Raw genomic sequence first — 72,089 nt, forward strand, 5'->3', positions numbered from 1 at the left:
TGGAATCATGCAATATGTAGCCTATGGTGGTTGGCTTCTTTCACTTTGCATAATGATTTCAAGGTTAATCCATGTTGTAGCATATAACAGTACTTCATTCATGTTGTTGCAAATGGCAGGACATTCTTTTTCATGGCTGGATAATAATTTTATTGTATATATATGACACATCTTTATCCATTCATCTGTTGATGAACACTTAGGTTGTTTCCTTATCTTATCTATTGTGAGTAATGCTGCAACAAACATGTGGGTGCAAATATCTCTTTGATATCCTGTTTTCTTTTCCTTTAGGTATATACCCAGAAGTAAGATTGTCAGATCATATGGTAGTTCTATTTTTAAAAATTTTTAAGGAATCTCCATACTGTTTTCCATGGTGGGTGCACCAATTTACATTCTCACCAACAGGCAAAGGAGTTCCTTTTTCTCCACATCCTCACCAACACATCTTCTTGTCTTTTTGATGACAGCCATTCTAACAGGTGTGAGGTGATATCTCACTGTGGTTTTGGTTTGCCTTTTCCTGATGATAAGTGATGTTAAGCGCTTTTTTATTTACCTCCTAGCCATTTGCATGTCTTCTTTGGAAAAATGTCTATTTTGATCCTTAACCTATTTTTAAGTTGGGTTATTCGGTTTTTTGCTACTGAGGTGTATGAGTCCCTTGTATATTTTGGATATTAACCCCTTATCAGATATGCGGTTTACAAATACTTTCTCCTATTCCACAGGTTACCTTTTCATTTCATTGATGGTTTCCTGTGCTGTGCAGAAGCGTTTTAGTTTGATGTAGTCCCACGTGTTTATTTTTGCTTTTGATACTCTTTGTTTTTGGTGTCAAATCCAAAACATCATGGCCAAAACTGATGTCAAGGAGGTTACACGCGATATTTTCTTCTAAGAGTTTTATGGTTTCAGGTCTTACATTCAGGTCTTTAATTCATTTTGAGTTAATTTTTGTGTGTGGTATGATATAGTGGTCTAGTTTCATTCTTTTCCATGTGGCTGTCCATTTTTTCCAACATCTCTTATTGAAGAGACTATCTTTTCCCCACTGTATATTCTTGGCTTCTTTGTCAAAAATTAATTGGCCGTACGTGCATGGGTTTATTTCTGGGCTCTCTATTCTGTTTCATTAGCCTATATGGCTGCTTTTATGACAATCCCATACTGTTTTGATTACTATAGCTTTGTAATATAGTTTTAAGTCAGGGAGTATGATGCCTCCAGCTTTGTTCTTCTTTCTTAAAATTGCTTTGGCTGTTTGGGGTCTTCTGTAACTCCCTACAAATTTTAGGATTAAAATTAACCAAAGAACTCCTTAGAGAGGTTCTGTAGTTTTTTAAAATTGAAATACGATTCACATACCATAAAATCACCATTTTAAAGTGTACAATTCAGTGGTTTTTAGAATATTTACAAGGCTGTGTAATCATCACCACTGTCTAATTCCAGAATATTTTCATCATCCAAAAAAAGAAATTCTGTACGCTTTAGCAGTTCCTCCCCATTCACCCCTTGACCCTAGCCTTTGGCAACCACTAATCTGCTTCCCATCTCCATGGATTTGTCTATTACAAAAATTCCATATAAATAGGATCATATAATATGTGATTTTTTTGTGTGTCTGGCTTCTTTGACTTAGTATTACGTTTTCAAGGTTCATCTATGTTGCAGCATTCATCAGTACTTCATTCTTTTTTATGGCTGAGTAATAGTCCATTGTATGGATATATCACATTTTGTTTATCCATTCATCATTTGAAGGATTTGGGGGTTGCTTTCACTTTTTGGCTATTACGAATAATATTGTATATACATCTGTGTATAATTTTTTGAGTGAATATATGTTTCAATTCTCTTGCATATGTATGTAAGAGTGAAATTGTTGGGTGATATAGTAACTATGATTAACTTTTTGAGGACCTGCCAAACTGTTTTCCAAAGCAGCTGTACCATTTTACATTTCTACTAGCAATGCATGAGAGTTTCAGTTTCTCCACATTTTCACCAACACTTGTTATTTTCAAGTCATCCTGCTAGGTGTAAAGTGGGATCTCATTATGGTTTTGATTTGCACTTCCCTGAAGGCTAATGATGCTGAACATTTATTCCTGTGCTTATCAGCCATTTGTAGATCTTCTTTGGAGAAATATCTATTCAGATTCTTTCCTCATTTTTAAATTGAACTATTCATCTTTTTATTTTTGAGTTGTAAGTGTTCTTAATATATTACAGATAGTAGACCCTTATCAGATATGGGACTGGCAAATATTTTCCCCCTTTCTGTGGCTTGTCCTTTCACTTTCTTGATGGTGTGGTCCTACAGTGATTTTTAAAAAAGTATTCATTTATATTTGATCCCAAATTTTCCAATACTATTTGACACCAATGGGAACACTTGTTAAAACACCTTGGTAGATGCTGAGTGAGGCCACTGCCAGCCTTTCTCTTTCCTTGAATTATATAGATGTGAGCCCCGCAAAGGAAACTAAGCCTTAGAAATACAAGAGAGGACAGAAAAGTTCATATTTCAGTATGGTTAAAACATCCCAACAGTCATGGTGATCTGTATATACAGGCATACCTCGTTTTATTGCACTTTCCTTTATTGCACTTTGCAGATACTGCGTTTTTTACAAACTGAAGTTTTGTGGCAACCCTGTGTTAAGCAAGTCTATTGGTACCAAAGGCTCAGATGATGGTTAGCATTTTTTAGCAATAAAGTATTTTTTAATTGATATATACATTTTTTTAGACATAATGCTATTGCACACTTAATAGACTACCGTATAGAGTAACTATAACTTTTATATGCACTGGGAAACCAAAAAATTTGTGTGACTCACTTTATTGCACTATTCGCTTTATTGCAGTGTTCCGGAACACAGCCTGCAATATCTCCTAGGTACGCCAGTACAATATTAGCCCATGTAGAGCAACAATTCCAGACTATCTTAAAAAATTAATTCTTTTTACTAGTCCATGACAATGAACTGATGTAAATGTGAGAATAGACTGCTTTAGTCATCCTATGTACCCTAGGAGATAGGGGGTTGGATCAACCTCCATGCTATACAGCGCAGATAAACCTGTGTCTTTGTTAACCTAGCGATCCCATGTGAATAGAGTGAGAAAATATCAGGGATAGCAAAAGAGGAAGAAAAGAGGAGGGCAGGACACCCTTCCAAAATACCAGACTAGATCTGAGAACTTCTTAGGAGAAAACGCTCACTCTGTAACCACCTATATAGCAACTGCCTGAAAAGGGACACTCCTCAGGACTTTAGGTTGGATGACCCAAGGGGTCACCTCAAACCACTGGTAGCTGCAAATATAAAGAGGGCTCTGGGTGTTTACATACCTCTATCAACCTTACAACAACTTTGCAGAGTAGGTGCATTATTTCCATTTTACAGTGGAAAATAATGACAAAGAGGCCAGTGATTTGCCCAAGGCCAAACAGATAAAGGGTGTGGCTGGGACCGTAGACCATTTAAAGAGAATAAACTCATTCTGTCTTACTGTTCTAGACAAAGTTTTAGAAGGACAGTCAACTTGGAGAAAACACTACTCTCCATTATCAGATATGTGAGGGAACCCTAAGGCAAGGAGCAATCAGTTTGTCCTCATGGGTACCCACAGCAAAGAGGATTAATGATTTCCGGGTGCTGCTTCTCTGGGCCCCCAAGGTATAGACCTGCAGCAATTACTAAACTCCTAACATGGCACTCGATAATTTTCACATGTCTGTCTTCCTCTCTTCCCCTGAGAGTGCAGGACCGTATTGTCTTGTTCTCTTTGCATCACCAGAGCTTTACATAATGCCTGGCACATAGTAGGACTTTCTCAACACTTTAGCCAAAAAAATTAATAAACAATTGTATAGATAAAAGAATACATAAATAATAAGAGCTAACAGGTAATATAACTCTTACCACATGCAGATATCATTCAAAACACTTTTCATCTATTTACTCACATAAACCTTATATCAGAAAACAAGTACAGTTAAGTAACTTCATTGGACAGTTTGTGCTCTTAAGCATTCAACAAACTTTCCCCGCATATGAACTAAAGCCCATAGCTGCCATAAAATTGAGAGGATGAGAAAGCAGACGCCTCCGATTCAGCCTTCAGGTTCTCTTGTACCTGTAGTTCATTGCAAACACATATTCGATTGGTGGTGATGCTGAGGATGCCAAAGAACCAGGTACTTTGTTTTTCTGTTTCCTTTCCTCCATTGGTGACTGGCAGAGGCTGAAGGAAGGCCTGAGGCCCTGCAGACTGCACCCATGCCTGTGACGCCAAGCTTCTGGGCCAGCACAGAAGCCAGAGCTGTTCATAGAAAGATCCCATACTCAGCATGGTCCAAGAAGGGTGGCTTCAGATGACTCGGCAGATGAATAGCACCCTAGCAAGAGTGGTGTTTTAAGTGTATGTGCTCTGACTCTGAAACTGCACCTCATCTTCAATCTCGCCTTTACGTCGTGTCCTTGTCTGACACGTAAGTAATATAAAATGCAGACCACCACTTCTGCTTGGCTAGGCCAAATGCTAAGAGGGAAAAGGGATTAGTCCTGTTCTTAGGAGATAATAGAAACATGTGTTCAAGCATCTTTATCCTAGCGATCTCCTGAGGGAGCAGTCTGAATTTGAGTCTGAATGACTTGAAGCAGGCACAGCTGATGCTCCTTCCACTGTGACATGGGTGCTGATGACTGCCGGGTTGCTCACGTCTCTCTCACAGCAGCAAAAGTGCAGCCGTGTTTAAGACCAAATTGATGTATCACCGAGTGTCCAGGTTCTCAATTCGTCTTTGGATTACAAGTCCAGTGATGCACAAACTTACTTAGCTGCCCGTTACAATTGCCTGGGGAGTTTAAAAATACTGATGCCTGCATCTCACCCTCACACATCCCGATTCAGATATCCTGGGGTGGGCCTGAGTGTGGCGATTTTTAAAAGTTCCCAAATGATTCTAATGTGCAGCTATGTCTGAGCCCCACTGCCCTAGACTGTCGTTTATAAACTGCTCAGGCCCAAATTAGCATTATTACTACATCTATTGATGAGCAGGCTTTTACATATCTTGCAAGGTTATTATAAGGATCAAATGAGATAATGTCTGTAAATTGCTCAGCACAGTTCCTGGCAAGGACAAGGTCTCAATAAATATTAATTCTTATTTGCCCCAACTGTGTGTGTGTATGCACACACACACACACACACACAAACACACACACAAACACACACACACTCTGCATCAAAACCCTACAATCAAACCACAAGTTAATAAAGTTACGGGCATTTTCTAGTTAACTGAGGATCAATTTCAAATTCACTTTTTTTCAAAAAACTCTAATTGTATTAAATTATTCTAAATTATAATAGCCCACTTCTCTGCTTGAGGATGCCAAATCAAACTGACAAAAACATTTTTTTCTTGGACATTTAGTGTCACTTGAGGATTGTTTTAGTGAGTCATACTATCTGTCTTCTACATATTCATAGTACTAGGAAGTTTAAATTTGAGAATTCAGGCCTTATTCAAAGGTAAATATTTTATTTTATTAAATTCTAGTTATTAATTTATTTTTTAGCAAATTGTCTCTCATCTCTCACAATGGAAAGCCAAAAGAAATTTGACGCATTCAAAGTCCTGGTCAATTAGATTAAAATAATGCTTTATTGTAGTTTTGAGTATTTTCATATGAGATTGTGCTCTGGCATATGTATTTATTTATACTGTGTTCAAACTTAAGAGAAATTGTACAAATTATGTTTTGATCAGTGAAGTCATTTTTATTGATTTGCAAGTAAATATATTTTAAATTTCCCCTCGAAGGCCATTGGAGGCACACCTTGAAGACAAAGGTGTCCCTTTACCTGAGAAGGTAATGGCTGTGTTAAGACCTTCAGGAGGTGGGCTGGAGGTGGGGGATGGTAAGCTGTACAGGGAGAGAAAGCGGCAAGTACGAGACTTTGAGGTATGAAAGTGCTTGGCATATACAACAAACTGGAGAAAGAATATTCCGTCAGACTCAAAAAGTGAAACAGAGCATGTTAGGCAGTGAGGCCGGAGAGATACATAGCTCAGGTCTGCATTTTTGTTCAGACTTGATTCTTCCTGTTGACTCTGTGTACTGTAAGTGCCAGCACAGCAAGCTTTTTTAATTGTAATGTAAGTGCTTGACATTAAGCTTTTGATTGCCGAGGCATCCATATTGCCAACTTTATGGCACGGCTACTAGCTAAATAACTAGATAAGTAACCAGGCTGCCCCACCCATGAAGTTCCCTTTTTAGAAAGCCGTGAGTAACCTAGATAAGTGACGGCTTGAGTGATCTCACTTTTCCCTTCCCACGTCCAAATTGCCACTCTTATGTTTTAAATTCGTCAATAAAGAGTGAACCCACAAAACCCTATGAACCCCACCCTTGACCCCAATAAAGGCAGAGCCCCAGGTCCAGATTCCCTCCGTCTATCTACCTGTGACCTCGCTATGTGGCTCTTGGGCATGCTATGTAACTTCCTGGACTTGGAAGTAATAAACCGTTTTTCAAAGTTCCCTGATGGTTGTTGCTGAGGTGCGTCTTGTAATCATAATAAGAACCAAAAGGGCGGGTCCAGTCATAACATTAGATCCGGGTGGAGAAATGTCTGTGGGGGCTTTCCAAGTAGTACTGGCCCAGGTGAGTGCCCCATACATTCCTAGCCCATAGTGTTGTCACCACACCAGATCTGTTTTTGCCAGCCGCCCAGAAAAGCCAATCACCAAGACGACGAGATTGCAGAGAGAGAGGGTTTAATCACAAGGCAGCCAAGTGAGGAAAACGGGAGAAGTCTCAAATCTGCCTCCCTGAAAATAGGGACTCAGGGGTATTTATGGGGAAGGGGGGCAAGGTGGTCTGAAATGATTGGAAGTGAGGAGAGATGAGGTAATTGATGATCTGCGCAAGCGTAGTCAGGCTTCATGTCTCTTTGTAGGACACGTGTTCACAGAATGGCAGCATTAGGATGCCCTAAGGGTGGAGTTCCAACCTCTTGCCGTCAAAAGGGCCCAGTTGATGGGTAGGTGGTCTCAATCCGGCCTGAAGTGGTCCAAGGGTTCAGTTCCTGAAAAAAATATCTCAAACACCCATTACCATGGTAACCCAGGCTCCAGGGAGATGTCATCTATAGGAATCTAGTGGGAGTCAGATAGCATATTGCCCAAACAGCACAGTTAACAATGAGTAAGTTTATCAGGCAGATTTAAGTCCTTGCCTTCCATTCTGATAAATTTCTAGGTAAGGCCATCCTCTGCTTCTTCCTGGTACAGGGAAGAACATACCTTTACAAATGGAGATGTTTTTTACAAATGTAAATGTCTCCTATAAAGGGTAGCCAGAACTAAGAATGGGCTTAGCACAACCCACCCAGGTACCCAGAGACGTCTATGGTAATGGCCTTTTCTGGGGGCAGGCCTCCCATCCCAAACTCCTTTGGTCAGTTAGTGGGGGTGGGGGTCAAAATGTCATTCAGGCAGAGACATATTTTGAGTTGGTCAATTCCAATCCCCTGCAGTTACTAGCTGCTTAATCATCAATGGCTGTCTGCCAGTTTCAGCATCACTATCGACAGGCTGAGACCTACATGAAACAGTCTGTTACAGACATCCACTCATTTTCAATCTGTTTTGGCTCTGTGGTAGAGGTCAACTGTTTCCACAATAATTCTATGTAACAAACCACCCCAAAACTTTGTGGCTGAAAACACAATTATTTATTCTCTCTCACACATCTGCAAGAGTTGCCCCAGAAGTGGCTGATCCAGGCTGGGCTTGGCTCTAAGCTGTAGGTTGGGGCCAGATTTACTCTACAAATCTCTCGTCTTCACTGGACCAGTGGGCTACCTGGGGTAGTTTCTCTCATGGACATGGCAAAAATACAAGTGGGTAAACCATCTACACAAGCACATTTCAACCCTCTGCACAAATCATGTCTTCTATTGTCCCATTGGCCCAAAGTCAAGGGGCCAGGAAGTACACTCTGCAGTAAGAGGAAATATAAAATTGTGTGAGTTAAATGGCTAAAAGCACAGATGTAGAGAGGAGTGAGAAATTTGGGCTAAAAAGTTAACTTACCATATCCATCAGGGTGAGGTTTGGTGATTGATTACCTTATGCTGTCCTGGCCATCCACTATCACCTGTGCTGCTTTCCTGTTAAGAGGTCAGCACAGCCTTTGTTGACCCTGACACTTCATTTGGTCCTTGTTCTCTTACACTGCATGAATTATTCCCAAAAAAGAAAGGATAAGAGCAGTAATCTCTATACATTTACTTAGGGAAAACATCTGGGGACTTGTTTTTGTTTTTCTTCAGTTTTCATCTGGATGTTGGCATTGTGTCAAAAGTTTTACTCTGAGAAGTTGAAAAAAGTGAGTCTAGTTAGTGTGTTACTTCCTCTCCACTTTATAATAATGCACTGGAGTCTCACTCAAATGCCACCCCTGGGATGCATGCTGGGAACCACATGATAGGGGGAAGAGCAGGATAAATTCCTTCTGATGCTCATTCACAACAATAAATTTCCTCATGAACCTAAACCAATCATCCCACTTTAGAAATAATCTCACACTCTGTTTTGTCACATCACAATGAGATTCTAACGTGCAGGAGATCCTTGGCATCCTTGGATTTAACAATCACAGTTTCTACTACTTGCTAATGACCACTGGGTCGTGGTGTGCAGTTCTTTGTTGACATACATATTTGAATGTCATGTGTCTCCATCTTGGTGCCACAATTTTGTTCTTTAATTGTTGTTGCATATGCTGCTTTTCTTAGGAAAAATTAACGTTAATAGCAGTGTTTGCAAATTTGGAAATTTTCCAAGTATCTTGGGATATAACCCTTATGAATGCTGGATGTCTTTATCTTTCTCTCTGAAAAGGAGAGTGGCCTATGAACTCAGAGTCCAATACTTCAAATAAAATAAAGCAAAAACACCTAAGGGCACCTGTGGCATATATTTAGTGAATGTATATTATAACATATGTACAATATATATTATTTTTTTAAGTATTTTATACTTTGTTTTATTTTTTTGCATCAGTGAAGCACACACATAATTAATACACTAAAGTGCTTGATCTGGCATGATCAAGTATGGAAGGGTTAACCACAGCAGAAGGAGCAATGTATGTGGAACCATGACCGGATAAAGAGGAGGCAGGTGTAGGTGAGGGAGACAATTCCTTTAAGTCCCTCTGGCTGGCCTAAGAATTAAATTGACATGAGACAGAATAACAGGAGAAAATCAAATAAAGCTTTATAACATGTATACTTGGGAGAAAGCCAAGAAAACAGAGTAACTCGCCAGAATGTCTGAGGTCACCACCTTAAATACCATCTTCAGCTAAAGACAAAGGAGGAAGTTGGGGGTGAGGGGAGTCAGTTACGGAAGATTACCAGAAAAAGCACAGGACCAAGAGTGAGTTTATTATGCAGATTTAAGTCCTTGCCTCTGCATTGATAAGAGTTTCTAGAGATAAGATCATCCACCTCTTCCTGATACAGAGAGGGAGACACCTTTACAAATGGAGATTTCCTTTACAAATGTAAATGTTTCTTACAAAGGGTAACTTCTACTTGGTTTTCAGAGCTTGTCCCCTGTCTGCAGTTTCTTAAAAGTAATCAGCCCAAAATAATTCTCATGCCAAAGAGACACATCTTGAGGTGGAAAATTCTGCTCCCCTACATAGGCATTGTGAAACAAGAGCAGGTGTAGTCAAACAAGAAGAAAGAAAATTCAAGACACCATGGAAATAGCCTACATATAACCACTAAGGCAAGCAACCAACAAAACCAGCAAGAGGTTTTACGATGTCATGTCAGAACTCAGTACCCAAGAATCTAGATTTAGCGAGTATTGCAGGTCCATGTCAGTGGGTTACCTTCCACTTGAATGGATGCTACTGGAAAGAAGGGACCACATATTACTCTTCTTTTAAAAAAATCTCCCTGCTTTCTAACATACTGCTTGAATCAAAGTAAGTGCTCAGTACATGCTTGATGAATGAGTAAATAAATGAATGTACGGAAGTTTGTCAATAAATAACAAGGCCTGCCCTTTCAGGATGATGTCAGACGCAGAGGTCTCATATCTGCTGAGCAGGTTGGAGAAGGTCATGGAGAACAAGACCAAACACCGTTTTAATGGAGATCGATAGTAGACATGTTGGCATGTTATCAAGAGAAGTACTCAAGTCCAGGTAATAAGGCAGTGATCTATTTGTAGATCTGAGGTCCAAGGTAAAGACTTACATAGCAAGAGATATCACATTAGAACAGCATCACAAAGACAGAGCAGGACGAGGAAGATTTTCTACTCAGTGCCCTAAGTGTTGAATTAGAGCTCCTTAAACATCCCTAACCAAGTACAGAAATTGTCCCTCAGCTAGGGCTGAAGGTCAAGTGACCTCCAGTATGGAAAAGGACTATAGGGTTAGGACACTCATGAGGTCATTTAACCACGTTTTTGAACTGTCATTAAATGTTGAAAAAAGTATAATCTTCTTAGAGTCAATCTGAATAATGCTTAAAACACTAATAAATGTGGGGTTCCATATGGTCTGATTTTGGTATTGTGTAATATTGAAATGAAAGCAACACACCACATAAAGGGTAAAGGAAATACTTCCAATTCTTATTATAAATCTCAAAGAACACTGCAGGGATTCCATTTCATACTGCATTTTAAAAATACTCTTTCACCCACAAAAATAAATGTTTCCCCCCTACAAAAAATGAAGTATCAAATTTAGAAAGTTGGGAAAAGGACAACAAAATAAACATAAAGATGGAAGAAAAATGTAAATGTAAAAGTAGAAATAAATAAATTATAAAATAGGAAACGAAAAATAAAAACAGTTACTGAGTCCAAGAGTAGGTTAATTGAGAGTAACAAAGAGAGAGAGATAATACAAGAGGAAGAGTGAGGGGAAAGAGAAAGAGACAGGGCTGTGTACGGGGTGGAGGGATAGAGAGAGAATCAAAGAGGTATGTATGTCGTGGGGGAGAAAGCACAAACGCACAAAATTATACATTACAATAGAGAAAATAGGCACAGATACAAAGAAATGCAAAAATCTTTTAGGAGAATACTTTACTCAACTCTGTAGAAATAAATTTGAAACCTAGGATGAAAAGAATAAATTATCAAAACATATCCTGGAAAAGATGGAAAGTTAAACAAAGCAGGAAAGTTGTTAAAGGAACATCAACAAAAAGAGCACCTGATCCAGACATTTTCACTGGCCAATCTATAAAATCTAAGAAATAAGAAACTCTGATTCTATTTTAAAATGCTTCTGAGCTAAGAGGGAAAATGGAAAGTTTATGTATTTGTTTTAAGAAGCCACTATTACCAAATCTGACATAATAGCATGGTACAGTAAAATTAAATAAAAATCTCACCTATATTACAGTTGCAAAAATCAAAAGCAAAGTATTTTCAAATAAACCACAATCACCTATTATAAAAATAATATAGCACAAGCACATAAAGTTCGTTCTAGGAATACAGGGATCGTTCAACATATGGAACTTGATTAACACAACTAATAGATTCAAGGAGAGTAGTCATTTGATCACTTCTATAAATGTCAAAAGAACATTTGATAAAATTCTTTTAGAACTTTTAAAACATAAATAGATTAATAATTCCTTAATGGTAACATAGAGTTATCATGGGCTTAAAGGTGAAATACTAGAAAAATTTCCATTAAATTCAGAAACAACCTAAGGATATCTACCATGATTAGTACTAGTTAACATTTTTCTGGAGGGACTAGCAATGTGCTTAGCCTAAACAGAATAATAAGAGGAATAAGGTTAGAAAGGATGATACATTTTCATTATTTGGAGATTATATTAATACTAGAAAATGAAAAAAAAACACCACTGTAACACTATTACAAATAGAAATTCAGCGGGTTAACTGTTCAAGATTAATATATAAAACTTAATTGTTGTCCTCAATGTAAATTAAAAAAAAAAAAAGGTAAAACACCTAGAAATAAACGCCCAGATCTATTTGAAGAAAAATGTAAAATTCTAATGTTTAGCCTAAAAGATTTAAATAAATATGAAGAATTTACTTGTTCTTAGATAAGAATAATCAACTTTATCATATAGATAAAGTTCTGTAGGTAGAACATTCTATAGATAGAACGGTGTTTCTCAACTGTATTTTCATTATAGTCTCCGTAAGAACCCTTTTTAGACATTTTTTTCTTAATCACTCTATCCCATTAAATTTTAATACCACAGGTCTACTAAATATCTGTTTATGTATTATACATATATCTGTGCTTTATACATAAAAAGAGTAAATTTTTTTAAAAAGGGTAAGTTTCTGACCTCTAAGAACCAATTTTTGTCCTTTAAGGGTGATGTCATTCTGTTGAGAATGAGTGAAATAGACATTCTCCCTTAATTAATTCAAAACTTTAACGCAATACTAATCAAAATGCCAAGAATAATTTTTTGACATTGGATACACTGATTCAAACTTACAAGACTGGCTAGAAAAGTTTCAAAACATAAGAATAATGAGGAAGACTAGCTCTTCCATTAGGGATATTAGATGTATTATTGAAAAACAGTAATAAAAGTTATGTAATAGATTTTCCAGGATAGATATATCCTCAGTAGAGCCATGGGTGGTAGAAATTAATATGCGATAAGAAATGGATAAACAAATGGATTTTGAACAACTGACTAGCCAGAAGAGTGAGAATGGGAAGTTCATCTCTATTACACTCTCTACACCAAAATAAATAAGATGCTTCAAAGATTTTAACATAAAATGAGATACCATACAAGTGTAGAAGAAAATATAGGAAAAATTCTTAGTATTTTCTTGGAGGGAAATTGTGGAACAAGACACAAAATCCAGAAGCCATAAAATTAAACACTAATAGCTTTGCATAAAAATTTAGATATTTGCATGATTAAAAATATCAGAAATGAAGTTAAAAGACAAACAACGCACCAGAATAAAATATATTTGCACTGTATATATAGAAAATGGCTAATATTCGTAGATTTATTGAACTCTAATAAATCAATAATAAAAATACTAATGACCCCAGAAAAATGGGCAATAGACACAGAAGGAAAAAAAACGCAAATAGCTTCTAAATGTAAGAAAAAAGTAATCATCCACAAAATGAAACTTGAATAAGACATTGTTTTTCATGTATTAGAATGGCAAAGTTAGAAATATTTTGTAATATAACGCGTCATTGAGAATGTGTAGAAATAGAAATTCTTACCTATTTTTACTGAGTGTATAAATGAGCAAAGTCTTTTTTTAGAACAATTTGTCAATGGCTGTGAAAAGTAGAACTTTACATACTCCAATATTTTCAGATCTAAATATTTGTACTACAGATATATTCACAGTTGTAGTTAAAGACATTTTTTCAAGAATGTTCATTTCAGCATTTTTGTAAGAGTGAAGAGTACAATAACTGACAATAAAAGACTACTTATGTGATTGTGACACACTTATATAATAGAATACAATGTAACTTTTAATAAAGAATGATTTCCAAGACATGTTAAGTGGGAAAAAGCAAATTTGCTGAAAATTATATAGTATGCGTGATGGTTAATTTTATGTGTCAACTTGGCTAGACTGTGGTATCCGGTTGTTTGTTCAAACACTGATCTAGTTGTTGCTGTGAAGGTATCTGTAGACCTGATTCATATTTATAATTACGTGACTTTAAATAAAGCACATTACTGTTGCTAATGTTGTGGGCCTCATCTAATCAGCTAAAGGCCTTATGAGTAAAACTGCAGTTTTCTGGAGAAGGAATTCTGCTTTAGGACTACAACATCAACTCTTACCTTAGTTTCCAGCCTGCCCTATAGATTTCAGACTTGCCAGTCCTCATAATTACATGAGTCAATTTTTAAAAATCTCTCTCTCTCTCTGGAAATATATAGAGATTAGTTCTATTGGTTCTGTTTCTCTGGAGAATGCTGGCTGATACAGTATGTTCTTATATCTTTTAAAAAGCTTGCTGTACATGTTATGATTGTATAATCAGTGACGGCCTCTGGAAGGACATTCAAGAGAATAGGAACAGTGGTTGTGTAAACCTGTTACTCCAAGTTTCGTTCCTAGCCCTGCAGCATCAAGCTGGGATTGAGTTAGAAATGCGGGTTATGAGGCCCCACTCTAGACCCAGGGAATCAGAATCTGCATTTTAACAAGATGCAGAGTTTGAGAAGCACTGGCAAGGAGATGGCAGCTAGGGGGATGCGGATTCAGATGAAGGACGCAACTTCTTCAGCCTGGCCTCCCTGTACTGGCTGAACTTTCCTTCCTTCCCACGCCTCAGTCCTCTCTCTCCCTAACTATCCATCCAAGGTACACAACTACTCCCAGCCTCTCCCTTACCCACTATACTTCTGACTGCCACCTATTGATGGCCTGTTCTCTTGCAGCTAATTTTTTTTCCCTTTTGAGAGTAAATCTTAGAAGTCCAAATTAATTCTTCCTCATTTCCTGAGATTCCTATCCCCAGTCTTTGATGACCTCAGTCTACATGACACTCTGGAGCTTGGGGGCAAGGACTGGATATGAAGAATAGACACAGTCCACTTGGCTTTGCTGCATTTTCCTCAGCAGTTCAGGGGAGGGGACTGGGCTGAAGGTGCAGGGATGGGGTTTCTGTTGTTTCTGCTCATATTGTGTTTTAGGCAGAAATTAAAAAAAAAAAAAATATTTGAAGTTTTCATTTAATGACAGGCTTTATCCCTTGATGCTCACAGCAGATCTTGAAAATTTTTAACTTGAAGAACTTTAAAAAATAGCATAATTGGCTGGGGAGGTCAGTGGAAGAAGAATTGATCTTATTAGAGGGCAAATTATCCAATTGGGGCTCACTTGGTTTAGAGAAAGCTGTAACCTAAACAGGAAGAGAGGAAAGAAATATAAAAAGAAGGCCTTGGAAAGAAATTTAGCATGGATAAAACCTGAAAACTTTGCTTGCTCTTGTTGTTAAGCAATGGCTCTTGTAATGTTTCTAAAGAATAAATGAGCCTGAAGCCTGATGGAACTCAATACGACCTTAGAGTCTGCCTTCTAACAACTCTAAGGCCATTCAAATAACTCAGCTTCCAAATGGATTCATTAGGCTGCTTGTGGCTTAGAAAAATGAGTTTCCGTTTGTAAGCGGCCTTGCCTGCTAGAGAGCTCTAACTTAGACGCTCAGACACATTCTGCTTGCATGGCCTCCGATAACCACCCTCAACATCAAAGACCTTCCTATCTCCACTTGTTGAAGCGTTTTCTGAGCACTGTAGGCCTAGAGGCCAATCAAATCCCATCTGTCTAGCATAGTTCAATACCACAGACATAACTCCACAAGGCACTTCTTACTGCAGTGGGTAAGGGCAGAGGGGATGCTGCTTATGTCAATTTTAAATATTATTTGTCTGAACATTTTCATTCCCACAACCACAAAAAGCCCAAACCTAGACTTAGGTATAGAGTTACTCCAAACAAATGTACATTTGTATTACTAGATAAGAACACTTTTACAACATTAGAGCCCAGCTGATTCTGATGTTAACATGTAACAGCAGAAATCTTGTTAGCTAGGTACATGATAATAGCTTATTGTCGGACCAGAAATTGTTGGTATGTCAAAGAACTAATTTGCACATTGCCTCCAAAGCATGGAGGGCATCAGTATTTTGATATACCCCCACGGTATACGTGAAGCTTTCCAGTGGTGGTTTACAAATTTTATTTTTCTATTAGTAAATTCTTTTTTCAAATGTAATTTTAGGTAAAACCTCAACATTTAGAATAGAAAAGTAAGAATGCCATTAAACCGGATAAGTGGGCCTAAATTGCCACCTGTTAAGACTGCCTCTGACCCCATGATATACTTTGAAGGACAATTATGTAATCCTGGGGCTCCCCAGAACACAATTTGCAAACCACTGGTCAAGATGAAAACCAACATTAATTTGGTGCTCTCAGTTTCCCTACTTTAGCTCTCCTGTTAGATCCATATCCTCTTGAATTCACAAGTTGTACATCACTCATAACAGCTAAGTCCCTTCTTCATATTGGGAGACCCACACTTATAAACACCAAAAGTTTTTAATCTTGACCGTTTGAGTCAAAATCTTTCTAAAGTACATTATATATTTCCTAATGTCCTCAAACAGTATGCTAAATGAATTATTTTTTTGACTTAGAATCATCATTTTGTAAACTATAGCATATACTATTATACTTGACAGTTACTACAGCATAGTATTAGAATATCCAATATAGTATAGCACTGTACAATACAGTACAGTAGAAAGAGCACAGACTGTGGAGTCTGTGGTGTACAACCCACTTAACAGCTGTGTCCTTAAGCAAATAACCTACCTTAGTTACTTAAAAATAAAATTTGTATATCAGAATGATACCTAATTTGCAGAGTTGAGTATAAAAATTGAGTAGAATAATGCCTGCCACATAATAAATACCAAATAATTTGTGTGGAAGGTATAGGGAGAAGGAGTTGGAAAGACTGCTAGCTGTCCACCCAAATCCGTACTCCCCACTTACAGATGGAATTTCACTGCTCACAGATGTGCCAAATGAGAGGCTTTGCCTTCACCATTTCAAAGCCTTCCTTGAGTGGGACTGTAGTGCATTTCTAGCTAGTACCAATACAAAGAGCTGACCCATCTCTGTTGCAGGTCCAAGGGTTTTCCTCCTCTGTCGGTTGGGTGTCATGAACCTCTGTGAGGCCAGAAGTGCAAGGTGAGGGAGAGCCAGTAGTACAAGAGAGGGAGGTGATATAGGAGAAGGATAACCTGTTCATCAACTTACTTTTACCTTTCAGATCTACTGAGCCCTAACTAGCATATGTACCATTTCCATCAAACAATAGATTGCTGGGGCACCTGCCTGACCTTGTGACTTATAAAGGATCTGATGGAATCATGTAGGTTCAAGTTACATAGTCACTTGATGTCCCACGGTCAGGAGCCTGGTCTCTGCTAGGCTGGGAGCTGCTTTGCCAACAGTGAGTAGTTTTCTGCCACATAAGGCCAGTCTTGCTCTAGACTGCTAGGTGTCTCTGCCATGACTCTTCTATTGCGAATGACATCCAATCACCATGGATACTTCTAACACCAACAGATCTGCTGAATCTTGTGGGCCAAGTGACAGTGCCAATTGTACTACAACTAGAAATCAAGTGACCCAATTCTTGAATCCCACACTGAGAGCACGGTTTTTAGGGTTATTTCTAGGTATCAACAGTCTTAGTGTAGGTTCTTTGGAAAAATAGATCCTGGGACAAAGGCTTGCATGCAAGTCATTAATTTTAGGAAGCAATCCCAAGGAACGGAATTTGGGGACTGGGAAGAATGGAACTGGGAAATAGGGAAAGCCGGTCCATGGGTCATTCTTATGTGGCTCACATAGGGCGCAACCGGACTCCATCTTGGCTTGGGACTCTTTGAAGGTGAACTTCAGTAACGTCTACTCAAGGGACAGAAGAGGGGGCTATTTATCCACCGACTCTGCCCTACAGATCAAGAATGGCCTCCAGGAGTGTTAAATCCAAGTTTGCTTATTCACAAGAATGGCAAAGGGCTCCTTTTGGTGTTCATGTGGCAATACCAGAGAAGCCTGATGGCAGAGAAGGACCCATAGAATGCAACCCATGGGGCTTTCAGGTTACATTTGCCTCCACTGGTCATTGCACCCACTACTAGAGTAAAAAGGCAGGGTAGAAGATGTACCTGAGGCAGGCAAGCAGTTTTCCCTAGACAAAATGGCTGCAGCTAGCCATGCTTCTTTAGTAATAACAATAAAGTAATTACTATTGCTTTTATACTTTTTATAACTATTACTTTTTTGCTATTAGCTATCATTTCTTACTGCCATTCCTGTGCTTTTCTATGGCACTATTTCAAACTCTCGCGAATCTTCTATTTCTCTTCTACCATGAATTTGAAAGCCAATTGCATTGTTGGTTAGGATTGTGCATAAATTAAGAGTAAATAGGCCTTCAGTGGAAGTCTGCAGTGATCTTTAAAAAGCACATAGGGATGCTAACTAGACTTATTTCGGCAATCATTTCACAGTATATGTAAGTCAAACCATTATGCTGTACACTTTAAACTTACACAATGATGTATGTCAATTACATCTCAATAAAACTGGAAAAAATTTTAAAAAATAAAAGCACATGATGTTATGACTTTTGATATATCTTTTTAGCCCACACAGTGGCCCTTTAGTTCCTCTTCATTTCTCATTCTTTTGTTCTAGTTAGGTGAAATGATCAGAGCGCCAATTTATAAACTAACATGGGCTATTGTTATGATCGCATAATAACTTAACATTATTATTACTATTATCATTATTTTATAATGAGGTAAAAATTTTAAAATTTTATTTTAAAATTTTAATAAAGTTAGTACCAAATCAGTACAAATTAACACCAATTGATTTTGGTTCAGTTTCATTAAATTAAAAAAAATTAAAAGACTGTTAAGCCATACATAATAAGATAATATATTGTAAACAGTACACCCAATATGGGTTTCCTGATATCTGTTCCCAGGAAAGAAGGATATTTATTTTGAAAATGAAAGATTTAAATCAAATATCTGCTTCCTCCAAAAAGGTTTTAAAAAAAGTAGTAAAACAAAAATAATAATGGGGGAAAATAAATAAATTCAACTTCAAATGGCTTTTATCTTTGGTACAGGCTCTAATAGTTCAAATTAAGCAAAGATTAAAATGCAAATATTGATTTTGGTGCTGGTTGGATTTCTAGGGTCTTTGAAATGTTTAGAAAACAGTCTGCACATTTCATTTCCTTTTTATTCGGACAGCACGTTGTTGCCAGCATTTCTTTGATTTGCAGATCTGGAATCACTAAAACATACAGCTGGGAAGAGCTGCCAGTGATTTTTTGTTTCCTTGACTAAGAATTAGAAGCTTGGCCCCACCAAAGGGTAATTATCTGGGCAAGTTAATGAGGAAATCCTAAGGAGTGATGACAAGATGGAGACTCCGGTGCTGGCGACCGTGGGGTTTGGAATTGAGTTTGTCACTCTATTTCTCTGAGTTTTACAAGATGCTGTTGAAGATATCACACTGCCTTTGTCTAACCTCCTGAGTCTCATGTCTGCTCACACACAGAGTAAGTCACAGCCCTTCCTCTCTGAGGCTGGTCGGAGTCTTATCCACACAGGCAACAGGTGAGAGAGAAGAGCATGGTTCACCCCAAGGGCAAATACAGGACACACAAATCACCAGTGAAGTTCCAGAAAGGAATCACCTTGTATGTCTGGAGAAAATAGCAGGAAAGAAGATGGAGACTTTACAGATCCAATGGACTAGAAATAGTCCAGAAAAGCAAAGAGGAAAATAATATAGCTGTAATTTTGTTTTAATATTTTTAAGTTTCCCTTTAAAAAAAACCAAACAGCTCATATAAACAAATACTGATGAATATCAGAAGGTAAATTGCCCAAATGGTCTTTCCTTTCACGTCATTTAAGAAACATGAGAGTGTAAATTGGCACAAACACTTTGGAAAAATTTTTGGCAGTGCTTATGAAAATTAAACATAAGTATGACCCCACAGTTTTTCTCCTGGCAACATATCCAATAGAAATGAGTGCTTAGTTCCACCCGGAGGCACATACAAGAGTGTTCACACCAGCTTTATCCGTAAAATCCCCAAACTGTAAATAACTCAAACTTCCACCAACAGTAGAATGGGTCAATGAATTGTGGTCTAATCATAGAATGGAATATCCAAAACAACAAAAAGAACAGAATACTGTTACACACCACAACGTGGATGAATCTCATAGACATGATAAGTGAAAAAAGTCACGTACAAAGGAGCACAACTGCATGAGTCCATTTATATGAAATTCACAAGTAAACTAAACTAATCTATTGCAATTAGAGATCAGATCAGCGGTCATCCTGGGGTGGGGTTACTGACTAGTAGGGAACATAGGGAACCTTGTAGAGTGCTTGAAAAGTTCTATATCTTAATCTTTGTGTTGATTACACAGAAGTATACATACATATATTAAAATTCCTCAGGCTGTACACATGAGATTTGTGTACTTACTGTAAGGTATATCTCAATTAGAAAGAAAAAATCATAGTGGTGAACTCTAATAATACATAATCAAAATCAAAATGTGAAATTACTATTAAAATTAACGATACTTTAAGCTATTATCTTATTTGAAGAAAGTTCCACTATGAAGACAATTCTTAAATAAATTATATAAACCTTTCTGGACCCAAACATCCAAATGAGTGAAGTTACTTAAAGTAGTCACCGTGGAGGCCACTATTTAAATTGCACTGACATTACTCTCCAATTATTGGAGTTCCTTTTTAGAAACTGCCTTGCTAGACTTTGGTATATTATTTTGAATATGCATAACGGGTCAGATAGTTGTCCTTTGAAAGTGTCCTAAGTTTTTACTACGTATAAATAATTTGAAACCACTTTGGGATGTACGGAGGATTTGCAATATGACTAATAACATTTTTGTTGTTCAATAATCAAGTGTAATTGACTAAAAAATGAGAGTAATTATGTTGTCTGGCTCCAAAAATATTCTTAAGGTTGATTCCAAAAAAAAAGATTCCTAAACTGTACAGACTTTTGTTAGCATCAATGATGAAAGGTTCATGGCTCACCAAAGCCTGACAAAGCCTTACAAGTTTGCACAGTCAGAAATAACTTGGGGCGCCAGCCCCGTGGCTTAGCAGTTAAGAGCGTGCACTCCGCTACTGGCGGCCCGGGGTTCAGATCCCGGGTGCGCGCCAACGCACCACTTGTTGGGACATGCTGAGGCGGCGTCCCAGGTAGAGCAACTAGAAGGATGTGCAACTATGACATAGAACTATCTGCTGGGGCTTTGGGGAGAAAAAGGAAAAAAAAAGATTGGCAATAGATGTTAGCTCAGGGCCAGTCTTCCTCAGCAAAAAGGAGAAGGATTGGCACGGATGTTAGCTCAGGGCTGATCTTCCTCACAAAAAAACGAAAAAAAGAAATAACTTGGCTCTTGGAACCCAAACAAGGGCAAATCCAGAAAACTAAGAACCTTCATATTTATTTCAGCAATTCTGGAAGGAATTTACCATTGTATACCCTTATTCTCAGGAGGTGTCACCACCTGAATTTACTGTAGGGTAGGGAAATAACCCCAGGAGCTTCATCTCTAATCCAAAAAAGATCTCATCTCTTTTGAAGAGACAAATTCCTCCTCTTTGCCTTCGGGACGGCTGGGATTTATAGTAGCGACATATAAGTCACTTCACCTCTAGTTTTCAAATCTTCTATTTTGTTTAATCAACTAAATACACATCCTTCATGATTATTTAGCCATTCTCACTTGTCTATTCCAAAAAGCATTAGAAGGAGCCAGCAGACAATGTTTCCCATTTCACAACCTCCTTGCAAGGTGGTATTGAAAGAGATGTCTGATCTTTCTCAGTCTCAATTTCCTTGTTCGTGAAATGATGATGATGTAATGCTATCTTGCCAGATGGTTGGGAAGTCTTTAAGGAGCATTCTTGGCTAACGATCAGGGGAGAGTCTCTTCTTTTTTCTAGGCCTTACTTTAATTAATCTGCTCATTTTATAAGCATTGAAGGAAAACTTCAGAACTCCAAGATGAGCCAAAAAGAATTTTCTACAAGTTCTTTTAGTTTCTGCTTTAGATAATTTTAGGTATTATTCACTTATTTCCCACATTGGATTCTGTGCCATCTGTCTATTGGGAAGCTTCTTTCTTTGAATTATATCAAAAAAGTTAAATTAGTAAAGGGACTGAAAAAAGTTACACAGGTACCTCTGGTCTCATTTCTCTTGGGACTGGATGACCCACCTCCCTCTTTTATACCTGAATGCTTGATAGCAATGACATCCAATCCCATCTCTTTTCTTATATGGGACCCCGAGATGAGGACCTCCTCTCTTTTCTAACAGAAGTATGACAAAATATCAGCATGTAACAGTTCTCATGACAGTGCAAGATATAAATATTTTGATGACTATGTCATGATTTTATTCCCTCACTTTTATGTGACTTTTACATAAAACACTTCTATTGATGCAGAATAGATGGATACAGTACTCTTAAAGATGTAACACAATTTTGCTTTGGGCTGTTTGGCTCAGCTACTTTGTAGCAGAGCTTTAATTTCCTAGGCATAAATTTACTAAGGTCATCAACTCAGAGCACCATTTATGAGTATTATTCTGGTTACTAACAGATATTTGCCATGTTGCTGAGTTTACTTACTTTCCAAATCTATGATCTCTCCTTCTTGTATTAGATTCTTAAATAGTGTCACATGAGATTGTTCCATTTTATTTGTTCTAAATTAACATTATCCATGAATTGAAGTATGTCCCAATTCACCTCAGGTTTTTGGAACCAAGAATGACACTCCTGGCCATCACAAACATCAAACCAAAATACAATATACCCTTCTGAGGTATGCTATCTTCCCTCCTATGAGAGCACAATAAATGTGGGCTTCCTTGCTTTCAGGATCTAATAGGCACTGAGAGCACATTAGTTTGTTTAATTAAAATGGCACATATGTAATTACTAAACCTGATGCTAAAACTGTGCAGTCTTTTATTATGTTCAAAGCAGTGGTCTGACATGACAGCTAGTGTCCCTTAAAGTGATGCCAGGTTTTTATTGCTTTGCTTGATTTTTGGTTTTGGTTTTATTTTTATTTATTTATTTATTTTTTATTGGTTTATAACATTGTAAAAATTTCTGGTGTACATCATTGTACTTCTATTTCTGCATAGATTACATCATGTTCACCACCAAAATACTAATTACAACCCATCACCATACACATGTACCGAATTATCCCTTTCACCCTCCTCCCTCCCCCCTTCCCCTCTGGTAACCACCAATCCAATCTCTGTCCCTATGTGTTTGTTTATTGTTGTTATTATCTACTACTTAATGAAGGAAATCATACGGTATTTGACTTCTCCCTCTGACTTATTTCACTTTGCATTATACCCTCAATGTCCATCCATGTTGTCACAAATGGCTGGATTTCATTGTTTCTTATGGCTGAGTAGTATTCCATTGTGTATATATACCACATCTTCTTTACCCATTCGTCCCTTGATGGGCACTTAGGTTGCTTCCAAGTCTTGGCTATTGTGAATAACGCTGCAATGAACACAGGGGTGCATGTACCTTTGCAAATTGGTGTTTTCAAGTTCTTTGGATAAATACCCAACAGTGGAATAGCTAGATCATATGGTAGTTCTATCCTTGCTTTTTTGAGGAATCTCCATATGGTAGTTCTATCCTTGCTTTTTTGAGGAATCTCCATATGGTAGTTCTATCCTTGCTTTTTTGAGGAATCTCCATACTGTTTTCCATAGTGGCTGCACCAGTTTGCACTCCCACCAGCAGTGTATGAGAGTTCCCTTCTCTCCACATCCTCTCCAACACATGTTGTTTCCTGTTTTGTTAATTATAGCCATTCTGACGGGCATGAGGTGATATCTCATTGTAGTTTTGATTTGCATTTCCCTGATAGTTAGTGATTTTGAACATCTTTTCATGTGTCTGTTGGCCATCTGTATATCTTCTTTGGAGAAATGTCTGTTCAGGTCTTTTGCCCATTTTTTAATTGGGTTGGTAGTTTTTTTGTTGTTGAGATGCATGAGTTCTTTATATATTTTGGAGATTAAGCCCTTATCAGAAGTATGGTTTGCAAATATCTTCTCCCAATTGTTAGGTTGTCTTTTCGTTTTGTTGATGGTTTCCTTTGCTGTGCAGAAGATTTTTAGTTTGATGTAGTCCCATTTGTTTATTTTTTCTATTGTTTCTCTTGCCTGGTCAGATGTGGTGTTTGAAAAGATGTTGCTAAGACCGATGTTGAAGAGCATACTGCCTATGTTTTCTTCTAGAAGTTTCATAGTTTCAGGTTTTACATTCAAGTCTTTAATCCATTTGGAGTTAATTTTTGTGCATGGTGTAAGGCAAGGATCTACTTTCATTTTTTTGCATGTGGCTATCCAGTTTTCCCAACACCATTTGTTGAAGAGACTTTCTTTTCCCCATTGTATGTTCTTGGCTCTTTTGTCAAAGATTAGCTGTCCATAGATGTGTGGGTTTATTTCTGGGCTTTCGATTCTATTTCATAGATCTGTGTGTCTGTTTTTGTGCCAGTACCATGCTGTTTTGGTTACTATAGCTTTGTAGTATATTTTGAAATCAGGAAGTGTGATACCTCCAGCTTTGTTCTTTTTTCTCAGGATTCCTTTAGCTGTTCGGGGTCTTTTGTTGTTCCATATAAATTTTAGGATTCTTTGTTCTATTTCTGTGAAAAATGTTGTTGGAACTTTGATAGGGATTGCATTGAATCTATAGATGGCTTTAGGAAGTATGGACATCTTAACTATGTTAATTCTTCCAATGCAAGAGCACGGAATATCTTTCCATTTCTTTGCGTCTTCTTCAATTTTTTTCATAAATGTTTTATAGTTTTCGGTGTACAGATCTTTCACCTCTTTGGTTAAGTTTATTCCTAGGTATTTTATTCTTTTTGTTGCAATTGTAAATGGGATGGTATTCTTAATTTCTCTTTCTGCTACTTCGTTGTTAGTATACAGAAATGCAACTGATTTTTGTATGTTGATTTTGTATCCTGCAACTTTACCATATTCGTTTATTACTTCTAAAAGTTTTCTGGTGGATTCTTTAGGGTTTTCTATATATAAAATCATGGCATCTGCAAATAGTGACAGTTTCACTTCTTCCTTTCCAATTTGGATCCCTTTTATTTCTTTCTCTTGCCTGATTGCTCTGGCTAGGACTTCCAGTACTACGTTAAATAGGAGTGGTGACAGTGGGCATCCTTGTCTGGTTCCTGTTCTTAGAGGGATAGCTTTCAGTTTTTCACCATTGAGGATGATATTAGCTGTGGGTTTCTCATATATGGTCTTTATTATGTTGAGGTACTTTCCTTCTATACCCATTTTATTCAGAGTTTTTATCATAAATGGATGCTGTATCTTGTCAAATGCTTTCTCTGCATCTATTGAGATGATCATGTGATTTTTATTCTTCATTTTATTAATGTGGTGTATTACGTTGATTGATTTGCGAATGTTAAACCATCCCTGCATACCTGGAATAAATCCCACTTGATCATGGTGTATAATCTTTTTAACGTATTGTTGTATGCGATTTGCTAGTATTTTGTTGAGGATTTTCGCATCGATGTTCATCAGTGATATTGGCCTGTAATTTTCTTTTTTTGTGTTGTCCTTGTCTGGTTTTGGTATCAGGATAATGTCAGCTTCGTAGAATGAGTTAGGGAGCTTCCCCCCCTCCTCAATTTTTTGGAAGAGTTTGAGAAGGATAGGTATTAAGTCTTCTTTGAATGTTTGGTTGAATTCACCAGGGAAGCCATCTGGTCCTGGACTTTTATTTTTGGGGAGGTTTTTGATTACTGTTTCGATCTCCTTACTGGTGATTGGTCTATTCAAATTCTCTACTTCTTCTTGATCCAGTTTTGGAAGGTTGTGTGATTCTAAGAATTTATCCATTTCTTCCAGATTGTCGAATTGGTTGGCATATAGCCTTTCATAGTATTCTCTTATAGTCTTTTGTATTTCTGAGGTGTCTGTTGTAACCTCTCCTCTTTCATTTCTGATTTTACTTATTTGTGCCTTCTCTCTTTTTTTCTTGGTGAGTCTAGCTAAAGGTTTGTCAATTTTGTTGATCTTTTCAAAGAACCAGCTCTTGGTTTTATTAATTTTTTCTATTGTTTTTTTGGTCTCTATTTCATTAATTTCTGCTCTGATTTTTATTATTTCCCTTCTTCTACTGATTTTGGGCTTTGTTTGTTCTTCTTTTTCCAGTTCCTTTAGGTGCATTGTTAGATTGTTTATTTGAGATTTTTCTTGTTTGTTGAGATAGGCCTGTATCGCTATAAACTTCCCTCTTAGAACTGCTTTTGCTGTATCCCATAAATTCTGGCATGTCGTATTTTCATTTTCATTTGTCTCCAGGTATTTTTTGATTTCTTCTTTGATTTCTTCGTTCACCCAGTCGTTGTTCAGTAGCATTTTGTTTAATCTCCATGTATTTGTGGCTTTTCTGATTTTCTTCCTATAGTTGATTTCTAGTTTCATACCGTTGTGGTCAGAAAAGATGCTTGGTATTATTTCAATCTTCTTAAATTTATGTAGACTTGTTTTGTGGCCTAATATGTGATCAATCCTGGAGAATGTTCCATGTGCATTTGAAAAGATCGTGTATTCTTCGGTTTTTGGATGGAATGCTCTGTATATATCTACTAGGTCCATCTGTTCTAGTGTGTCGTTTAAGGCCAATGTTTCCTTATTGATCTTCTGTTTGGATGATCTATCCGTTGGTGTAAGTGGAGTGTTAAAGTCCCCTACTATTATTGTGTTACTGTCTATTTCTGTTTTTATGTCTGTTAATAATTGCTTTATATATTTAGGTGCATCTACATTGGGTGTGTAGATATTTACAAGTGTTATATCCTCTTGTTGGATTGTTCCCTTGATCATTATGTAATGCCCTTCTTTGTCTCTTTTTACAGTTTTTGTTTTAAAGTCTATTTTGTCTGATATGAGTACTGCTACCCCAGCTTTCTTTTCATTGCCATTTGCATGGAGTATCTTTTTCCATCCCTTCACTTTCAGTTTGTGAGTGTCTTTAGGTCTGAAGTGTGTCTCTTGTATGCAGTATATATATGGGTCTTGTTTTTTTATCCAGTCAGCCACCCTATGCCTTTTAATTGGAGCATTTAGTCCATTGACATTTAAAGTAGCTATTGATAAATATGTACTTACTGCCATTTTTTAAATTTTTTTTTTTTTTTCCCTCAGTGTTATAGTAGTCCTTCTCTGTTCCTTACTTCTTCTATACAGAATTGATGGTCACTTTAGTTTGACCTCTGTCTGAAAGCTGTACTCTTTAACTCCCCTCCTCCCTCCTTTTATGTTTTTGATATCATATCTAACCTCTTTTTTGTGCATTTGTATCCATTACGTTCTAATCATGGAAATAGATCATTTTTCCTATTTGTGGTCTTCTCTTTTCCCCTTAAATCAGTCCCTTTAACATTTCTTGTAGCACTGGTTTCTTGGTGACAAACTCCTTTAATTTTTGCTTATCTGGGAAAATTTTGATCTCTCCTTCCATTTTGAATGATAACCTTGCTGGGTAGAGTATTCTTGGCTGTAAGTTTTTTTCTTTTAGTACTTTAAATATATCGTGCCATTCTCTTCTAGCCTGTAAGGTTTCTGCTGAGAAGTCAGCTGATAGCCTTATGGGGTTTCTTTTGTATGTAACTTGACATTCTCTTGCGGCTTTTAGGATTCTCTCTTTATCTTTAATTCTGGACATTTTGATTATGATGTGTCTTGGTGTGGGCCTCTTTGGGTTTATCTTGTTTGGGGCTCTCTGTGCTTCCTGTACCTGGATGTCTGTTTCCTTCCTTAGGTTAGGGAAGTTTTCATCTATTATTTCTTGAAATAGATTCTCTGACCCCTTGTCTCGCTCTTCTCCTTCCGGGACACCTATAACACGGATGTTAGTGTGCTTGATGTTGTCCCAGAGGTCCCTTAGACTGCCCTCACTCTTTTTAATTCTTTTCTCTTTTACCTGTTCAGCTTGGGTAATTTCTTCTAGTCTTTCTTCCAGCTCACAGATCCGTTCTTCTGTATCCTCTACTCTGCTTTTGAGTCCCTCTAATGAATTTTTCATTTCCAGTATTGTATTCTTCATTTCTGATTGATTCTTTTTTATATCTTCCATTTCTTTGTTGACATTCTCACTGAGTTCATCTATTCTTCTCCCCAGATCAGTGAGCATCCTTAACACTCTTAGTTTGAACTCTCTGTCGGGTAGGTTGCTCATTTCTGTTTCACTTAGTTCCTTTTCTGGGGTTTTGTCCTGTTCCCTTACTTGGAATGTATTCTTTTGCCTCCTCATTTTGCCTCTTTCCCTGTGCTTATGTCTACGTATTAGGTAGGTCAGCTACGTCTCCTGCTCTTGGATAAGTGACCTTACGTAAGTGATGCCTTAGGAGGTTTCCAGTGTGCTTCCCTCAGTTCTCAATGTTCCAGGGGTGACCCCTATGTGGGCTACGTGTGTCCTTCTATTGTGGCCTGTTAGCTCTCCCTATAGGCGCCCAGGGAGGCTGAGTTATGCTCCTGGCCAGCTGTTGTAATGCTCAGCTGTTTGTAGTTGTTGTGGGCCCTTCAGTCTCTTTATCAGGTGTGGGGAACCCCAGCACAGTTGGCTGTAAGTTCTAATACCACATTTGTGTTGCAGTATTTCTTTTAACTGAGTAGGCCCCCAGCGTGGCAGGTTGTTAGGCTCAGGGCCTTACAATTGCTGTAAGCCTCTAGCCTGTTAGGTCTCTTGTCAGCTCTCTGAGGATTGCAGCTGGGTGGGGCTGGCCTCAGGCACAGGAGCACCCAATTGTTTCAGGCTTTGGAAGGTGGGGCAAACCTCCTATGTGGGTCTTTGAGAAGCACAAGTCTTCTGCAGCTGACAAGCCCTGTTGCCCACAGGTCCACACACACAGTCAACACAGTCCTGCCCCGTGTGAGTGCCCCGACCCCCAAGCAGACCCAGTTCTCCACGGTGGGAGCCCCACACACTCCGCCTCCACCCCACACTCTCCACCCGCTCCTTGTGCACACCCTGCCCTGCTCAAGTCGGCTCAGTTGCCAGGCTGCAGAGAATCCAGTCACCAATCTATGCAGGCCCACACGTTGCCTGAGGGCTTGTTGTTGGGTGGGGCCAGTCTCTAGGGTGGGCTGCCTGCCCTGGCTGAGCTGGATTAAATCGGTGCTCTAGCGGGTGGAGCAGACCCTGGGCTAGCAGGCCTCAGGGAGAACTCCAATGGAGTCTGTGTCAGCACGCTCATGCCAGGCCACAACAATGGCCACCGCCAATGTCCCAGTCCCTGGAGAGGTCTCACCCCTCACCGAGATGCACTCAGGGCCTATTAGGTGAGTCTCTTGTCACCAAAGCACTGTGCACCTTTCTTTCTGGTGATTTTAGTATGCTTTCTGGAACGGGTGAGTTTGCGCGCGGGCCCTTTAAGAGCCAGTTTTAGTTTCTTTGTGAACCGGGTTTTCTGGGGGTGCTCCCCAATGCTTTAGTAGCAGGCAAAGTCAGATATTATGCCGCTGGTCTCGATTGTGCTGGGTCCACAAAATGCCCACAGTGGGGGCGCTCCCCGGCTCAGGGCCCCGCGCCTCCAGGGAGGGTGCGTACCTGTGCGCTGCTCCCGGAGGCCGTGAAGCTGGCGGCTTGTGAAGGCCGTGTTTTTCCTCTCCGGAAGGGAGTCTCTGCCTCTTCTACCCCAGTTAGGATTGTCCGTTGTTGCAGGAGTTCCTCTTATCCAGTTTTCAGTTCTGTCTCAGGGGTAATTTTTCCACGAGTAGTTGTAAATTGGCTGTGTCCACGGGAGGAGGTGAGCTCAGAGTCTGCCTATGCCGCCATCTTGACTCCGCCTCTCGGTTTTGGTTTTATTTTTAACAACAAATGCAATAAATAGAATTCTAGGGCTCCCAGGTTAACCCAGTAAAACAAACAACTGGAGCCATTGGTGTGCACACAGAGATGTGGTGACAAGTTAAGGAGTACAAACATAACAGAATTGGAAAAAGAAAATAAGTGAACTGGTACTTCTAAAGGTAGCAACTGCCCAATGTGACTTTTCTAGGGAAACTCACTTTTTGGCAGAGTTGGGACATTGTACAGTCGTCCCTTGGTATCTGTAGGGGATGGGTTCCAGGATTCCTGCAGATATCAAAATCCATGGGTGCTCAAGTCCCTTATATAAAACGGCATAGTATTTGCATTAACCTATGCATATCCTCCCGTATACTTTAAATCATCTCTGGATTACATATATCTAATACAATGCATATGCTATGTAAATAGTTGTTATACTGTATTCCCTAGGGAATCATGACAAGAAAAAAGTCTGTACAGACGCAACCGTCATAGGCTTTTCGATCTGCGGTTGGTTTAATCTGACGATGCAGAACCCACGGATGTGGAGGGCTGACTGTATGTAAGATTATCCCATTAATCTGAAGGCACATTTTTGGTCTCACATATTCATTCTCTAGTCATTACTAGTTATTCTTCCTGCATAAACTTGAAAACTGAAGGCCATGACTCAAGTTGAAGAATTTTTCCACTTGTTTATTCTAAGATTCATCATTGCTGTGGTTATCTGATCCCAGTTCTCATCTTCAATTCCCTGAGCAAGGTGTGCTTGCTGGACAGCCCAATTGCTTCCAGTCAGTGGAAGTCAAAGAATTACACATTGTGGTACTAGGCCAAAGGCCTCTTCATGGGTCCCTTCAATTCTCCTACTCTGGGGTGGAGCTGATTCTTTCCACAGGAAGTGGACAAGGTTGCCAAGATCTATTCCAGTTGGATGGCCTGTTAGATTTATGCAAAAACTTGAAAAGAAACTTAAATTATCTTTTTAATTCACATGCTTCGTATTTCTTGGCCTCCAAAGGGCTCAAAATATTGAGCCTTTCTTTCTCCATGCAATTGTCTAAATGACCCAGATGTGAAGTATAAAGAAGCAATGTCTTTGAGATCTTCACCACTCAAAATTCCAGTGAATACTACTGAATATTCTTCCATGTTAATAAAAACATTTGGTGTAAAATTGCTAAACATACTCTTTTAACCTTTTTTTTTTTGTGAGGAAGCCTGGCTCTGAGCTAACATCCATTGCCAATTGTTCTGCTTTTTGCTGAGGAAGATTAGCCCTGAGCTAATACCTGTGGCCATCTTCCTCTATTTTGTGTATGAGATGCCGCCACAGCATGGCTTGATGAGCGGTTTCTAGGTCTGTGCCCGGGATCTGAACCCGCAAACCCCAGGCTGCCAAAGCGGAGCACACAAACTTAACCACTATGCCACCGGGCCGGACCCTCTTTTACGCTTTTTTCATATTATTTATCTAGTGCTGGTTTAGGATATACATAGAATTTGTTTCAATCCACTGATTACCTTCTGTAGTTAATAAAACAATTGATCTCTTCCAAGATGAACTGTATTTCCACACAATCTAGTCTCCCCTAACAGATAACGTCCAAGTTTATGATTGGTTTTATAGAAACATATATTGGAAGTCCACGATTGGTCTCTACGTGCAGCCCTTTCCACAAAGGACTACAATACAGACTCAATCTCCTCCAGACTTCCACCGAAGGGGTTAAGATATGCTGTAAGTTGACTTGCTTCCCACAGAAGAGAAATGTCTTACATTCCAGGTTCTTAATAGTGCAGAAAGGCAGAAGGTCAGGGTGATTCTAGAGAGGTTATGCTGTAACTTCTGCCTTGGAAAGTAATAGTGTTTGTCAAAAGTAACAGGATTATGGGAACCAAATTAGGAAAAGATTGACTGAAGGTCTTAGGACTTCATATCGCTCTGAATTCTATTTCAACTAAGTCCCAAGAGCTATCTAATAACTATGCCCAAATGGATGCTATTCTAGAAACCCAGCTCAGCTAGCCCTCAGAGACCTTTCAAAAGCCTCATGCCATGACACCTTGTTAAGGGCAGTGCCTTGGAGAAATTCCTCTGGATTTGAGTGATATGGCCATGAGGTTGTGAGGTATGCACAGTGACTGGTACAGAAACCAAAGGCATTTGGAGTTGACTGAGCTGAACACAAGTTCTGATTCCTTTGTTGTAATTTGATAAAAGGTCCACCCAACTAATGTCGACGCTTCTCCTTTAAAAGTAGTTAACTTCTAAAACAAGAACTCTCAGGGAGATTCCCTAAACTAATGACACATCTCCTTTCAGACCTGCATTCAATAGAAGACAGAGCTTCAAATAGTCCTGTCTTGAATTGCCTCTAATCAATATGCATTTAATATCCTGAGTAACAGTAATATGTTAATCAAGTCAAAGACACTTGTTTATTTGCCACCATAATGAGAAAAAGTACGCAAAGCCTAGCACAGAACCAGGAAGTGTTGGTCCCCGTCCTTTCCTCCTGACAAGCATACAACAACGATGTAAGTATTGCTATCAAAATGAGCTTATGTATGTAAAAGCACTTCACTGAATATATCAGTACAGAATTTTAAGATAGTAATATTCTGCTGTTTTTTGTCTCACTGGACTAAAAGAATATAAGTAATTGTTTAGCTGCAACCAATTACTGATCAATTTCATCAATATTATTCAAGCAAAAATTCATTCATATTATATTCTGTACTAATAATCTGATATATGTACAAAATTCATGTACAGGATTGTTCATCAGTACTTTGTGTATTTGTAACTTTGAAAATTAGAAGCAGTGTAGTTGTATAACAACTGGGGACTAGCTAAAGAAAATTATGGTGCTATTCAATAATTAAAAACCATGCTGGAAAATATATTTAATAACCTAGGAAAATAATCATGATTATTTTTAGAAAAAACAAGTTACAAAATAGTAGGTAGAAAGTATATATATAAAAAAAATACAAATACACATACAGATAGATAGGGAATTTTTTTTAAAGATATGAATTGTATAAAAATATTAATAGTATAGAAATTCTGGTTATAAAAAATTTTTCACATATATATTTTAATGTATTATGTATATTTCCCACAATAAATGTACATTATCTTATTTAAGAGGAAAAAACTGTTATTACAAAAGAAAAGAATCAACATAGTTAAAACAATTAGTCAAACTGGCCTTAAGAGATTGTGTAGCCGAAACACCTGGCTGATTGAATTTTCCAGTTTTCCCACCGGTTGTTTTGATTATGTAGCGTAGCCTCATTTGCCAGTTTAGAAGCACAGGCTTCCAGAAAGTCTAAACAAAGAAGATGTAGATAGCAATAGTGGAGGTTGTTAATTTTTCCATTGGACCCACCATCTGATCCTCTTGTCTCATGATTCTCCAGCCCAGGAGAGTGGAGCTCAATGTCTCAGTTAACTCCAAGCAGGGCTACATGAGTGTTTGTGGCGGAGATAGCCTGGTGGTCTTGTGAGTGGTGAGTGGTCTCAGGCAGATGTCCAAGAAATCCAGATGTTAAGGAAGATCACTGATTGTAAAGATAGAAGTGTATTTCATATCCTTCTAACAGAGGAGACGCAACAAAGCAAAGGTCAAAAGCAAATGGACACAGAAAAATAGTTATCTGAAGGGTGAGCTGAGATGATTTTTGTATATCATACAAGATGCAGATTCTGAGCCATACCCCAGGCATTTTTTTAATTTCCTCTTACCTAAATCAAATTAAAAATCAAAATTTTCTGAGACATTAGCCCTAATCAGAAAATAAATATTACTTGGGCTTTTGCCACATATTCACTTGCCACCACTAAGTCATGGTTAATTTACTTGTCTTTGGTGGATTGTTTTTGTACTACATTTCCTTTTGAGAAAGAAAGTGAACATATAGTCATCCGAGTAGGTGCTGATCTCTTTCTTTTTTGTTTTTATCTTTTTTCATTTTTTGCTGCCTTATTTTAACTTGAAACAGCCTTTGAATATACATTTTCTAGGAGCAGTCACGATATTTCCTACATCATCGCTGTGTGCTTGTTAGGAGGAAAGGAAGAGGACCAACACTTCCTGGTTCTGTGCTCATCTTTGCATACGTTATCTCATTATGGCGGGATTCAAACAGGTGTCTTAGACTTGATTAACATATTACTATTGCTTAGAATATTAAATGCATATTGATTAGAGGCAATTCAGAGACAGGGGTATTTGAAGATCTGTCTTCTATTGAATGTAAGTCTAAAAGGAGATATGTCATTAATTCAAGACATCTCCCCGAGAGTTCTTGTTTTGGAAGTTAACTACTTTTAAAGAAGAAGCATAGACATTAGTTGGATACACTTTTTATCAGATCACTACAAAAAAGTCAGAATTTGTGTTCAGCCCAATCAACTAAAATATCTTTAGATTTGACCTTTGGCAGTCTAAACTTTCTAGAAGTGTTGTAAACACTAAAAGTAAATGAGAAAACCTGGAGACCTTTTGAAATGCTGCACCTTAATAAAATATTGCCACATATTTGTTCATCATATTTGCTTGTCATTTTGTTGTCTTAAAAGAAAAAACTTATATAAAGCACATGGCCATAGAGACTGAGCTGATAATTTCCAAGGTCAATAGAACATGGGCGCCTGCCTCTCCATCATTGCTGGCTTCTTCTGCAGGCATGACGGGGTAGAACCATGTAGAAAAATCATGAACAGACAGAGATAAAACCTTAGTATGTAAATTTAGATCTGGCCTTCAGTGCTTGGGATGGAACCACGCTTTAAAAGCAAGGTATTAAGTAGGACTGAAGAGAGTTTCTGATCAAAATGATGCTATTCCATTATGTAAGGAGGCAGCAAGTTACAGCCAAAAAACTTAAAAAGGATTTTTTTTTTAAGCTGGGCTGCAGACCTATTTCTGCTGGATAATTGTCAGCTATCCCTCAGGAAGTCATTCACCTACAAGACGTGTGGAATGGGGACAATAACGCCCTTCTTGCTGTCCTATAATATGTATGACAGGTAGCTACATACCCTGCCCCCTGTGCCAGCCCTGCCCCCGTCATTCTTGGTTTCCCTTGTTGAAGTCCACTTTTCCTTTATTCCTTAATACTTGCCAACTTGTAATGTAGTACACAATGTACTTATTTATTAAGTCTTTTATAGTCTTCACCTCCTACAAGAACAAAAGCCCCATGAAGATAGTGCTATTCTCTATTTTGTTCATTGATCTGCTACCAGCACCTAGAACACTGCCTACCTTATAGTAAGTGCTCATTAAATAGTTTTTAAATGCATGAATGCCTTATGTGTACCACATGCTCAAATGCAATATTGTATGAACTTGTAAATGTAAATCATTATTTTATTAGAGAGCTAACTACTAAAACTAATTATGTAATGTGACTTTCTTCACTGAGTTTGTCAATCCACACTCAGGAAAGATTTGTGTAATTCTTTTCCAAAAGTTCTGGGGATCCTAATTTCGGTCCTTTGTATTTTTGTCCTCTCTGAGCTGACACTGAGCATCGACGATCAAAGCAAACCTCCTTCTTTAAATTGTGTTACAGTCTACACCAGTGTCTCCCTAGGCCTGAGTACTTACAGGAAATTTAGGAAAGTGTTTTCTTTCTTTGAGGCAATCAGGAGACTACTTTTTATGTGTAGTGGCATAATTTGTATTTACTGAGATATTTGAGATATTAATTTCTGTTTTGCTTTTATTGTTGTCGAAGAAACAAAACAAATGAGATCTGTTTATGTTTTCTTCTTTATTTTTCTCTTTCTTCCAATTTTTAAGAAGGAAGCCAGGCCTTTTGCCCCTCCTTTCTTCAGGTGCTGTCTCAAAAAGCAAAGTCTTCTGGTAAACAACATTTGCCCTGTATGTTGTGAAAGCCTAAGCTTATTATGAAGCTTATGCCAGATGTTGCAAAGGGAGTGGGAGGAAAGGCTTTCCACTGGGTTGAGGCAAGATGGGGAGAGGGGTGGGTTGCAACCTGTCTAGGGTCTTGTTGGCCATTGTGAAGACTTTGGCTCTTACTTGGAGTTGGATGGGAAGCTATTAGAGGGTTTTGAGCATAAGAGTGACATGTTATGACTTCCATTTTAACAGGATTGCTCTGCTGCTTTAGAGAATAATCTGAAGGAGACAAAGGATTTAGCAGGGAGAGGAGTTGGAAGCTACTGCAATAATCACAGCCAGAGATAGTAGTGGCTCAAACCAAAGTGGAGGCTGTGGGGTTGGTGAGAAGTGGTCAACTCTTGGGAGAGCAAGCCTTTGGATGCTATTTTTTGACAAGAATTAGAGATGGAAGTGTTTTAACGCATTTGAATCCTCTCTAAGCCTGTACCCCTTCAGCATGTATTCCTGGGACTGGTGGGATTTGAATGTAGTCTGCAGATGCAAACAGAGCAAAGCTAGCTGGCCCACACAGGCACTGAACCCATGACCCTGAGCTCATTAGCTTCAGCCCTAATCAATTTAGCAAAATGTGGGCCAAGAAACTACAGAGATCCATGCCCTCCCATCAATTGAGTCCTACATAGTCTAAGCACTGTCTGCCAACCTCGCATAAAATCCTTGAATTTTCTTTGCCTTTGTTGTGGAACAGTATTAAATGCCTATAAAAATGGAAATTTGAAAATAAAGCAAAGTTTACAGAGTTCTGCCTGTAAAACAGTAAACCCTGTCCATCCTGGACACATGTAGTCATTCCCAAAAAGTCAATATTCTTATATGTCCATTTTGATAGTCTTTTTTTATTGAAAATAATTAAAATTTTCTGAATTTCCTCACTTTTCCACATAGGATCAATTCACTTTCTGGGCACACAATTCTATGTTCTAACAGGCTTACACCAAGTAAAGAAATACTGCATTTTACAGCTCAAACGGTAATAAGAGATGGAGATAACCACCTCTTGAATAATAATTTTTAAACCCTTCTTCACCCAGGGCACAATGTTCCTTCATGGGAGAATAGTCACATGGGGAACATGCCAATTATAAGGCAATTGGTTTGTTTTTCTCGGAGGCTTGCTTTATTAGGAGTCTCCTAATGTGTTACACGTTCTGTTACAAAGTGTGACAATTTACAGTGCATTCTGGGGATTTCAGAAAAGGGAAAGATCTTGCAAATTATTATCTGTGACAGAATTATAATTTTACAAATGATTAATCTCAATCATACGTCTCTTTTTCCTCTTGGGTTAAGCAGGAAAATTATATCCTGCAAAATTAGCTGTCAAAATGTGATCCTGTGGTTTTGGAGTATTCGTACATCAGGAAAACGAAAAGAAGATCTTTATTAATGAGCCGAATTAAATAAATAAAAAGGTTATTGGAGGAGACATGCTGCTTTGTTGCTACAATATGTCTTGTGATTTCCCAGTAGTCAGATAATATTTACCAAATTGAATCAGGATTCAACATGACTATTACTTGTTTCCAGTGATATCCTATCACCTAAGTATAATATTTTTACCTACGCCTTCCTTTTGGACTGGGTACAAATGATAATGCATGTTATTGTCCTTCGTTGTTCCATTACAATGACTATAGATAAATATTTTGATGACAGAAACATTTGGAAAGCATCTCCGAGTGGGGAACATTTCACAGACCAGTGCTGAAGTGAGAGAGCAGCAGCTCAGGGAAGAGGAGGGAATTTAAAGAGAAAATTGAAAATCGAGAACCATGTGAACAAACCAAGAAATCTTGAATTCAGCTATTTTGCCAGACATTCCTTTGCAACTTCAGGACAATTAACTTTAAGTTGCCATCATTCTTGCAATGTATATCACCTATTACTTTGACTTGTAATTATCTATGTGTACGTATCATCCTCCCCGCATTAGGCTGCATGTTCAATTCCTGAAATATAGTAGACAGTCAATAAATAAAAAAAAGAAAAGAAGAAAAGAGAAGGGGATACTGAATAAAGCAGATGATTAAAAATAACAGTGGCTCATAAGTCGGCTGTGGAGATACCTGGTCACATGATAAACGCCAAAACAGTGCACACCATGATATCTTTTAACTTGGAAGAAAGAGTCAGGGACTATAAGTTTTCCAAGCATACAAAGTAAAGCAAAAAATGGAGCTTTTGTAAAGGCTAATCGTGCTCAAGGCTGCCTTCACACACAAACACGTAGTTATTGTGGTCTTCCCCCCTCTGGCTGTGCCTGGGAATCACCCATGATATTGTAAAAAAGTGGATGTCTAGACTTTGCCTTAGATCTGCTGATTTTAAACTCATCAGAATTTCCAGACCTCAGTGCATTTGAAGGTATATTTTAAAGTGGCACAAGTAACCTTGAGGGTCAGCCAGAGCTGAGGACCCCGGGCTAAGGATTGTTGCCGCCATTGTTTCTGAGGATGTGCAGGAAACTTCCTAACTCGATTCCCTTTGCTCTTTATGGTTCTTGTTTGAGTCAGGATGTTCAGATGAAAGGACTAAAGACCCCACACAAGTTACCTTCATAAGAAAGGGAGCTGATAATAAGACACATGTGTAGAACTGAAAAAGTATTATAAGATGAGGCAACCCTACGAGATCCTTCATTATCCTGAGCCACATTCTCTCTCACCAAATCTCTCTCAAAAAAGCCCTGCGCCTAGTGGAATGTCTGCTTTTCTCTCCGTTCTCTAGGAAATGCTTCCTCATTCTTCATGCACTCAACGTTTTTTATCTATGACAGAGCCTCTACTTCCTCTTAATTTCTGCTCTTTATAATGTCAATTTCTACGTGATCCGTGAGAACAGCCCAGACTCTCGCTGTAATGATCTATCATCCTCAGCTCCCTGCTATCTGCTTCATTCTTGAGACAGAGTCTGATTTGCTTAGTTCATCTTCTCACAAAAGGCCACATCTTAGTTTGCTGGCTAAATGCCTCCAGGTCAGGTGCCCGCTCCAAGGCAGTCGTCTGGGACTGGAGGTTGGAATGGCATTGGCAAAAGTACGTGTGCCTCAGAATGCCTCTTTTAGAGACTGTGCATATGGCAGATACCTGGTATCTTGTAGAGCATGTCTCAACATCTGCCGTGTTTTAGAGTTACTTGTATATATTTGCATACGCATCTTGTCTTCTAATTTTTGAACTCCTGGGGAGCCACTGCATTTCTATATTAGCTATAGTATTTAGCAACATACTTGGCATACTTTCTTTGTCCAATGTGTGCTTGTTGCATTAACGTGTGTAATTATATTCTTCTCCCCTTCTTTCCTGCCTTTTTTCCTTTCTTCCCTCCCTCTGTCCTTCCCTCTCTTTATTCTTCCCTTCCTCATTTCTTTCTTTCTTTCCTTCCACAACATGTAAGGACCTACCATGTCAGAGACTATGCTAGGCACCGTAATATCAAAGTTACAAAGACATAGTTACTACCATCAAGATACTCACATTCAAGTGGGGAAAAGATATCCATAGAAGGATGTTATGTTAAAAATAGCATGTGCTTTTCCTCTTGGTATTTTTTTCCTTCCCCTATTTCATATAGCTTACTAATTCCTTATTACCTCATTGCTTTGGGGAGTTTTCCAGGACAGAACACAGAAGAAGCAGATGTCAGTGTTTCTTCTTGCCTTTTGTAAATGCCTAAACTCATCAAAGGGATGTTGTATGTGTCCCAGAGGGGAAATTGAGTGAGGGTGTTCCTCTGAAAAAACAAGAGAAAAGAGGAAGAAAGTCTCCTACAGCTGGGAGGAAGTATGTGCGTGGGGGAGCGATCTTGCCCCCTCTTTGGCAGCATGCCAGGGAGATCTTGATCTCAGAGCAAATGGTTCTATGCTTTACCTATATGAGAATCCCAGCGTCCCCACAACGTGAGAATAACAGAGTCCTTCTACCTGCAATGGTCATTCGGACTGGGATGTTAAGCAGGGCAGGAGAAACCAGTGTCCAGAGAACCTGTTTTACATCTTCTGGGGGATATCAGATGCTGGGAGCTCTATGCAGTAATGGGCAAGGAGGATTTTCCACTGACCGATAAGATAGAACTTTACACTGGCTGTGTGAGAAGAGGCTTAGGTAAATTTAAAGGAAAGAAAAAAAAGACTATTTCTTACAATAATAAGTATGAAACCATTATGTATGCAAACATATGGCTGTGATATAGTAAACTAATTTCTAATGGTAATAATGATGACATACTCAGGGACCATAGAAGAAGGGGTGATTGAGTCCAACTTAGGGAAATTTTTGCTTCTAGTGACCATTAGCATGAACTTGTGCAATGGGTCTCTGACTTTAGGGAAAAAACTAAAACCACAGACTAGAAAAAATAAACTACAGGCCTACATGCTATGGGATGACACCCTGATGCCTCATCACTGTCAAGTCACGCCAGCCAGATGCCAGCTGCCCCTTGTAGGCTGGGGAACATTTTAACCAGAAGGCAGTGCTCAGTCCTCACTCTTGTCCCAAGTGTTCTGAGGTTCTGCTCATTCATTTAATCTCATGAAATCTCATTCAGTTTCCTTTGTTGAGAAATGAGGTCCTTTTTAGAGAAATTTGGGGCAGATTGAACTTGCATATAGAAAGTTACTTATAAACTATAATACACCTTATAAAAGTTACATTTTATAAGTAGTTTTGATAGTATACACAATTTCAAGTTTATCAGTGTTTCCTCCAATAAGGTATCTCACTTGTGTTCTAAAATCTCAAATGAAGAAAAGACTAGTTTAATGCACCAAGAAACATTCTTTGCTTAAGTATTATCTCATTCGTACATATATTTATTAATAAATATATAAGACCAGGCCCTATGTTAGAGGTTTTGTACACAGTGGTGAATATTAGATAAGATCCTCACCCAAAAGAAGAAATTATGGTTTAGCAGGGGAAGTTAATATTACACGAGTTTGCAAAATTGTGGGAAATGCCACCAAGGTCAAGAACAGAGTGTTTTAAGAGAGAAAAGAGGGGTGACCTATTTAAGACTGAGCCCAGGAAAACTTTATGAGAAAGCGAGGGTTGAGTTGAGTCCTGAATGATGGAAGGGGCCAGGCGATGAGAGAGAGAGAGAGAAAGAGAGAGAGCGAGAGAGTTTCCAGGTAGAGGCATAGCACGGGTAAAAATCTTTGAAGACAGAACATTCTTGGTGCACCAAAATAACGCAGAAATAGAGCACACATTGTTCTTAACTGCGTTTTGTTGAGTCATTTTTATGAGCATTAACATTTTAAGAACCTTCCCAGTGGCGTTCAAAACATGGCTGCATTAAGACTTTCAAAAATAGTGAAGGACATGTGAAATAAAGAGGAGGGGAGGTACATACTCTGTATGGATTAATTCTAAAATTTTGTATATCCAATATGTAGGAAACCTAATGATACATTATGGTTTGCATGAAAATTAAGCTGATTTTGGTAACTAACTTTCGTCTTCCCCTGGTAGCATTTATTGTAGTTTTTACTGCCAGTAAACATCCAACTGTCTATATTTCTTCCCTTTTCTCTCTCACAAAAACTAAAGTGTCAATATTGTTTACAAAATCTATTTTCCACACTTGATTAGCTCGCTGTACTTGATGGTTTATGTGTAGGACTGTAAGTTATAGTTTAGTGTCTTCATTGTTCCAATGATCAAAATTTTATTGATTCTCCCTACATTACAACAAATAATAGTAAAATCAAAATTTACATTATGTACTGTTTGTGTTAATATTTCTGATCCATTTAGAGAGATGTCATCTCCAAAGCGGTATGGTCTAAAACACAAACTTGTGGTCAGTTGACACAAAGCCTCTTTCCAAAGTGGTTAGATGCAGCCAAGCAGAATCAGCTCTCCACTGCACAAAACACCATACTTTTTATTACCTTCATTTGTGTCTCTAACCATCACCATGAAACGCCACTCTAACACTGGTCTGTACCTGTTTGTGCAGCCTTCTGGTTGCACCCTGACAAAGAGTTTCTTTTACAGAATTTTGCTCAAAATTTCTTTCCACTCAGCTTCCATTACTGCAATTATTGAAGCCATGCTACAAAAGACACCCTTAGATTTTACGGCAATTGTACAAGTTAACGCTATTTCCCCAGTCGCCAAACTGGAGCAATTTGAGCAGCAAAATAATGTCATATTAGGTTATAACCCAAAGTATAAAATATCTATATATGTGAGTCCATACTGATGTAAATAAATTATGGGATAAATAAATACATCATTGGGGAGAAAGGGACAAATCTTCCTTAGAAAAGAATTCCAAAGATTATTTCAAAAAACAAAACAAAAACTCCAGGAGATGGAGCTTAATTCTCCTCTCCTTTAATTTGGGCTGGACTTCATGATCAGTTTCCTACTGAAAGGGAAAAATAGTAACTTTATAGTGGAGAAACCGACACTATCTTAATGAAGTGATCAACGTTAGCATCACCAGCTATAAGTCATGTTGATATCATGCACCTCCTGATGTGGCTGATGAGAAGGGCACCTCACCGTTGTGGTATTCTTCCCAAAACCCATGACCTTGGTCTAATCGTGAGAAAAATCATGAGCTAAAGCCAAATTTAGAGGAATTCTACAAAATGAATGATCTTCAAAAGACCAGTATTATTCAAACTGTCAAAGTCATGAAAAACAAGGAAAGACTGAGAAACTCACAGACCAGGGGGCACTAAGGCGACATGACAACTAAATGTGATGTCGTATCCCGGATGGGAGTCTGAAACAGAAAAGGAGCATTTGTGGTAAAATTGGTAAAGATCTAAATAACAGCTGGAGCTTAGTTAATAATAACGTATCAGTATCGGTGTCTTAGTTTTGACAAATGTATACAATTGCGTAAAATATTAACATAGAAGAAATTGAGTGAAGTATATGTAGAAACGCTGTAATATCTTGGCAAATTTTTTGTAAATCTTAAATTATTCAAAAATCAAAAGGTTTTTAAAAGCCAACAAAAGTAATGTTATTTTACTTCTGACAATCAGATTCTTTATTAATGAAAGATTTTACAAGATTATATTAACAACAACCAACATGTTTTGACCACTTATATTGTGCCAGACATTGTGTTAAGTCTTTATATAATCCTGTTTAACGCTTCCAATGTACATATGAGGTAAATACTATGATCATCCCCATTTTATAGATGAGACAAGACCTCAGATCCCATAGCTAATGAATGCTACAAAGCTTTCACAGGCCTGAGAATTATCAGAGAAAGTGACCAAATTATTTTCAGTAGTATTGCAGTATTAGATATTGAGGCCCTATCGCATTTAATTCATCGAGGATTGGCAAACTTTTGTGTGACAGGATATTCAATTATCAAGAACAATCCATTTTCTAAATTACTGTGTGTGTGTGTATATGCACGTGCATGCATTTTAAAAATAAAAATGTATTGTAACTGTGATTTTTGTCAGTTCTCCACCATCAGACACTTGAATTCGAAGGGCAGGGACATTGGCTACTGTGTATTATCTCCAGTGAGTGACGTCCCCAGTCCTGGGGCTGTTCTCTGCACAGAGTGGGGCTCATTGTTTGCCGGTGCCTGACTGTATGAATGTGCTGCTCCAGGAAGGTTGGTCCAAATCAATCATTCCTGATGTTGAAAATTTACATTTGAAAAAGGCTGTTCCCAAGTACCATGAACACAACTGTCAAAAGAGCGAAAAACCAGTGAAATGTCTGGTTTGATTGTCGTGATGTTGGTCATGGTGGTTTATTTTGTTTTTTTTTGTTGTTGTTGTTGTTACATGAATCTGAATCTAAATGCTTAAATGCATTTTCATCCTGAACTGATTCAATTAATTAATTAATTTATCTTTGTATAAAAACCTCTAGAGAGGAAATAATGAATTCAGAAGCACAAGAGAGAGGAGGGGAGAGAGAGAGAAAAGAAGAACGATGAGTAGTGGGAGGATAACTAGACAAAATCATCTTCATACCTAATATGTTCTGGTCCCAGGTTCCTCCAGCTCACATCTTTTGTAAGTAGCTTCCACGGCGTCTTAATGTGGCCAATGAGTGTTTTGCCGGATTCAATATAAATATAACAAGACTCTTCAGATATGACCCTGCTGTTTGCCTCACCAGCCTGGAGTAGCTGTTTACATAGCACATAGATAAATAGAAAACTCATCTGCTTGTTTCCAGTAACCATATTAGCAAAAAAAGAAAGTTAATGAAGGACACTGCAAAGGAGTATGGTGTGTTTAATAAAACACTTCCCCCAGGAATTGAAAGAAGCCTCTGCATGTGGGATGCAGCAGCTTATCACTAATTCAGAATCTCCCTTCAGCCTCAGACTTTTGTCTTTCTTTTTCCTAGTAGCCGCATTTTCAAGCATGATGGCTTGCTTTGTAGTGTATGTGCTCTGGAAGAGAGCTCGGGGGAAACAGAGCGAGAGAGTTCATTAGGGATATTTCACAGTCACTCAGATCCCAGGGTCTCTGTCTCATCTTCGCAGATCACGCTGTTCACGGAGAGTCTTTCTTTATTTTGTGACTTATCCTTGTACTGCCAGAAGTCTACAAAGACCAGGGCTCCTGCATATTTCCATTCACATCAGTGGAATGTGAGCACAATTCAAAGTGAGTCTGTACTGGTGTGCATTCACTGATTGCAAATCAGCTTATTGTATTTTTAAAATTCCACATTTTCTTGAAAATGCAGCATTTGAAGATGAAAATCTTATTCTAACAGAAGCATATTACAAAAAGGAAAAAAGAAAAAGAGATGAGAGAGAAAGAAGAAAAGGAAAAAGGAACAAAGAAAGCAAAGACAAATGGACAAAGAGAAGGATCAGATCAGGTAGGATTATATTTTCAAATCCAGACAGCTGACCTATGAAAATCAAATTTTGTTTGAAGCTTTAATTTACTTTTACATATTTATTTCTTTTCAGAAACTTCTCCTCAAAGCCAATCAGCATTGCTAATGTGTTGGTCTCTTTCTAGCCTTGAGAAGTCAAACTGAGCCAACATTATTAGCACTCTGCAAAATCAAAAGAGTCAGGACGGTTCTCCATCAAATGGTCCCGTTTCTCTTTCACTTTTCTGGATGTGGACCCTTGATTACAGCACCTTCTCTTAATTATAAGGTCTACTTTGAACATACTGCTTTATTCCTAGAAAGCCAATGGCCATTAATGATGTTATCATTGAAATCCATAGTCACAGGTGGGCATTTGCAGTTTTAACATGAGCTGTCTGTTCAAAGAGAACATATTTAATATTATTTAATAGGAGCTATACACTTTTTGGATCCATAGAGGAATTCATCTCTGATGAAATGAAACTTCTGAAGCTCCAAAGAATGTCTGGATGGAAAAATGGGCTGAATTCTCCTACTCAAAAACCTCTGTGTTCTCCTCTCTGTGCAGATACAGTATTTATTTCATTTAGTCTATATTAAATCTAATTCTCACTAGGCTCAAGCTCATCTTTAGGGCAGAAAGGCTGATCTAGGAAGGAAGAAGCTGGCTACATACACTTTCCTTTATGAAAAGGACAACTTTTCTAAATTTGAGCAACCCTCTCAGGCTTCTCTTTCTTTGAGTGGTTGTTAACTTTAAGTTCATGTCTTTGGTTAGTGGAATGCATATGTGCAGACTGCTTTGTACCCAGAAGTAGAAACATGTATGACTTTTCACAATATTTTAGAATCCAAAGAGTGTTTATTCAAAGCAGCAGCACTGTGTTAACTGAGGCTCAGGGTCTTTTTTTCCCAAGACCACTGAAGTGATACGAAAGAGTTTTTACAGTACACCAAAATTCCCTGGATTGCATCAAATCAACAAGCACCTACCAGGGTTACCAGGGCTGAATTGCGCAACGACAGGAAGCACCATCAACAAAATGTGAATAATGTCCTTGGAGTTTGCAATGTGGGGGTCCTGATGCCTACTATGGGCAAGGAATTAGGATAGGTACTATGGAAATAAATATACCATAGACCTTGACCTCACGTTGTTTAGACTCCAATAGGAAGACATTCCCTATGTATGTATAAAATAAAACAATAATTTAGGAGCTAAGTTACGATATATGAGAATATAATATGTATCACAAGACGTTGGGGGGTTCAATGCCAAATGTCTGCATAAACAATGAGTGTTATGAGTTCAGATGAATAGCATGAGCTCATATTAAACACTGTACCTTGGAGACAGTGAGAGCAGTCCTCACTTCTGAGGCAACGTAACTATTTTCTACACGCGCAGAACATGCCCTGACCACTTGGGCACGCCAGTGGAACACAGTGGTCACACTTCTGTTTTAATATGCTGATCCATTTTCATTTCAGCCCTGCTGTCTATTCTGTAAACTTTTCCTTTTTATTCATTTATACTTTGAAAGTCTGATCTTAGACTCTGAGCTTTAATATTCTGCATTTCCAATTCTGTTAGTTTTCTCTGCAGCCAAATGTGCTTACATTCTTGCTCACCCAGTGTTAATAAAAGGGAAGTTTGCACAGCAGGGAGGCATATTCTCATTTATCTCTGACCAGAAATGTGAAGAATGGAATGGTCTGATGGCCATTATCTTAACCCTATGTGACTGCAAACATTTTGAAGTACAGGAGGAGACAGTTGGGCACTGAAACCCACATCAAAGTTTGCTTCCATCAGCTATAGACTGCAGATTAAGTCCCCAGTCACATTTCTTACATAAAACTTTTTTTTTGCAATAAGTAGATATAATATTATTTTGTGTTCAGCAAAATAGAGTCACCTAACTCGAAAGACTGCAAAACTCATGAGTTCAAAGTTCAGTGTGAGTTACTTGGCATATGATTCTTTGAAATTCTTCCCACCCTATTAAAGAGAAACATTAAAGGTCATGACAGTGTTCCTCTGTTATGATGTCCTAGCCATCCTTTGGAAGGGAGTCAAAGCTATGGAAAGCTGTTTCTATTATTTCAAGAGTGACAGGATTTCATATTCAACTTGCCGTAAATAAGATTCAAACATAAATGAAAGAAAAAGGATGAATGTATTGGTCTACTCCTCAAAAGGAATATAAGCAATTCTAAGACTTTACTCTGATAAGAAATTCATTGAAAGTAGTATAAAAAGCAATGACACACAGTCACACACACACATGCACACACACCCCACTCAATTCTAGTATTTCTAAACAAACTATAATCGACAAAGCACAATCACAAAGACTCTTTCAGTAAATGCTCTCTCTGATGACTAGATCCTCACTTATGGAAGAGCTTTCCAGCATTTTTGAACAGGAACATGAGCTTAGTCAATAAGTAGCAAAGACCAGATTCTCTCTATATCATTCCCCCTAAATTAAGGAGTTGAGCACAAATTAATCTAACAACTCATGTTTCTTGGATATCTATTATGTATCTAACACAGAAGGGAAAAAAAATTAAAGAAAGAGAGACAACTCTGTCCACTGTCTAATATCCTTGAGAGAAAATAAAGCAATTTGTAAAAAGTCTACTTTGAACCCTGGTAATAAAATGCTGAGTAAACAAAAGGCTGAAGCAATGTGACCTGGGATGCTATTGGACAATGCAGATATGGAATGGGAAAGGTCAGAAAATGGCAACATTAGAGGGGATGTTTTCACTGAGGAACCACAGCTTAAGCGAGGCTTTGAAGGATGATACTATAAAGGATGGTACTAGAGAGGTACAATTGAGGACTTGAGTCAAAGTGCCAGAACAATTGACTCTTTGGATCACTTCCTACTAGAAACACTACTGAAACACCAAATTCTCATCAAATCTCTCCTTGGCTGTTGGAGGAGTTACCATCTTAGAACAAAGGAGAGGTGGCGTCTCCTGGTCTCACATAACCCGTAAAGGATCTTAACTCCTCTTGTCCACTCAAGGGACCTTAGGCTCCTTTCCTCTGACTCTGACTTGGTGGATATCACACTTCAGGAGGAATGCACACTCCCCGCAGCCACCTAAACCTTAATGACATTGTAGCCATTCCATAGTCCCCTGCTCTGAAGACAAATCTGGAGAGAACTGTTATAATCCAGGTTGAAGTATTGAATCAGGGCAAAGAATCAAAGTCAACCTGAGAAAAGTGACTCACAGAATGAAAGAAAACAAAGTGTCAAAATGATAATAATTACATTAGATGTGGGGGTCCCAGAATTCTGTCTCCCTACCCAGTCCCCCATGGAGGTCCCTGTCACTCTTCTGTGAAGATCTATGGAAAACCACTAGCCCAAGCTTAATGTCCAGTCTGTTGTCTTTACCCTTGTTGCTCTGAGTAGTTGAAGCTTGTGGTCGGGACAGATAGCTTGAGGGTCCATGTTCCTAATGCAGAAGCAGTTACTAGTATGCAGTAGCTACTGCACTAGCCCCTGGCTCAAACAGCCACATGCCAGCATTCCTGGATATGAAGTGTTTAAGAATATTTGATGAAAGAATGAGGGAATTCTGTGAAAGAGTTGAGCTCTTTCCACACACAACTATTACGGGGAAAAACAAAATAAAAACATATGTGGTCTGAATGGTTATCCTAGGCCCGAGACAGACACTTCACTCTGGTGGTTCAAAGATTATCTTTTTATACCCCTTTTATGTATTAGGATTTGAATGAGCCGCAGAGAAGCAGCAGCAGCAGATGCTGTTCCCACGAGATTTCTGGAATCTACTTGGCCACTGTTCACCGCAACAGCCGGGTATTTTGACAACATATTGGAACAGCAAGCCTGGCATTGAAACTTCTGTGAGGTTCGTTTTGATGTGCTCCCAGGCCTGAGGTCCCCGGGCAGCTAAGAGCTGTTTCTCACACTTCCTCGTTGTTTCTATGTCTCCATCCTAGGAGGGAGGACATTTGTTAATATTTAGGAAGACAGGGGCTTTGAACTGCACTTCTTGCCCACAGTGAAAGGTGGGCTCTGAGCCCCGGAGCACCAAAGTGTCCAGAGAAATAAGAGCTTCCTCTTTTCTACCATCTGTGAAAAATGTGGCAGGCCCACAGAAGAGACAAAGGAAACAAACAAAATTGGCCAGTTTGCTGTCAGGGCCTTAAATGCTACAAAGCGAACACTGTGGCACTCCTCCCAAAGGTGAGAGGGGCCAACTGAGGTTCTTTCAGCCAGACTGAAGTTCCTCGTCCTGTGATGTCTGTCAATAAGTGAGTCCACGTTGTTGCTGGACTGCATGCTCTGCAGAGAACGTGATAGAGAAATGAGAAATTTTCCCCCAAAATTTTCTTATTTGATTAAAAAAATTTTTTTAAATACAATTTATTTTATTAAAGATGTATTTTATTTCATCATTTTGTTTTATTAAAATTTTTAAATTTTATTAAAGATTTTTCTCAAAATTTTAAGATTATTAAAAATTTTTATTAAAATTTTTATTTTATTAAAAATAATATCCTTGGGGCTGGCCCTGTGGTGCAGCGGTTAAGTGCGTGCAGCCACTTCGGTGGCCCGAGCTTAGAAGGTTCGGATCCTGGGCGCAGACTGACCCCCTGCTTGTCAAGCCATGCTGCAGCGGTGTCCCATGTAAGGTAGAGGAAGATGGGCACAAATGTTAGCCCAGGGCCAATCTTCCTCAGCAAAAAGAAGGGGATTGGCATTGGATGTTGGCTCAGGGCTAGTCTTCCTTACGCACAAAAAAATAATAATAAAATAAATAATATCCTTAGTCTAGTCAATCATCTATGCAACAGTGAAGAAAAAAGACACTTAACAATTGTTCTGCTAATATCGGGTGATTCAAGTGCTCAAAATGCAAGTCAGGTCATGGCAGTCACTAAGTATTGTCAAGTCTCCCCTTTTCCTGTGTCTTGGCTCAAGCAGCTGCTCCCTGGTTTATGAGGCGGGGCAATTCAGCTTAATTCCGCTCCGTGTATATTGTGTAGGGCACACCCAGTTTAGAAATGGAATGAGGAAGCGGAGGTTTGCTTAGCTCTGGCACCAAGTCATTTCACCGGCTCCCATAATGCCCTGCAATCTGCCAGGAGAGTTCTGCCCTGCCCTGGACTCCTAATCTGAAAGTTGAGGAGGTGAGCACATCCGGCTTCCAGGATTTCAGCCGGCCGTGGAGCAGCACAGTGGCAAGAACATCTTCACCTGGCTTACTGGTTCTAAGGACGCCTGAGGGAAAAGCTGGTGCCCCAACTGAGTGCAGGCTGAACCAGTCTTTCAGAGGAGCTGAAGCGTGTTAGTGAAGGATGTGTGTTCATCTCCTACCAAGAAGGAGAAAAGCCTTATTGGAAAGATCCAAATAATGACTTCAGAAAAAACTTGCAAGTCACTGCAGTGCCTACACTGTTTAAATATGGAACATCTCAAAAACTGGTAGAATCTGAGAGTCTTCAAGCCTCCTTCGTGGAGATGAGGTTCTCTGAAGGTTAAGATTTGATGAAGGCAATTGTGTCCTGATTTCTTTTTTTTTTCTATGAGGAAGATCAGCCCTGAGCTAAAATCCATGCCAATCCTCCTCTTTTTGCTGAGGAAGACCAGCCCTGAGCTAACATCTGTTGCCAATCCTCCTCCTTGTTTTCCCTTTTATTCCTCAAAGCCCCAGTAGGTAGTTGTATGTCATAGCTGCACATCCTTCTGGTTGCTGTATGTGGGACGTGGCCTCAGCATGGCTGGACAAGCGGCGCGTCGGTGTGCGCCTGGGATCCGAACCCAGGCCGCCAGTAGCGGAACGCACGCACTTAACCGCTAAGCCACGGGGCTGGCCCCGTGTCTTGATTTCTTTATTTGCTCCAGTATAAAAGAAACTGCATACTTGCTTTGAATTCATGTTACTAATAAAGAAATTATTATGATAAAAATACTGGTATATGTCTAAATAATAGAGAGTGCTGTTAAAATGCTCATGAAGCCTCAAAAAACAATGGCCTTCAAGGGGCCCCTGACCTGAGGTGAACTGTGTCATGAGGAGGTCGGATGTTTGGACAAAAGGACTCTCTCGGGAATAGACACCACACACGAACTTAACTGCCCTCACGGCACACTGCTTATTACCACCACCACTTAGAGCACGGAGCTGACTGATCTCGTGCAAATTACAGTCGTCTCCATATGTGGCCGAAGAAACACGGAGGTGATAACTTTTAGGAGAACGGGAACTCCTACAATGACCTCTAATTACAGACATCAAACAAACTGAAATCAGTTCCTTCTTTCTCATTTATGGGGATTCCTGGGGTTTAAAAGGCCCACAAAGCACTTCCTTCCACAAATGTAACCAATACACTAGTAAATGCACATCACTTACACTGAAAAACAATATTTATAAGTGTGTCAATAAAATTATAAAACAAAATACTAACAATGCTCGAGTTGTTAACTCTTAACTTTATCATCAAAGCTACAAAATACAGTCACAGTCCTAAGGTCACAGCTTAAAGCCGGAAGCTGTCAGGGCCACTTCAGAAGTTCACCCCTGGTCTGGTGTAAACTGGTTCCCATGCGCCTATACTTCTGATATTGGAAGCCCAGTTCCTCAATCACTCACAGCTGGTGAGGGGTGAGCTATGACAAAGCAACATACCCCCCCCGGAACTATTGAGAGGCAAACCACTCTCACCACCGCCACCACACCCCATCTCTCCCTCTCAGGGACTCTGAGTGAGCAGTCAGATCCCATTGACAGCATCTATAATTGGCTTGAGCCCTCCCCCAGTGTTTCTGGAATATCCAACTCTAGGGCCTTCCAGAATGTTTTTTTCTTTCCTGACTGGAACGGGAGCTCTATTGAAATCATTTCTACCTCCCTCTCAGATTGTCTGGATAGACAGTGCTGACTCTCAAATGTTGATTCATGATTCAGGGAAAGAGAGCAGTGGAAGCCTGGCTTATGTCACAACGGACTTGTACTGTATCTGGTCCACATGGCCTGCCCAGTGTTTTAAATGTGAATTAGTTGTCAATGTTAAAAAAGAATCAGAAGATGTCCCATAAAAATCAATTTATGGCTTCTTTTGAAAATGTTGAATATTTGGCAACACTGGGCCTGCATTCCTCCATGGTGCCAATTAGCTGGAATTGATCTGACTCTTTGCACAGGGCATGCATTCTCTAGATCACTGTCTTCACGGTGCCCCAATATAAGTTTGATGCTAAGGCCGGGTGACTGGAGCTGTGGCACCTTAACCTGAGCCGCCTTCATTCATTTGCGTTATCTGCCTGGCTTCTTTGTGAATTTGAACTTGTGAGCCCTGCTCTAAGTCATGCAGTCTCCTTTCTACACCACTTCTCCCGCTGCTCATGGTAGCTGGCCTGGAAATTTTAGTTCAGCCTCAGTGGCACCTGCTCCGCAGAACACCTCCCAAGCTGACTGCCAGAAGGGGCACAATCTAGGGATTTCTTTGGTAACCTTGTACCTCTTATTCTGTTAAAACATCCATGAGAAGTGTTTGAGAAGAAGTGATACACAAGCCATTACTTCTTCAAGAGGAATCTAGATTCGGGTATCGAGTAGATTTGGCACCAGCTTCAAATTAATATCTATGTATCCAAAGAGAATGACCATCTGGTGCAAATTAAGACTCTTGAGCATAAGTAGAGGCTCTATAATTCCTCCAGATAAAAAATGTTGCCCTAAGTCTCATAAGTACTTTAAAGGACCTGTGACAGAGTTACTCTGACAAATACAGTTTCTGAAACACAGTGGGAGAGTAAGACATGGAAAGCAAGGCTGATTCCGCTAATAAGTAGTGAGTGCATGAGAGCTCAGAGAAGGGAGAGGCCACGGGGGAAGTGCACTTCATAGAGGTAGCATTTCAGTCGGGCCTTGAAGAGTGAGCAGGATCTGAACAGGTAGAAAGGGAAGGGAGGATTTTCTGTACAGAAATAACAATCTGAGAAAAACACGGAAGCGGGGATATGTGGCAGAATACTGTGAACAGAAAGAGAGCAGTTCAGTTTGCCTAGAGTGTAGCTAGGGCTCTCACCTTAAGAATTCTCAGCTATTTAAAGTTGAAGATTCCTGGGTCCACCTCCAGAAACTTATCTTCTAATCATCATCACAAGTGGTTCTGTTGTGGAGGGACCACAGTCCACACTTTGAGACAAACTTGTGTTGTGCGTATAGTGGGTGGATGTGGGAGAAGTGGCAGCGTCCAGGGTACAGACAGCCTTGACTTCAGGCCACAGAGTTTATAATTTTTCTGTGGGTAACAAAGAGCTACTTTTCCTGGCAGTTAAATATTCAATATTGGGATAAGGGAGAAGGGTGCCTTAAAGATGACACCCAAGTTTGGACCCTAGGAGACACCACTAACAGAAGCAGGGAACAGGAGAGAGAGAGAGATTGGGAATGGTCCTTGGTTCACTTTTAGCCTTTAGGTTTGGTTACTGTCTGCTTCCCTTGGATTGCCTCTAACACCAAGAGCACTAGAGAAGTAGATACCCACGGGCGCTGGTCCAGATCCTTCCGGTCTTGGGCTGGGCACACAACCCTTCCAGGACTCACTTCCTCATCTGTGAAATGGAGATGAAAATAGTATCTTTCCTGATCTGTTCAGAATCTAAATTGGATAAACTATATGAAAGGCCTTGGAGAACTACACATATGTAAGAAATTATTTTCCTGGGGTGAAGAGTAGATTTTTAAAGTTCCTAGCATAGCTGAATGAATGCCAGTACACCTATGTCATAGTTTATAAGTGTTTCCAGAGTATGCAATGGTAATGCTCATTATAAAACACTAAGAGGAAAAAAATAAACTGGATACAAAATTATATATCTAGAGTAATTATACTTCTTAAATTACTGTATTATATGTGGGAAATATAGCCATATTTCAGCAGTGGTTTTCTCTAGGGGTGAGACTGTACAAAAATTCCTTTTTTTCTTGATTTTTTCCTGTTGCATTTTCAAAATTATCTTCATGAGCATGTATTACTTTTGTAACCAAAAAAAGAAACTACTTTTTTTAGTCCCAGAGCCCTAAAGCCATTTTGAAATCAGTGAAGTTAGGGAGGGGTATGCTTTTATGGTCTTTCTTCGAAAACCCCATTCTCCCATTATTTTGACTTTTTCTGCTTGAATACAGACCCATTTTCTTGATTGAGTGTGTGTGTGCAGTTTTGATAGAGTCCTCAGGGAAAAGGAAAGGAAAATACCGAAATGCATGCCTTGAGTTTGTGAAGACTAAGTCGATTTATCTCAATTAGAACCAGGAATCCTTCCAATATTTACTTTGGATTTGCTTCCAAATGTTTGCCTTTTTAATGGATTGTAAATAAATTTGGAGGAGTACAGCACTGGAGCACAATAAACAGAGAGGATGCTAACGTCTGGAGAAAGGAAAAGAAGGGAATTTGTAGGAACAAGCCAATTTTAGATCCAGAAGGGGACATAATCATTTTTCTCTAATTTTATTGGGATTTGGGGCAGTGAAAAAGCAGAGGTAAATGAGAAGAGACTTGAGGCCTGACTTGCATCGTACCCCGGGCTTCCAGAGAGACAAGAACCGGTGTCTCTAGGATGTTTAACATCTGCTCACAGCTTGAAGCCAGAATAAGATCAAACTACATACAAAGCTAGGACTTACTAACATCAGTATGGCAGACTTCTAAGGCTTGGAAATTAACAACAAGAGTAGAGAGAGGCCTGTGTCTTCGTTATGTGAGTTACTGGAATTATTAGAATGAAGGACAGAGACCAATTGGGCCATTAAATACAGGTAGTGAGTGTTTCGGAAGCTGTCTCGAAGGTGGAAATCATGACCATCCAAACGGGATTTCCAATTTATTGATTATTTGTTCACAAAATTTATTCAGGCCAATGTTATAAGAGACAAAATGACCCCCTACGTTTAGTCCTACCTCTTTTTGTTCAGAAGAATGTGAGAGAGTTAGGGAAACTGGAGGTGGATAGCAAAGAGAAAATTTAGCAGTACAAGAGGACCATAGCAGTCCATACTCTGTTAACAGGTTTTCAATATTAATTGCAGGCGTGAGTTTTCAAACATTACCAAGAGAAGAAGGTGTTTAATCTAAAGATGGAAGCCTGGTGTCCCATCACGCTTTCAGGCCAACTCCATATTTTTTCCACCAGAAGTTATTTCAAGAAAGCAAATAAAAATATGTATGAATATGATCTAGAAGTGATATGAAATATTTGTATGTGTGTTGAATTTAGCCACTAGCTTTCTCCTAGTCCTCACAGGAATGCTTTTACAAGACATAAAGCCTTTATTTTTATTTCAAAAGCCATTTATTTTCCTATTAAAGAAAAGACAAAGTCCTCTAAAATGACTGTCATCTGGAATGTTTGGTGATTGAGGTCTTAATTTTAGTATTTGTCTTTGTGTACTTCTTTTGCTTTTGTTTTCATTTTTGGAGGTGGAAGATAGGGTGGGTTGATTCAAACCGATAACTATTTTAGTTTAGCTGGTATAGAACTAATATAATTATGTCTCCAGATAATAATTGTGATTATCCCTATGTATCAGAAGAATAAACCATATGTAAAACAGAAGTACGTCTATACCTATAAATCTTTTGCTGGCTTGGCTATATTTTTGTTTTGAAGTATTAATATTACCATTTAAAAATACTTAGATTCTACTTATCTCATTTCAATAGTCTCTTGTTTATCAAAACATTCCATTGTTCTCCTTAGGCATAACCTTAGAATTCTATCACCAAACACTGGTATTCAGGAATCCTGAATAAAAATACAACAAAGACAAAGTGTAATGCCATGATTTTTCTTCTATTAGGTTCAAACTGAATGTTTTTGGGTTTTACAAGTATATGTTCGTGCCTGGCTTAGCCAATAAAGAATATACAGATCTATGCTTTAAAAGTTCAATACTGTGGCAAACTGTAAACCTTCAAATAAAAATCTTTTGAAATGGTCTTTGTTTCTCTAAGAATTTATGAACTATATCTCCTTTAGAAGAACTCTGTTCATATTGAGTGTTTCTAATTTCATTTGTCAAACAGAGCTAATTGGTGACAATGATAAGGAAATATCACTTCCTCATGAAATACTGAACCCTGTAATCAGTATCCAAGAAGGTCCAGAAAGCAAAATGCAATGCTATTGTTTTTTCTTTTTCTTTTTCCTTTGGTTGATTAGGTTAAAATGTGGGAGATGTGAAGAAGCATCATCTTTAAAAGAAATACAAAAATTAGCATAAACCCAAAATCAGACGCCAGAAAGTTTTTACTGAAAATCCCATTAGATACATCTTTAGAACACTAATGAAACAGAAGAAGTTCATAGGAGCACACTTATTTGGAAATCTGTCATTTCTCTCCCTGCTCTCCTTTTTTTAAACTTGTCTTTCTCAAGGAAATAACCAAAGGATATTAAAAATTAAAAATGAAACAATGACAACCACCACTCACCTCGCAATTGATAAATGAAGATAACTGGAATGGCCCAGAGGGGCTTTTCCCCTCCTGAGGTGGCAAGTTTTATCCCTTTTAAATCCCTTTTCCCTTATTTTCAGCCAAGGGAAGGGAAGAGAGAAGAAGTAAAAAATTAGGCAAATCTCAATCTGAAGGGATCTCAAAGACCCAGCAGGGCCCAACACGGATGACATTTTAGCCTCTCAGAGCTACCTTCGCTCCCAACAGTAACCCTGTCCACTGCATGTCCCTCTCTAAGAGGTGCTCCTCCTTGTGGATTTTGTGTCTCCTCCTACTTAGGAGATGGTTGAGTCACATATACTCCATGCACTTAAAAAAAAGAAAAAAAGAATATTTGATACTTCACCAGATGGAAGAAATGTTATTGTGCTGACAGTTTACATTTTAAATATCATACTGAATTTCTGCAAAACAGTGATATATCTAGTAATATTAAGCAAATAAAGAAATCACAGTTTTTAGATGAAACGTGAGCTACAAATCATTGCTATAGATGATGTAGTAATATAGAATCTTTATTTCTAAGAGGTATTATATGCCTTTAACTAGTTTGCAATGACATTAAACATGTGCCTTTGAGTCTGAAACCAAAACCATTTTCTCACCAACATAGATGTATGGAAAATACAATGAAATAACCTTGATTTCACCCTTTGGAAGGAAGTAATGAGACTCACACCTTCTCTTTGCTTTGAGGTTTAACTATAAAGCAGAGGAAGGACATCAATGTTTATTTTCATCAGCATCCTGCTGTGACGTCACTGTCCTATCTGCAGTGTGAAGGGTAATGAAGGCTACGAGACTAGAAATGAGCCCACTCTGAGAGCAGATCATGCACAGTCCTTCTATATGCATTGTCTTTGCAATGATGTGAAATTATGAGTCAGGATGACTCATTTGCTTCCTGACCTAACCCATTGTGTGGCTCGCCATGTTTAATACAGTCACCTGAACTAGCTTCTCTGTTCGTTTGTGTGATGTCATGGATTTCACCTTTCCTTTGCCGAGTATCAGCTTGAACATTTTACTGAAATGTTAAGATGAATTCAAACCCTAAATATTTAGGAACATACAGACAAAATATCTCTTTGGGCTAATGTTAAAGCTACATTTTGTGTTTTCATAGCAAAATGTTAAACTCTTTGAAATCCAGAAGGTGTTTATCGTTGAACGGGGAAACATATATAAAAATCCTTTGGGCAACTTAGTCTCAACATAGCCAAAGGGCGGGGGAAGGGGGGCCCTTGAAATGAAATCAAAACTGAAACCCTATTTTTCCCTTTCTTAGTTTACCCTCTTCCCGCCCCCGCTAGACCTTTCCTTGCTTTGAATCAGTAAACAGTTGAATGTGGAACCTCAGAGATGATCTCTTCCAACACATTTTCTGGAGGTGGTAACTGCAGCCTGGAAAGGTGAGATGCCTTGTTTCAAGCTGAATTCAGATCTGAAACCTTGTCCAGCTTAATCACAGAATTCTGCACAGAGTTCGGTGAACTCAGTGCGGCATCAGCTCTGTCGGTACAGGAAAGGTGGGGAAGCTGTACCATTAGCAATTGAGAAAAAGCTTTCTGAAGCAGAGAAAAGCATTTCTACATCTACAGCCAATTAGACAAATAACCCTTAAGGGGAAACATATTTCTCCATTAAAGCCTGCCAGCATACAATCTTTCCCAATTAGTTCAAAGAACATAGTCACAGATGTGGGCCAAAATGTGCTGCATCCTTTAGAAGTTCTCCTATCAATAGTCAGGATCTCTTTGATTTTACGAATGAATTTCCTCACATGTGTGTGGGTTCTTTTCCTTTAAAAAGGAGAGACTTATAACCTGAGAAATTTAAACACAAATATACCCACTGCAAACACATTGATAGCATGGCAGATGTTTAACACCAGAGTATTGAAATAAGCAAAGTAATAAATACAAGTCCAAGTTGTTGGTGTTCCAGTTTGTAATACTTTTGATCTAATCCCACCCAAAAAGCTAAATAAAATATTCTTCTTTCTATGAGTAGGGTTGTCATATTTAGCAAACAAAAATACAGGACATCCAGTTAAATTTGAATTAGAGATAAACAATGAATAGTCTTTTAGTATACATATGTTCCATGTAATTTGGGGGACATTCAATTAATTCCTAGCTTAACTGAAATTCAAGTTTAATTTGACATCCTATATTTTATTCTGCAACCCTATCTATGAGAGAATCAGGCCCCATATCTCAGAATTTTTGGAGGTATTTATAAAAAATAAACACATACACATACAAACTATGCTTTAGACTTCTTAGCAAACTTTTCTGTCTATGGGAATTGCTAACAGGGGACTAGTCACTGGGAGAACTGTGACCAGCCAGGATGTGGATTCCATCTAGAAATCCTGGAGGCTTGCACCTTGAGACAATCTGTGAGAGAAAAGACATTATAGGAAAATGTACTGGAGCAAAGGTAGAAAAAATGTTTTCTTGTCTAACCTTTTGCAAGTTCTTTTCTGCTGCCAAGTGGCCAGGTGGTATATTTTTCTTTTTCCTTGGCTCAAGTCCATTTACAAGACCTATATTGGTTTTTTGGGCTACATCACTGGGCAGGTTCCATCAGAGTTTACCACAGTACATGTTGCAAATTAATTTCATGTGCTATAGAAAGGGAGAAGATTCATATTCTCATATGACTTGCAGACTCTTGGAATGTTAGAGCTGGAAAGGCTCTATTATTTATAAAATCATCTAATTCCTTTATATCACAGATGAGGTGGAGACTTGGGCCCAGGGATCCTAAATGATTCATCCAAGGACTCATAGCAGGAGCCAGGGCCGGTACCTGGGGTGCTGACTGCAGACTTAAGTCATTGTTCCACGTCTCACGACAATCAGATACAAAATTGGAGTTGACCATGTGTGACTGCGAATGAGCTACAATCTACTTGATAATATTTCCAAACTAAAGGCCCTCTTGTTCTCTCAATCATTGTACTATGTACCCATGGTAAACAATAGTAGTAATGGCTACTACTACTGATTTACAGCAACAGTAATGTCTAGTGGGTAGATCATGGGCTTTAGACTCAAACAGACCTACTCAATTTCTGGCCAACTCCTCACTAGTAGTGAGGATTTGGGTAGGTCAGGGAAGCTCTCAACCTCTCAAAGCATCTCTTTCTTCATCTGTGGACTAGGAGTAGTTATAGTACCTACCTCAAATAATTGTAGTGAGGATGACATGAAATATACAGGTAATAGGGTCTGGCACATAGTGAGCCCCTGATGAACAGTTGGCCACTGCTTTAACTATGAATATTGAGTTAGAACCTGTTTTCCCTGGGATCATATTCCAAAGAAGAACGACACACATAGGCATCTCCACTTAAAAAGAAATAGTTTAAGTATTCACTCTTAGATCAAGGCATAATATTCCATGAAATAAACAGATGATTTGGGTTAATTATCCAACAAAGCCAACAAAACAATCCCATCCTTATTATTCAGAACTCAAGTCAGACTTGTAGAACAGGCTCTCCTAGTGATGTAGGGAGTCAGGCCACATATTATAAACTTTCTCTCTTTCTTTCCCACTCCTCTGAAATAGTCAAAGGTGGCAGGCTGATTTTATTTGGGCTATTTTAACAACTGCATCCAATTATATCACTGACTCATTTAAAGATGATTGAATATAGCAAAAACAAAACTACAAAGTCAGCAGAATTTCTTTTTGGCAGTACCTCTTCTCTCATTCTCCAGCCTTCTTTCACTACTCCACACCCTAAACATTGAGTTCCTTTTTGTAACTCTGATTCCTAAAAGCCCCAACTCTGTCACCCTCATACACTCTGACAAAGCATTGAGGCCAAAATGACCTTTCCCTACAGTGTCCCTCTGCATGTCCATTAAATTTCCCATTTTGTAAGTTGATAGATCACATCAGGCATTTTGAGGAAAGAACATTGAGTTAATTCAGTCCAAAGTGTACCTGATTGATGATCCAGTTAATTCAGCCAGTTTTTTTTTGTTGTTGTTTTTTTGTTTTTTACTTTTTTAAATGAGAAGCTTTCAGCCCCAAGTACAGTGGGCTTTACTGAGTTGAGATCTACTTTGAGTAAGAACGTTTAAGTGCGAGAATTTTAAGTCAAGTGACCCAAGGAGTGTAACCCAAATGTTCCCACATTCTCTAGGCTTCAGGAATCACTCATCTATTTAGTACCTACTGACATGGAATGTGCCCCATCCTGTACAGCCAGAGGATGTCAGCTTTCTCCCACTTGTATTTCTGCAACTCCTAAGGAATGGTGACATGTTGGACAAATGCATGCTATATTGATTAGTCAATTTTTGCTCTGATCTGCTGCTCAGAACATCTTTGCTGGACACCTCTTTCCATTTCACAGCCCTGCTCCACGCTGCTGCCATTCTGCCCAATATGTCTAGGCACTAAATATTGACTCAGTATCCTCCCTGAATTTTCCAAAGCACAACAAAAACCAAGTTACGGTATTTAAAAATTTTACTAAGGCTTGGGACTATCAGAAGTGAATTGCAAAGCAAAAGAAGAAAACAAAATTTAAAATTCAAAACCACTACTCATAGAATCCAACATCAAACTCTTTCCAGAAAGATTTCCTACCATCTCTCTTTTGTGCCTCCTCACCCCATTCTATCCCCTGCCCTCAGCCTGCCACTGTGTTCCAGGATTCAGATCATCTACCAATTCTATGGGAACTATAGAATAAACCAGTGAGGTGTCTGAAAAAATCTTCCCCCAGTTGGTGCCAGACCCAATGGAATAAGATCGGCTGCGGGGTTGAAGGACGTATAGGTCAACCAGGAGAGAGACTGATTTGTGGCAGCTGAATTCTTCTCCAGGGATGCCCTGGAAGAAATCACTTTTCTCAGAGTGATGTTGGGCTTAGAAAAACAGAGATCTTCCAAGATCCATTTTTGAAATGCATTCAATTGAGAAAAAAAATCCTTTCTCAGGTTTAACTTCTCCTCAGAGTGGCTATCTACACCAGCCTCTGTTTCCTCTCAGTTCTCCCCTTCTGCAGAGACAAGTACACATTCACTGATTTATTCATTCATTCAGCAATAATTTATTAAGTACTTATTGTGTGCCAGGTGCATTGTTAGTTGTTAGCAGGAGGGAATGAAATACTGTCCTTGCACCTTCCCTAGGAGGTTCAGTTCGCATGGGAGATGGACAATCCACCACTAGAAGCAACTCTTAAATACATAAGTTGCAAACTGCTATAAAGGAAAAGGGCACAACTCTGGGAGAAATTGCAGAGCTGTCCTTTAGATTAGGGGAAGGAGAAAGCTTGATGGCTGGGTGATATTTAATCTGAGAAAGAAGGATGAAAAGAAACCAGCCATGTGAAGAGAATGTACAGGTGTGGGTGTGAGTGTGAGTGGAAGTGCAGCGGGAGTGAGGAGGGAAGAAGAGGAAAAGCATTGATACCAAAGGAACAGCGTATGCAAAAGGCACCAGGGCATTTTACAGGAACTGGGGGAGAGGGGACTGGGATGCTTGGAATAGAGTAAGGTAGAGGTTGGAGAGTTTCAAGGAACTACTTTTTAAGGGCATTCGATAATGAGTAAGCCTCAATAATGAGGTTCTGTTTTATTCCAAGTATAAAGGGAAGTTAATGAGGAAAGGAAGTGCAATGATCAGGGTTATGGTTTCCTAAAGATCACTCAGTAGAGATAAAGAATTGGCAAAAGTGGAAATGAGGGGACAAGTTATTAGAGACTGATTATTGAGATGAAGAAAAGTGAAAGGGCTTAAGAAAAATTATGGAGGAACAATAGTCAGGGCTTGGTGAAGGTTTAGATATGGAAAAGGAGGAATCAATGACTCCCAGAGTGTCACAAGAGAACCTTTTGGCATCTTGAAAATGACCGCAACTGTATTGTTAAGTAGGAATTTCTTGAACTGTATGATTCAGATTCATCCATTTTATGATCTTTATGCTCTGTAGACTATATTTGAATAAAAACGCTTGAATAAGGTTTCTGCCTTGGCAACTGTGTGGATATCAGTATCCTTTTCTCAGTTGAGGAGGCTCAGAGTAGGAACAGGTTTCAGTGGGGGTTGGTAGAGGAATCAAGAGACCCATTTTGGTTTGTGACCATGGAGATCTCTGAAAGTCACCCAAGTGGACACGTCACATGGGCAGCTGCATTTATGCATCTGGAACTAAGAGGCGAGACCTGGGATAAATATTATAGACTCTTCTCATTTTCAGAATTTAACTGCTACATTTCAAGGAAAATCGGATAGAAAATAATAAACGCACTTTCTGAAAAAATAAATTGTAGGAAGTTAAACATGTTCACAAAATATTAAGAAATTTTTACACAGACTGTTCCTGGTTTCTATTGAAATTCCAAAGGTCTGATGGTAACCAGAAGCCCAATGGGGCTTTCACTTTATGTAACATCTCTGAAGTTCTGGCAGCAGAGAAAATATACATAAGGCTCATTTTTAAAAATAATGATTGGGGGCCGGCCCGGTGGCGCAAGCGGTTAAGTGCGCGCGCTCCGCTGCGGCGGCCCGGGGTTCGCTGGTTCGGATCCCGGGCGCGCACCGACGCACTGCTTGGTAAGCCATGCTGTGGCGGCGTCCCATATAAAGTGGAGGAAGATAGGCACCGATGTTAGCCCAGGGCCGTCTTCCTCAGGAAAAAAGGAGGAGGATTGGCGGATGTTAGCTCAGGGCTGATCTCCTCACAAAAAAAAAAAAAAAAAAAAAAAAAAATAATGATTGGACTAGATTTCATTATTGTTCAAAACCGTTCACAAAACCACAAAACAACTGCTTGTGTGTGTGATTTTGATATTTTTCCAAAATTTTGGAGAAAATAATCAAGAAGAAACACTCACATTAAGCATTTTAAGACCTAAAGGATATGGTAAGTAGACTATGTTGACTTTGTTAATTTAATATATGCTGGTTATCAATTATTGGCAACTTATCTGCATGCATATCTTCCAAATTCACACCTTCTTTTTTCTGACTTGGAGTTGTAACGTGGGGAATTGCAATTATCAAGATAATTAAGATTTTAAAAATTACCATATGAATGAATCAGGTAACCAAGTAGTCCCTGAAATTAACAAAATCATTATTTAGTATTTTCATTATATATTACTCTGCATCACATCCTTTCAAGATGAGTGAATCTCAGATGATACAATAAGAAGAACAAAAACAAAAGTAGAAATATCCCTTTGTATTTACCCCCTACACACACACATACAACTTTTACTACTGACATGCAAACGCAACCATTATGGGATGATGTTTACTATAAAGAGTAGTTAAGAAATATAAACACTGTTAAGAATTTGCTTAGTGAAGAAATATGTTTAGAAACAGATCAGCCACCTACCAGAGTACACTTTAAATCTGCAGGTTATTGTAGTTATTTCAGAATGGGTTGACAGCAAACTGCATGTAAGTCAAGCACAACATTTAAGCTGCCTCCAACTTACTCATGGTGTGAGCCACAGAGCAATTTCTGCAGGTCTGGGAGAATAATTTTCTGGCCAATCACCATTCAGTTTACACCAAGTCACTGGAGATACAAAAACATTTTTGAGACTTCTACATCCCAATAAATTATACAAATTATCTGTCAAAAGCATGTTTGATTTAGTAGGCATGAGTGCTAAGCAAGACACCCAGGGGAGCAAACCAAAACCACTGATAGAAAGTACAGAAAGACTGCGGGGCACAGATTCAACAGGAAAAGACACAAGAGCCATATGGACCCATAGAGAGAATGTGGCTGCCATTTCTTCACACACACTCTCGTACACACTTTAAAAAGCCAGTCCTGACTCTTTTAGAGAACACAGGCACAACAATGCAAATCCTCAGTGCGTAGAGCGGATGAGGGCATGCAGTGCTAGAGTGATGATCGAGTTAAAGAGGCAATCAGCCTCTATATTCTAAATAGCTACTGGAATTCTGAGACATAGGGCTAAACTGAAAGCAGACAGGATGTAAATTCAGCCTACTGGTGGGAGGAAGATGGACAAGCTAACATTCAGCGGCCACACAGGAAACCAATGAAGTGTAGGAAGAGCTGAGCAAGGTGGCTGGAAGCCAGACTGCTGGAAGCTGAATCCAGGCTCCACCTCTTCCTAGCTGTGTAGCTGTGGGCAGACTAAGGCCCCTCTCTCTGACTTCGTTTCCTGGTCTGTAAAAATAAGAATCATAATGGAACCCTTCTCACAAGGTTGTCTGGAGATTAAATGAGTTAATTCTTGTAAAGCACTTAAAACAATGTTCATTGACTAAGGAGGCACTTAGTTAATGTTAGATAACATTATTTGGAGACAATTAAAACAATTAGCTCAATAACAAGTTTTCTTCTAACCATTATTCTCACGGACTTATTTCATGTTTTCCAAGAAGGCAAGAAGAAGCAATTTATAAAAGTTTGTCCATGTGGTCACTTACTTCAATTTCTACTGAAAAGCAAGGGTGAATGTGCTCCTGAGCAAGGGCTCACCACCTGATGTGGCACAGATCTTTGAGAGAAGAAAGCCTTTATGGAGCAATCGATTGGCAAGGAAACAAGAGGCTGGGCTCTCAAATCTGTCTCCCTACCCAGGGTATGGGGTAAGGTTTAGGGGATCAGGGAGGGCTGGCTACTATGCAGAAGTGCTGGCAGGATGAGTTTCGATGGGCAGATCAAAATTTTCTTTTCTGCACGTGCTCCTGGCTGGCTCTCTGCCTCTGAAAAGTAGCTTTAACATCCTGTTATTAAGATGGGGTCAGTTATGGGAAGTTATTGAGAAAAGTACAGTAAACAAGGATAAAGTTGTTATGCAGATTTAAGTCATTGCCTTCTCCATTGATGAGTTTCTAGAGATTTAGAGTCACCCTCCTCTTCCTGGCACAAAGAGGGAGGCACTCTTACAAGTGGAGATTTCTCTTATAAATATAAATTTTCCTTAGAAAAGGGTAACTTCTACCGGGTTTTCAGAACTTTTCGTCTGCCGTGTTTAAATAATCATCAGCTTAAGATAGCCCTTATGCCAAAGAAGCATATTTTGGGGTGACAAATTCTGTTCCTGGTCCTGCGGTTACAACTGGATCACCTAAGACAGTCCTGTTCCTTCTCTCTGTTATTGAACTTGAAGGAAATCTGTGGCCACGTCTTCGCCATCTCAATTTGGAACTAACATTCTAGGGATACACAAATATTTAATACACGAGTGTTTTTACAAATCATGTGCTAGGCCATGTGTGGGGGTACGCAGTGCGATAAAATTATGACCCTGCCCTCAGGCCCTTAACCATAAATTGAGTGGCAACCTTGTGAGACTTAGGCAGATTAGGTGGATGAGAAGAAGTACGGAAAGTGCCAGGCTGCACTGTCTGACACACAGTACATGGTCAATAATCAAGATCTCTTTCTAGTCACATCTTCACAACATTTAAAAGCCCTCTAGGACATACCTTGAATTCTCCAGCTCTTCACAGTTGGAACATAGAAAAAGTAAAGCAGAATTTTCCAGTATTCAATCTAATTTTCAAGCCCCATTGCTTACTGTTTTCATGAATTGAAAAAAAAATGCTCTTTTCCATTGTATTAAAGACTTCCTTTGGTGGTTCCTCACACAGAGAGGAAATGAGATGCATCTATGGCCTATCATGTCATTTTATGGCTATTTTTTGCTTATATAAGATTGTTCCCCATAGAACAATTACCTGTCCAACTACAGCCTACTCATGTCTTGATGTTTCCTCCACTAGCTTTAAAAATTAAAACAATATCAGATAGATTTTGGGATTAAAGAATTTTACTAATATGGATAATGAATCTAGTTCATAATAGAAACTGATAATTTTTAGTCCTACAAAACTGACTTCTACAAGGCAGAAAACAAAATTTGTAAATAAGTAGAAATCAAATTGTAAAATGTGTCTTTGCTATCTCAATCTGGAACTAACATTCCACATTATCAGAACACTTACAAGTTTCTGTTTACGATCATTTGTTCATTTCAGTATATCGTAGATGTTTGCTACTATATAGATTAAAATCAAAACTACACACTTAGAATTTTCTCAACAAAGAACATTGCAAAGAGTAGTTCAAATGAGAAGTGAGTGAATATTGATTATTAGAAGGAAATATTTTCTCTATTCTAATGTTGTATACATTGTATACATTTATTTATTTATTTTATTTTTAATTTTTATTTTCTTGCTGAGGAAGATTTGCCCTGAGCTAACACCCATTGCCAATCCTCCTCTTTTTATGCTTGAGGAAGATTAACTCTGAGCTAACATCTGCGCCAATCTTCCTCTATTTTTTTGTATGTGGGGTACTACCACAACATGGCTGGTGAGTGGAGTAAGTCTGTACCTGGGATCTGAACCTGTGAACTCAGGCTGTGAAGCAGAGTGTATGGAACTTTAACCACTTGGCCACAGGGCTGGGCCCCATTGTACACATTTAGTAGTTTAAATTATAAAAAGTGATAACTGTTACACTAAATTAATATTCTGTTGTGTGAAATTCTCAAAAACGGTGAATTTATTTTTGTAATGAAGTTTGGTCACCTGTAATAAAACTATCATCCCTGATTTTATATTATTTTATGTCTAATGTCATAGTCCATTCATATATTTTGGCCCTCTATAATTCATTCACTTCTTCACTAATTCAACAGATCTATTTATTGAGTGTCTACCTTGTGCCAGGCACTGCAGTGGGATCAGAGTTGCAGAGATTGAGACAGATGAAATCTCTGTCTCTCTGAAGCTGGTATCACCTAGTTCCCAAAACACTGCTCTAAATTCCGTGGGAAACACAGATTCCTCTACCCCCAAGGTCAGTAAAGAATAGTCAAGGTGAAAGCATTGGCAAACATTTTATGCACTGTTATAGCAATAGCATAGAAAGAAAGTGATTCATAATAGAAACAGTCCACATTTATCAAACACCTGTTACGTATTAAGCCACGAACTTAACATTTTATATATTACCTTATTTAACCTCCTCAAAATCTGGTGAGTTATACCATAATTATTCCCATTTAACACATAATGAAAGTATGTTTTGCGTTTTGCCCAAGACCACACAGCTCTTAAATGATAGAGTATGGATTTCAACACAGATCTGGGGCCCAAGTGTGTGTTCTTAAACACTATGCTCAATAAATTCTGGTTGATGCAAGAGATTATGGTAGCACAATAAATTGTTAAGAAGTAAAGGAGGCTATCTAGATCCAGGGCTGATGAGACATTGAAAAAACAGTAAGTGTTCAGAAGTTCTCTATTACGAAGTCTATCCATAAGGCTGTAGAATTAACATTTACGCAGGAACTAAGGGTGGGGCACTGCAATCTTACAAATACATGTGACTGTAATGCTTAACACATGGAAAAGTTGGGTGGCCGAAAGAGAAACCATTGTTCAAGAGGACAAGAAGAGGATGCAACATTCTTAAGCTCTGTTTCACCTTAGTTTTCACCACTCCATTGCATTATTTAATGGCCTGTTTTGAGTCATTCGAAGATCATCTGATGAGAGAGTTGTTTTCTCCATCTTTTTCCAGGTACCTCCCATCACGTATGAGTAGCTGATCCCCTTTTCCTTGTCTAAGGAAAGAAGTATGAAAATAGTTTCACTCTTTTCAAGTCTTGGAGGAGAATGCCAAACAAGAAGGTTAGTAACACAAAGGGCATGGGACAGCTCTGGAAAGAGCAGCAGGTGCTCCGTAAGTCAGTAGTAGATCGATTCCGTCTCAGGGACCGCATTCTTCAAAGTGTCTGAATGCTCGAGGCGTGTTGGATTGTAGTTCCTTAGTACAGAAGACTTCTATTTTGTCAATTTTGAATACTTAAATAAGTTTCCTGATAAAGTCAACTAAGATTCTGGATAATTTGAAAACAAAACAAAACAAAACACCTTCTGAGCCATCATGAGAGTAGGAAGCTACGGGCATCAAAAACAAAGAGAAAAGCAGGAATCCTGGGAGTTATACAAGCACCAAAGTTGACTTTTACTCTAAGGGCTGAAACTGGGAGATCTGGGGCTTCCATTCTGGTGGCTGCATAGAGCACAAAGATCAAGAGATAAAACTTAGGTTTGAGAATTTTCCTCCTCTCACTCAGATTACTGCTCTGGACATGGAGAGATTCCTGGTGTGCTGTTCTTACTGCTCCCTTCCCCTAAATAAGTCAGAGCTACAATCCGATGGCAAGAGGAGATGTGGAGAACAGTGGATATGAGTCTGGGGCTTGCCTTTCCCTCCCTCTCATCTAGGGAGCCACCCAGAGCTGCCCTCTTCTCATCCTCCCTCAGGGACCCACAGGAGTGGCTCAAGCTTTCTGACAAATACAGCGCTAAGTTGCAGAGCACATGCTTGATCTTGTCTACCAGTGAGCACAATGGACAGTGGAAGTCAGGAACGCAGAGTCATGTACAGGATCTGCTCTCCTCCTCCTAAAATCCCAGAGACAGACCTGGGTACCAGTCGTTTATAGACTGGAACATGGGCAGCCTCTTGGAGGGTGGGCTAGTGGTTTATTTGCACGCCTGGCAGTGTTTACACCGTGGTCTATATTTCCCCAGGCCACACCCTCAGATTCCTGGCAGGGTTACTTTGCAGGACGTCTGTAATTGGCTCTAATCCTCACTGTGAGTCTTTGGACTCTCTCTAGGTAACTACAGACGGGGTGGTGGAGAGAACCAGAGACCACCAACAGCACTAGCTGTGACCACTTACTTACTCTGGGCTAACACTGCTAGGTCCTGAACACATGCGGTAGGTGCTATCATCTCCATTTATTCATATTGAAACTGAGGCTCAGAGAGGTCAAGGAACCCACCAAAGTTGCACAGCTATTAGGTGAGTAAGTCTGGATTCAGACACTGCTCTGTCTGATGCTACAGCCTGCACTCTAGTGCTACCACACGCGGCGGCTGCCCTCACTGTCATCTGCTCTGCTCAGGAACTGGCAGCAGTGCCTCGTGGAACCCGGGAGTGGCGGCTGCTCCTGGTGTCAGTATCCCCAGTAATGCGCTTCACACTCCGGTTGCGGTAGAGCAATGTTCTGAAGGCTCAATCTCGGATTTCTATTTCTGCAGGCTTAAAGCATTTAGAGAAATGGGATTTTTAAAATTCTGAAGTTGTGTGGTTTCCACTTTATTATGTATTTAGCAGCTTAGATACCTTATAAAAACAGCCCAGTTACAATGATCACAGGAAAAATATCTTGTTCTCTAATTGAATAAGCACCACATATGGTGAGGTGAGTAATCTCTAAGGTTTCCCTCTCTCCCAGACAGAGATTTCTCATGGTTCACAGGGACTGAAATGGAACGTTCTTGGGGTCTTATAGATAAATCATTTTTTTTCTGATGGTGTTACTATTCAGCTGTTATTGAGCAGGTCAATTCTTTGGCTTCTTGAGGCCAAGGTGTACATTTCTAGAAACGCACTCATTTTCACTGATCGCCTTTTCTCAAAAAACATGAAATTGGCTTGAATATGATATATTGAATTAGGTTTGGAGAGAGTGCTGAGAAAGCCGAACTGATGATCCTCCAAAATCTGCTTGTCACCTGCTGTGAGTTTCAAATCATGCCATGAAGAATAAAGTACTGCCAGGAGTGTCTCAGATAAAGTGTCAAAAGTATCTGATTTAATTGTTAGCGAAAGGATTTAAGACGCTGTTTTTCCCTGGTGCTAACACCTCTCATTGATTCTGGAGCATTTCCATTTGTTGTTTAACAGAAACAGCCTTGGTATTTATAGCCCTATCATTCTAGAAGGGAAGCATTTGCAATTTGCACTTTCAATTTTGACTCCTAGACTTCTTTTTCTTTAAACACCCTTCAAATAGGTGTCAGACTGTAACTCAATGTATGCTTTGTAAGAGTTTGCACATAGCAATTCTTAGCCCCACAGGCAAACATTTCAGAAAGACCCCCATAATCTTTTGCTAATTGAAATCTAAACTGATGAGACCTAGTTAGGCCCGACCCCACTATACTCAGGGCTTGAGGGTACGTTTGCGTGCGTGTTCGTGTGTGCGTACCTGCCTGCCGCAGCTGGAGTCGTCTCTTACGGCAGACTGCACCGTCTACAAGTGGTCACATCAATATGCATTTATGTCTGATTCCACGTACTTTTCTTATGATGTCATGTTAGCATTCCTCTATCAAGATGTGAGCTCTTTGTTTCCTCCTCTCCAACTTGAGGGGATTTTTGTAAATTCTTTGACCAATAAAATGTAGTAGAAATGGTGTTACTTGACTTCCGAGGCTCTCATAAGAGGCAGAACATATCCTCTCTCTCTCTCTCTCACTCTCATTGTTGCCCTGAAGCTCAGTCACCATGTTATGAGGAAGCCCAGGGTACACGGAGAGGCCACAAGTAGATGCACGTTCTAACAGCTCCACCTAAACACTAGCCAATGTCTGACTGTAACCTCTGTGAGACCCTGAGCCAGAACCCACCAGCCAAACCATATCCTAACCACAGAGACTTTGAGAGATAATAAATGATTATTGTTATTTTAAGCCACTGTGTTTTGGGGAGATTTGTTATGATGCAATGGGTAACTAAAACTTACCCATTTCTCATTTCCCTGATTTGCAAATCAATTAGTTCACAAATACGCTTTTCCTATTTGGGCATTACAAACGCTCAAGCAGTAATTCTGAATGTTTTTTTGTTATCAATGGACTCTAAAAAATAATAGATAGCAACACCAAGAGTGAACTGTAATGTAAACAGTAATGTAAAAATGATGTGTCAATGTAGGTTCATCGGTTGTAACGAACCACTCTAGCGGGGGATTTTGATAATGGGAGAGGCTGTGCATGTGTAGAGGCAAGGAGTATATGGGAAATCTCTGCACTTTTTCCTCAGTTTTTCTGTGAACCTTATACTGCTTTAAACAAAAATAAAATCTTAATAAATAAATACTAAAAAATAATAGTTAACATTTACTGAGGACTCGGTATGTAGCCAGCATTGTTCTAAACATTTTACATGTACTAACACATGCATCCTCAAAATAAACCTGTGAGGTGGGCACTATTAACTGCTAGGCTACATACACTACCATGGAAGACTTACAGACCACCCAGGATACCCAGCAGCTTTCTAGGCTCTGAGATGAGAAGAATAGGCCTGGGGACTGAGGGAAGTTGGAGTGAGGTAGGGAGGCCTGGCTGTTTGGTGAGCAATGGAGAACAAACAAATCATTCATGCAACAATTATTTGCTGAGCCACCCACATGTGCTAAGCCTTGTTCTAGGTGCTGGAGATAGAGCAGCAAACAAAGTGCAAAAAGCCCTGCCCTCATGAACTGACCTTCCAGTGTTTTAGACCATGTCTCTCCTAGTTTCACAAGGTAACCACCGGGATCCCAGCGTGCACTCCATGTTGTTCCCTCCTGTTCTTCTGAGTTATCACAGACATTGAAAAAGAGCCAAATACGGAACATGCTCAGGATCACAAGTGCATTCTCTGCTCTTACCTAACTGTAAGCAAAAGAGCACAACTAGTGAAATGCAAAGCCAGAGGAGAAAGAGGGAAATTTCAATACCAAATCAACCACAACTCAATTTTTAAAAAGGAAAAGAAAGAGAGACTTTGGTAATAGTTTCTGATGGGAAGGAGGGAGGTAATTTGCAGCATAGGCAACTCTAAGCTTGGGAAGCCCATCTGAGTAGGCACTTAGTCCAGTCAAGCCTGAGCACACCGGAAACCTCAGGGGCTGTTAGAAGAGGAGATGGGGAGAATCCAAAGGAATATTTTGTTTACTTGGAAATTATGCTCAGAGCCATCCCTGATGGAGACACCAAGGGCTAAAAAAATCAACCATTTCCAGAGCTAATATAGGAAAGCTGGTTCATTTGAAAAATTGCCTGCAGTTTCTATTCCGCTGAGTTCTAAGGATTTGTAAGAGGAAGAGTGAAGCTACAAGTCTAACTTCTCTCTAAGAGGATTCAGCTGACTGCTCACCTCACGCAAATCGCAGATTTTGCAGACCACTAGGAAGTTGTAATTGCAGATTGAGTCCTCTGGTTAAAGAGGGTGTTTGTGTAAAGCCCTTCACTAGGCTCCAAGCTGGTTAGAGAGCCTGGCCAAACAACTGTTGGTGCTTCATGACACAGAAGCCC

General features: G+C 39.1%; 1 pseudogene; it reads left to right on the top strand.

Annotated features, from left to right (window-relative positions):
- The first annotated feature begins 38,434 nt into the window (after window positions 1-38,434).
- Window positions 38,435-49,953, top strand: LOC131411062 (thioredoxin domain-containing protein 17-like; annotated as a pseudogene).
- The last annotated feature ends 22,136 nt before the right edge of the window (window positions 49,954-72,089 follow it).

This window comes from Diceros bicornis, chromosome 10 (assembly GCF_020826845.1).
Source record: "Diceros bicornis minor isolate mBicDic1 chromosome 10, mDicBic1.mat.cur, whole genome shotgun sequence".
Classification (NCBI taxonomy): domain Eukaryota; kingdom Metazoa; phylum Chordata; class Mammalia; order Perissodactyla; family Rhinocerotidae; genus Diceros; species Diceros bicornis.